Source organism: Pyrgilauda ruficollis, unplaced genomic scaffold (genome assembly GCF_017590135.1).
Source record: "Pyrgilauda ruficollis isolate IOZ18807 unplaced genomic scaffold, ASM1759013v1 scaffold28, whole genome shotgun sequence".
NCBI classification, from domain to species: Eukaryota; Metazoa; Chordata; class Aves; order Passeriformes; family Passeridae; genus Pyrgilauda; species Pyrgilauda ruficollis.
In genome coordinates this window covers 3,710,149-3,768,920 of record NW_024524155.1, presented here as the reverse complement: position 1 = coordinate 3,768,920, position 58,772 = coordinate 3,710,149, and the positions used below count along the sequence as shown (strand labels likewise).

At 41.8% G+C, this 58,772-nt stretch overlaps 3 protein-coding genes across 7 annotated transcripts; 2 read left to right on the top strand and 1 right to left on the bottom strand.

Annotated features, from left to right (window-relative positions):
- Window positions 1-4,217: 4,217 nt before the first annotated feature.
- On the top strand, window positions 4,218-22,712 carry SNW1 (SNW domain containing 1). Of its 3 annotated transcripts, none has more exons than XM_041471824.1 (14): window positions 4,218-4,256; window positions 5,273-5,426; window positions 7,817-7,978; window positions 13,792-13,887; window positions 13,978-14,084; window positions 14,917-15,021; window positions 15,121-15,190; window positions 16,030-16,095; window positions 17,376-17,492; window positions 17,840-17,981; window positions 19,677-19,773; window positions 20,603-20,720; window positions 21,712-21,875; window positions 21,952-22,712. In XM_041471824.1, exons 1-14 carry the CDS (start codon window positions 4,243-4,245, stop codon window positions 22,154-22,156), a joined length of 1,617 nt encoding a protein of 538 aa, XP_041327758.1. In that variant the 5' UTR covers window positions 4,218-4,242; the 3' UTR covers window positions 22,157-22,712. The 3 variants fall into 3 exon arrangements, with proteins under 3 accessions (XP_041327758.1, XP_041327757.1, XP_041327756.1); XM_041471823.1 differs by having other exon boundaries at window positions 13,792-14,084; window positions 21,952-22,176; window positions 22,310-22,712; XM_041471822.1 differs by having other exon boundaries at window positions 13,792-14,084.
- Window positions 22,204-26,571, bottom strand: LOC121355936 (SRA stem-loop interacting RNA binding protein). Of its 2 annotated transcripts, none has more exons than XM_041471827.1 (4): window positions 26,441-26,571; window positions 26,227-26,285; window positions 24,417-24,524; window positions 22,204-22,318 (listed from the first exon to the last, which is right to left on the bottom strand). In XM_041471827.1, the coding sequence occupies exons 1-4, from the start codon at window positions 26,532-26,534 to the stop codon at window positions 22,205-22,207; spliced, it is 375 nt and encodes a 124-aa protein (XP_041327761.1). In that variant the 5' UTR covers window positions 26,535-26,571; the 3' UTR covers window position 22,204. The 2 variants fall into 2 exon arrangements, with proteins under 2 accessions (XP_041327761.1, XP_041327763.1); XM_041471829.1 differs by lacking the exon at window positions 22,204-22,318 and adding an exon at window positions 22,645-22,767.
- Window positions 26,572-26,586: 15 nt separating this feature from the next.
- On the top strand, window positions 26,587-40,872 carry ALKBH1 (alkB homolog 1, histone H2A dioxygenase). Of its 2 annotated transcripts, none has more exons than XM_041471826.1 (6): window positions 26,587-26,723; window positions 29,427-29,535; window positions 33,821-33,942; window positions 37,419-37,509; window positions 38,620-38,813; window positions 39,333-40,872. In XM_041471826.1, exons 1-6 carry the CDS (start codon window positions 26,635-26,637, stop codon window positions 39,751-39,753), a joined length of 1,026 nt encoding a protein of 341 aa, XP_041327760.1. In that variant the 5' UTR covers window positions 26,587-26,634; the 3' UTR covers window positions 39,754-40,872. The 2 variants fall into 2 exon arrangements, with proteins under 2 accessions (XP_041327760.1, XP_041327759.1); XM_041471825.1 differs by having other exon boundaries at window positions 26,593-26,723; window positions 33,780-33,942.
- The last annotated feature ends 17,900 nt before the right edge of the window (window positions 40,873-58,772 follow it).

Sequence of the window (58,772 nt, the reverse complement as noted above, 5' to 3'; positions counted from 1 at the left end):
TGATCCTATGATTTTTTTTTTTTTCCCCATTCTTGGTCCAACTTAAATGGATATTGGCAGGTTTTGCCTTTATATCAGCAATAAAAAGTTCAGAGCTGACTCTGGAAGCCATAGAATTTTAAAATAACATCTTCTTACCAATCATACTGTACAGAGCCAATATTTGGATAAAACATGTGTCAACAAAAAACATACCCATTGCCCAGGGTCATTCAGTCCCTGTGACTCAGTAGTCACCAAAGTCTGAATGTGACAATGGAAGCTGATGTGCTCCTTGGAGAGCAGGGCTTTACACAAGCAGCAAAATTCACTTCTACCAGTATTTTGTTCCTTCAAGGCCTTTGCTCAACCTTGTTGTGTGGTATCAGTTTAGACAATTGCATACTTCCATACCTCTCTCTCATAATTTCTGTTGGCAAAAAATTTCCCCTTACTTTATTTGCTAAAGCTGTTGGTGCCTAAAGGGCACTCCACTTCTTCTTGCAGGTTGTTGGGAAGTGTCAAGGGGCCAACATGTCCTGTATGAAATGATCTTATCACCTGGAAGTGGAATGCTTCCAAGATCTTTGCAAAACTCTCCCAGAGTCTGTGTTTTTTACAGAACTACATGAGAACGTTTTTGCCTGAGAAAGTTTACTTTTCTACAATTTGCAATAAATAGCAGAAATTAAAACAGCCCTTCATTTCAGTTGTTCCAGAGAACATAGACATGACTTGAAGAATGTAAAGATTTTTTTACAAAAGCACTAATAAACCTTGTGATCTTCTTCCCCCAGCTATAATTATTCCTTCTGAGTGCTGCCTGTAACGCCTAAGGGAATGTGATGTACAGGGCTTGCTGATGTGGTTGAACCTTTCCATCGAGTTAAATCTCTTCTCTTTCACTGTTTAGCATCTTACCTGTCCATAATTTATCCCTTGAGTTAAGAAGAGTTGTTTATTTTGATTATTTTTATCCGACTATGTGCAGCAACCAGTAGGCATAGCGGTATCTGAAATTAACAATAGTTTATTCTATTACTTTGTATCATCACATTCATTTGTTACAAGATATTTCATTAACCATTTAATTCTGGATTTTCAAATGTGAAAAGTGCTGAAGTAGATAAAAAAGGTACAGAGGATTTAACAGTCTAAACCTACCCCAAAAGACTTCTCAGAATGCATCAGAAATATGTTCTTAAAACCAGCTGTGATATTCTCATCAAACTAAAAATGTCCCTGCTCCCAGCCATGCCAAACCTCCACAGAGACTGAACTCCTTACTCACCATAACAAGGGTCATTTTGGCACAATCATTTTGTGAATAGACATGCATGTGGAAACCTGATATCATTATTTCCAGAAAGATATTGTCAAAACAAATCCTGATAAAAACAGAAAGGAATTAATCCTTTTTGTCTTAGAGAGAGACTTATATTTGGGGAAAATACATTTCAGATTCTCAGAACCATTCCTTGCCTAATGTTTCTTTTGCAAGAAGCACAGAATGAGCTAAGTTGGAAGGGGCACACAAGGATCATTGAATCAAACACCTGGCCCTGCACAGGACACCCCAAGAATCACACCATGTACCTGAGAGCATTGTCCTGATGCTTCTTGAACTCAGTCAGGTTTGGTGCTGTGACCACTTCTGACTGTTCCTCTGAGGGCCCTGGTTGCTCAGGCTTGCCCAAAGCAGATCTGGTAGTAATGAAACTGTCTCTTCCCAGAGGATTTCAGCTTTGATTAGAAGATAATAAGGGATAGAAAAGTGAGAACCTCCCACAGTTTTTCAAAGGTTAAACACTCTCATTGTTAAATATTTCAACCTAATTTCTCATTTGAATTTCCCTAATTTCCACTTCCAGTCACTGGGTATGGCTTTGCCTTCCTCTATGAGATTGAGGAGTGGCTTAATATCTTGCATTTCTAATTTGTACAGGTACATATACAACATGATCAAATCTCTCAATTGTTTGTAATGAACAAAATAGACTAAATGTTTTCATCTGCTCACTCAGGTAATTTGTCCTTGTAATCTAATTGTCAAAGCAGATAAATGGAGTTAACCTCATTCTAATCTGGCAATAGTAACATTTACCTCTTAAACTTTACCACAAAACAAATTTACTTACTGTATTTCCCCTACACTTCCAATTAATGGTAGCCTTATAATACCTTTGTAGTCTTTTAACCCTCTTCTACCTTCCAGAATTGTTTTAGAAACTTGAAGACCAGGACCAGAGTCCCTCTAGAGTTCACCATATCCCTACATCTACATCCATGGCCTGCATGAGACTTTGTGTTACTTCATAGCACAAGAAATTTGTTCTAAGCTTCTTGTCTCTCATAACCTCATGGGTCCTCTTCAAAGTCACTGGTTCCCAGCACAGCCTGTACTTAACCCCACATTTTTTACTTACAGATATGTGTTTGCACAATGTGATGCTGGAACACAGCTCATTTAAATGGGTTCTACTTACCAAGTCATCTAGCTCACACCATATGACTCTCCTCCCAGTATCCCTGAACATTTTGCCACTCATTTTGAAATAGACAGACTTTATGAATAGCAATTTCATATTGATAGCAAGCTGATGAAAACGGTGACTAGGGTAAATCATAGCGTGTGCCTTCCTCTGTAACTTCCTCAGAATACCTCATGCAGCATTTATCCACTGCTGGTGATTCCTTTGTGCTTTGAAATGCCAGCCAATTCCCAGCCCCAATGGCACACCTATTCAAGTGTTGCACAGTGCTAATTCTTTAATCAAAACATCATCATAAGCAGACGATAGAAGTGATGGTGTGGTGATCATTCCCCCCGTACAGCATTAAATAATATGCCACAGCAAAGAAAGAAGGAGAAATGTCAAAGTAGGAGGGATAAAACAATTTTTTCACTGAGAGTAGTGTAACAGCTGGGCACAGAAGCCTTGGCAACTTCTAAGGGGGAAAGAAGGCTCCTGAATCAGGTGGCAATATTGCCAGATGTGACAACAGCAATACTGTTACTAAATGAGTGACAGAATTGGGTAGAAGGGATAACAAATGAGTTTTGCTTAGGAAAATAATTGATAAATGGTGGGTGACAAAGTCTTGTATCTTTACCTTTGTACGAATTGCTCATAAGACACCAGCTATCTCAGAGAGAAGGGGAAGTATCTGTCATTCATGGAGGTGGTGACAGAGCTGCTGTCACCACAATGTTAAGCCAAAAGCTGATTCCCACAGGAGATGACGAGTTTGGGTATAGAGAGACTGCACAGGATTGCCCTAACCTTCCTCCAAATCTCCTCAGTCCTAGAAATTGTAGCAGATTAATTCAGCCTGAAGGAGTAGTTCACCCTTCAGATTAGGAGATGATAAGGCAGACAAAATGACTAGTGGACTGCAAGACAGTTACTCTGTGGTATCGTATTCCTGCCTCTTATGGTATGATTTTTTAAATCTCTGATAGACCATGTTTGTTTCTTTAGTCATTCTACCCTTTTCTTCCCTGCCTGGCTTCTGTTTCTCTCTAGATGAACTGTGTCTGGCTCAGTGGGACTCTTCTGCCTTTGATTCACTAGATGTGACATAACAATAGCAACTATTAATTAATAACCATCTTTGATTATATATGGTGCTAAATATTGCCACTTTAACTCAAATAGTGATTTTCCTATGTAAAGCTCCACCTAGTTCCCATGTATTACAACTCCCTGAGAAGTATTTTTCCATATTCCAAATTTTAATTGTACTCTAAAGAGTGCATCTCTTGATTTGATTTTAAAAACTCCTATGTAACATATGAATGCCCATATAACATAGACAGCACAACTCCTTTTTAATGCAGATGTTTTTCTATTTTAAATCAATTTTTTGCACCACTTTAAGTCTCTTTTCTTCCCTTCACTTCCATGTCCCAGTTCAACAATTTCTAAGCAGCAGGTATCAGAATAAATTTTATTCCCATCCATTTGCTCTATATTTTCTGCTTTTTACTTGGACATATTCAGCGGGATGAACTGTGAAGTTACTGAACTTGTTGGAGACTGTGAATAGTGCAGGGAGCGGAATCGGATGGCTGAAGAAATAATCCAGGATATTGTAAAACTACACCTCCCAGGACGCCTTGCGGCCTGCCGAGTGCCCCGCCGCGCCGCGAGTGACTGCATGGGGACTACAACTCCCAGGGTACACTGCGGATATTGCGCATGTGCAGGCGTGGCCGCCTTCCCTCTCCTCGGCGGCCCGCGGACGGCGTACGCGGTCAAGATGGCGCTCACCAGGTGGGTCGGGCGGGCCCACCCGGGCCGTGAGGGCGATGCGGCGCTCCCGGCCGGCCCGGGATTCCCCGCCGCGCTGCGGGGCTCCGCCGACGGGAGCGGCCGCGGTTAGGGCGTGCGCTGAGGGGCCGGGGCCTCTCCTGGGCAGTGGGCCCGCCGGCCGGGCCGCGGCCGCAGAGAGTGCGGCGAGGGCCGCTGGGGCCTGGGGGAGCCCTGGCGGGAGCGGATGTTTGGCCCCTGCTCAGGGCTCTGCTTCTTTCGCGTGTTCACTGCGGGTGGAAGGAGCTCCTCCGCCTCGGTGGGGTCCGTGGGGTTTTGTCGAGGTTTCTACACCGTCAGAGAGGGTGAGCGGTCTTTGTTACGAGTTGCAGTGTCTCTCGCGGGGCATGGGAGTGCAGTTCCGGTGGCTGCCCCGGAATCCCGAGTTTTTCTGGATACTTTCTTAGTAATTGCACAAAAGGGCTGTGTAGACAAGAAGAGGTGCAAAAAGGGAAGTGAAGAAGTTGGGGTTCGACTTGCCCTTGGCAGGGAGGTGTCAGGCGTTGAAAGGGGAGGTCGTTGTCAGATCTATCTGTGGGTGTTTGTTTTGAGAGAAGGAGCGAATCATTGGGACTAGAGACACAGGAACATAATATTTCTTTCTTATTCATGGTAGTGTAAAGAATACCAGTGATATGTGACATTCCTGTTGGAAAACGGGCATTGCCATTCTTCTGTTCAAGAAAAATGTTAATGTGTGTGAATTTAGCATTTGTTTTTGTAAGAATCTTTCAGAATGATGATAAAGCACACATTGCCACTCTAATCTCAGAAGTTGCTAAATCACAGAAGCTTCTCTCACATTTATGAGTGCAATGCTCAAGTTTCCTAAATTGTTTCTTAATCTATAGAGAGTGATTGTTAAGAAAGTATTGACTTAGCAAGAAGTTGACTCAAGCATAGTTGAGTGTCCTTGGGTGAAGTTACCAAAATAAACTTTTTATGTCATTCTCTTTTGGTTGCTGTCTGTGGATGTCCAGTTTTCTGCCAGCTCCAACCCAGCTGTCCCAAGATCAGCTAGAGCTAGAAGAAAGAGCAAGAGCTCAGAGATCCAGGCAGGCTGCTCTGGTCTCATCCAGAAGGGAACCTCCCCCATATGGTTACCGGAAAGGATGGATACCACGGGTGCTAGAGGTAAATATTTAAATTGATACAGTAGTAATATGTCTGCTAAAGGGGAAAAAAAAAATTCTGGAGTAGAAATAAACTCTGATCACCTGGAATGTTGCTGAGAATTGTGCAAAGCCTTACAACATGCATCACCCAGACTGCTTGATATATTCTTGTGTTGGGAGAGGTTGTAATCTTCCAGATTCTTTAAAACATTTGATGGTAAACAGGATGGTCTATGTCTACTTCTGTTCAGAGATTGTTGTCTTGCAATGTGGAAATACATCTGTGGTCCTTGGGGTTTACAGTCTGGGAACACAAGGTTCCCCTGAGAAAGACATCCATATTGTTCCTCTGTTAGTGTTAAATACACATTCTGAATTACAGCTGAAATAAGAGAATGTGTGTGTATATCAGAGAAGAGAACATTCATGTGTTCTGTTCAAAATGATAGCTGTTATTGGGGGACAAAATTATTACAGTTGGAAGGAAATTTAAAATTAGTCAAATATTTGTTGTTTAAGTATGGTACTGGCTAAAGGCTTTTGGACAATGTTATGTGTTATTAGTTGTAAACCTAGCCAGTTCAATGTAATCTAAAGTGGAACTGCTAAAGGTAGAAAGAAAATACAGATGTGATCTGATTACAAAACTGTTTTAGTACAGTCTCTCACTGTGAGCCAGAAAAACCTCAGTCTGAAGTGATCCTTGACAGTAACTTCTGAGACCTGTTCTGATGAGTCACAAGCCAGTGCTCTTGGAACAAGCATGCTGTTGAAGTTTCATTACAGTAGTTCATGTATGATCCTATGTTGTTTCCAAATACCATAATCTCATCAGCTTATAACAACATTGCCCTCATCTATGTTTGAGTGCCATTTTTGTAAATCCAGCACTGTTCTGGGGTGATCCATGTACATCAAATAGTAGTTCCAGTGGTTCACTGAAAGAAAACATTCTTATGTGGGTTCAGCACTTAGTCATATGCTGCATATGTATGATGTCAAAAATTATATTTTCATTATACCCAGTGTAGGTTTCCGTTCCTACGCTGTTGAGTACTAAAGTTAGTGTTTTAGTGCTAATTCTTTCTTAATGTTAATAAAGACATTTTTTAGGATGCCAGGTCCTGAAGGTTTGCCAAGACTTTCCAGCACCAGTTGGCCACAAATTAATACACATCCCAAAGAGCCTTTAAGGGCTCCTTTCTACTTTAAAAAGAAGTGCAAATTGCAATAAATGCTTTCAAAGCATAACCTTTGTCCAGTGACCCTGGACTGCCATTGCTGTTCTTAATATGTTTAAGAGTTACCCAAAAAAAAAAATTTAAGAAAGACTGATTTTGATTCTGGCTAATACTTTAACAACTGATTGTTGAATGTGGGACATCCAGTAGAAAACTTAAGATATGGAAACTGTGTTTCAAGGAGCATTTGCAGATGGAATAAGCATGCTGTCCTTGTTTGGAAGTGTTCCGCTTGGTCATTTCCAGTCTCAGTCCACTCTGTCCCAGTGGTGGTAACTGCTTGGTCACATGGTGAGCGTGGAGGGAGATTGATCTGCTCAAGACACCCATTCTTATTTTCTGATCTGTTTTGTTACCAGATTCCACATAAGCCATGCCTTTGCAACAGAGAAAGGGAGAGGTGCTCATGCTGCTTTAAGCAAATGCTTCCTCCAAGGTGTTGCATTTGAAACTGTAGCCTGCAGTTGTTTTATGAATGGTACCACTGCATCCTCTGTGGTACTGAGCCAGGATGATCTGCTTTAAGAAGTCTTTCGTTTATTAAATGCTTTTTTTTTCGTTTATTAAATGCTTTTACACCGACACATTGTAGGAGAGAGGAATAAACTGTAAGAGTATTGGGCTGTTGGGTGCTGGCCCAATTTTCAGTGTATTTACACATCAAAGTAAGGCAATGTTTGACACATGTAACATTGTAAAGCTATGAGCTACAGGCTTTAAAAAGAATGGAATGGTTTTTTTATCTTCTCCATTGCGGTGTGAAAAGCAACAAATAACCAGTAGAAGTCTTCATAAAAATGCTGCTCTTGTAATTTTAGTATCCACAGTTGCTTTCTTTCAGAAGGTCAATTTTTGAAGTTCTAATTAATAACTGACATGATAATTAAATACTTAATTTTGTATTGTCTGTAGCATAGTATTGTCTGTACATTCTAGTCAGTAATATCGGTTCCTACTTTGTGCAGGGAATAATTACTGCAAGATATCTCTCCATTTCCATGTCTTTTAATAACTGTCAGTTCTCTCATTAATTGCTCTTTTACCAGTGAAATAATAAAGTCACTGGAACATTGTTGCCAAGTTAGTTTTTGTTGAAATCAATCTGCTCTTCCATTCCATTTCATTTTATTTTGTCTTTTGGACATTCACTACTTTTTCTTTTCTGTAGGATTTTGGAGATGGGGGTGCTTTCCCAGAAATTCATGTGGCCCAATACCCATTGGATATGGGCCGAAAGAAGAAGATGTCCAATGCTTTGGCTGTTCAGGTGGATGCAGAAGGAAAAATAAAATACGATGCAATTGCTCGACAAGGACAGTCGAAGGACAAGGTACTATTTCTTCCAATGTGTCAGCTGGCATGTATACTTGGAAAAGTTGTGTGTACACATTGCCTATCCTTGAACTCATTGGTCTGGCATTAACCACATGGATTGTGTCCTCTTATTTAAAAATTAAAAATAATGTCAGACAGAAATTGTGGTCTTCTCTGTAATGTAATTAAAAGATAAGGCAAAAAGGGGGAAAATCTCTACACAGAACTTACTTGATGGCTTAGCAGTTTTCATTGTCCAGTGAAGGCAAGGAACTGAAAACAGTTCTGTGGACTCATTTTAGTGTGTAGAGAGAGGGGGCAAAAAGCTGGACAGAAAACACAGGTCAGCCTTCAGAATACTGCACCTTATATCTTACTGATCCAACATTTGACACTTCTGGTTGTTTTCAGTGTTTTTGGTTCTCTGTTTCTGATGTTGTTGTTTAATTGCAGCAGAAAGTATTGCCAGTGGTTATACTGCAAACGTTTTGTACTGAGTTCAGAGATTAGCAAGATTCTCGTGGAGTTTTTTTAGGGGAAACTTCAATTTTCTGTATCCAGTGGCCTTTCTAAAACCAAGAGATGACACTTGAGGCCCTAAATAGTTTTGAGGAGATCAGGTACTTGGGTCTGTTAAGTCTACTTTAAGGAGTATTTACACCTGCCTTTTCAAGTGTAACCAGGTGGGTTACATGGACTTTAATTCTCTAAAGCTTATGTTGAGGGCTGGAAAGCTGCTGAGGCCTGATGAAGTGTGTGACCAGCAGCTTCTTCCAGCAAGAATCTTCTGTAAAGAAAGTCTAAACAGTGTTAACTACAAAGCTAATAACTAATAGATATGACTAGTTGTCAAAATAATTTGACTTCTTGGGCTTTAAATTAGCATGCCTTGAAAAGCTTATGATTATGCAATATGCCCCATGTCTTACTACATTTGAGGAAGGGAGGAAACCAAAATACAAACTTTACCTCTCAATCAAAAAAAAAATAGGATGGGCATTCTAAGAATATCAGGGAAAATACTTTTAACATATAAATTTATTGTTTTAAATAGATTCTACAGCCAGTAGAATTTGATATTTAATATATGCATGTCAAAGCATCACATCTTGCAGATCCTCATCCTGTGCCTCATGTCACTGCAGTGCCTTTAAAAAGATGAGTGCAAACTGGACTGCATGCCGTCATGTGGAAGAAAATAGACTAAACAGAAAAAAAACCAGCAGTGGCAATATTTTTATTGAGGGGACTTTTCCTGAAGTTCCATCAGGCTTTATCTAATGCCTGGAATTATTTTTCAAGAGGAAAGTGGTAAATATTAATTCTATTTAAATAAATTTTTTCCTAAATATTTGATACTTCATGCTAAATAGAAGTGTTACTTTGTCAAAAGTGTGCAAAATAATTTCAAGCAGATAATTAGACAAGAAGTAATCGTACTAATTTTGGGAAAGCTGCAGGCTGAATAATAAGAAAAAATTAGTGTAGTTAAACCCTCATTTTTATAACTTGTCAAATACATCTTTACTTGTAGGATTATCTTTAATTTGTATGTAATAGAACTGTTCAGATTGGAATCTTAGTATGTTTGAAAAATAATTAGATATGATAATAGGCTTGAGGCAAAAATGACCATAATCTTTCACTGGGTCTTATTAAAGTTAGGAAAATGCTTCTTAACAGGTGGAGTTAAATTTAAGCTGTTAATGTTGGCCATATTTGATTCATGAAGATCTGTACTTTCATTAACTTTCCATATGTTGTCTATAATGAAGGCAGTAATATTCTCATTCACCAAGATGGAAGAGATGTGGGACTTTTCTAAAACCAGGTAGAACTGTAGAGGTGCGTTTCCTAAATCCTGAGCTCTGCCTTCTGTGTCAGGTTGATCTTGATTGCATCCAGCTGGATGTAAAAGCTGAGAGTAAAGATGAAGTATTGTGATTCAAAGGGGAGTAAAACTGAGGGAAGATTAGATCACAGATTGATAGCATGGTTTGGGTTAGGACACTCTGTGCCAGACCAGGTTGGTCAGAGCCTCATTCGTTCTGGCCTTGAGCATTTCCAGGGATGGGTTATCCATAGCTTCTCTGGGCAGCCTGTTCCAGTGCTTCACCACCTTCATAGTAAAGAATTTCTTCCTAATCCTGATCTAAACCTGCCTTCCTTCAGATTAAAGTGCTTCCCCCTTGTCCTGTCACTACATGGCCTTATAAGAAGTCCTTCTCCAGCTTGTAGATTCTTTTAGGTACTGGCAGGCTGCTGTAAGGTCTCTCTGGAGCCTTCTCTTCTCCAGGCTGAAACACCACCAACTCTCTCAGCCCATCTTCTTAGAAGAGGTGCTACAATGCTGTGGTCAACTTAGTGGCCTCATCTGGACTCATTCCAGCAGGTCAAGGTTCTTTGTGTTTGGGCCATCAGAACTGGATGCAGCACACCAGCTCAGGTCTTACCAGACCAAAGTATCTGGAGAGGCAGAATCACCTCCTTCAATCTGCTGGCCACGCTGCTTTTGATGTAGCTCAGGATAAAATTGACTTTCTGTGCCACAACAGGTATTTGAAACAATTTCACTGGAAATAACAGAACTACTATTTCTTGATTTGATTTGCTTTGCAGGAGAAAATATTGCCAGAGATGTCATAGGGAGCAGTTCTTCGGTGATCTGTGCTGAGTTGAATAATATGGAATATTTTCTCTTAAGAGCTTCTGATAATACAGTGTCAGTAGGATTAGATGTAGAAGTTTCATTTTCCAGAGAGCTGCAGCCGTAATTCAATGTTTCTTTCATCTTAATACTTAGAGCTAAAAGAAACAGATACTTAGCAGCCTGCCAGAAATGAGATGGCGTTTATGAAACTATTCTAGGAGCTACTTGTTTGGTCTCAGTTAGGAAGCAAATTTTGCTCTTGCTACAGCTTATGGATTTTTTGAAGTTGAATTTAGTATTCTACCTTCTTGTAGAGGCAGCAGTTCCATCACCCAGCCCCTATCTCGAGATGACTTGTCAGCAGTTTCTACTATTGCAGTGGTTCATCTCCCTTGCATCTGTTCTCTTATGTATTTAGAAAATAGTGGCTTCAGAGTATTTTCCTTGAAAAATACTGACATCAGTGTGATAGTCTGACAAGCTTCCTGTTTGGGGTTGGCAGAAAGTCTGCTAGACATGAAATTTTGCATAATGTTGACAGGCCTGGATGCATGACCTTATGGATCTGCGGATGGAGTTGCATCTGGTTGTCAAGATGAAGGCTTTCTAGCCTAGCTGTGTGGCTAGTTCTTGTGCTGCCTTAAATTCTTTCAATACTTTCTCTACTTACATTACTAAAAGCCAGGCTAAAATAATGCATCAATAGTGATATATTTTGATGAGACTGGTGCTGTCCTTTATTAGGAAAATAAGAACATGTAATTGCATCCCGTGTTTTTATGAAGACAGAAGAAAGAGTGAAATCGAGGAATGGAACTGTTAGGTCCCTTACTGTTTTCCAGCAAGAATAACTTTATATGCTGGAGTTTGATACATGGCCTGAGGCTTCTTCATGGCCTGAGGCTGTGGCTTAATTGTTAAAGGAGAAAAAGAAACAATTATGAAGCTTATTTACAGGTTTTATTCCCAAGATTGTTGATTCAGTCAAAACGTTTATGAGAGAGTAGTTCCATTGTTGAAGGAAGTCCTGTCACGGGTATGGGACAGGTTGAGAGAACGTGAATCTAACTCAAATAATCAAAAGTGTTATTTACTCACAACTTATTTGTCTTTGTGGCAGAGTTTGGTTTGAGTGTTTGTTAACAGTTTGTTTTCTAGTGTGAGTGCAGTCTGAAAAACAAACTGCGCTCTTCTTCGCTCCCCTCTTCACTCTCTGGAAGAGTCTTAAAGGTGTAAAACTTATTATTCAGTATAAACAGAACAAGACGACTGGGGATAAAAGCATCATATAGTCAACCCAGGACATGTGTGTACCAGGCTTACAACCAGGTAATGACTTAAATTTTATATGCTTCATATGGAGAAACCATTCTTTGACAAGGAAAGCATTGATGCTGCATTGCTTGATAGTAAATTATTGATTTACATATAGGATTGATGACCACTGTATGGGTCTGGTGGAGACATACAGAACAAAATATGTTGAGGATTTCTGTAGCAAATTAAGAAATTTCTATCAAGACACTTGCATCTCTCTAGTGCCTTGTGAGACTCTGAATGTGATTGATGTCTAAATCCTGCCATGTGGCACAGTATCTTAGCCAGTTAGGTAGTATTATTCTCTTTCTGATTGTAGTGCCATGCAGATTTCTAATTGCTGCCTGTTAAGGCTGCTCCAGCCAGGGAATCATGTAATTGTAACAAAACTTGAGGTTTTTCTTTCTGCCTAGAAGGACATTCTGCTTTTCAGTAGCAATCAGAGTGATTGCTCAGGCTCATGCTTCCTTTCAAATTTTGTAGATTGAAAAATGGTAGTGGATGGGTAGTACAATATCAAACAATCCCAGTCTCTTCTTTAGCTTAGATGAATGAAATATCTCAACATTACTCATGAAACAAGATAAATGTCTAGAAAAACAACAAAAAGAAATGTAAATTCATTATCTGCCTCCTTTTATCACTTCAGAAAAGGACTACAATTAAAACATGCAAGTGTATCAAGTTTTTGATGGCAACAGAAATATTTGTATTTACAGGATAGTTTAATCTATATTATGTATTTCTTCCATAATGAAGCTTCTTGCCATTTCCATACAATACTTCAGAGTTTAAATAGTTCATATAGATCATTTGTACCTCAGTGTCAAGTAGTTTTTAAATCACTCTTGGACCACCACAAGGAGTATCTTTTTTTTTTTTTCTTGTCTTTTTGGATGCTCTATAGCTCCTTCAGCATACTTTGTTTTTCATATTCTTCTTCAGCAAGACACTTGGATTTACAAGTTAATTACCTTAGAGGAACATTTCTCTTCAGATGTCCTTCATTCAGGATCTGAGAAGCTACGATATTACTGATACTAATTCAAAGGATTAAATTTTAGGAGTGAAGGCTGAGAAGTAGAAAATGGTTTTCGTGTGGTTAATTAATGCTGAGGCTAAAGGTTAATTTTGTAGTTGGACATGTACTGTGTAATGAACTTGAAATAATAGTTCTTGACTTTTAACCCTTTGAACTAAAACTTCCTATTTTATTGGATACATGTGAAGCATTGCATGTATCCAATTACATGTAAAATGTAATCCAATGCCTTTTTCCCTGAAGCCATCTAATAGTGTTCTTTCCCTGTATTGAAAATTGGGACTTAGAGCTGCCAGGAGCTAGCTGCATGTTGTATGAAAACTCAAGTACCTATATTAGGGAAAGTGTCAAGACCAGATTTCTCAAGTATTTATTTTTTCAAGGAAACGGTAAACATAATGAAATGAAAAAATACAGATTGTGGAAAATATTTGTATCAAATTCTTGAGTAATCCTTGAAAACAGAAGTAAAAATGTGTGGGGTTTTGTCGGTTTGGGGTCCCTAAAAAAGGAAGATACTAGGAATGGGAAGCAGAAAACGGCTAATGCCAGCTCTGAAAGCAACTTATACAATTATATTTATCAGATTGTTTTGTTTCTTCGATTACTCCATCTATAAAATGGGGTCCAGAGTATATATATATGTAAACAGGTCTTCTAATAGAACAGTAATTCTATTCATAATGTAATCATAATGCCTTTATAGTTGTATATTAATTTTAATTGGTACCCAGAGTATAGTCTAAGCCTGAAACATTTCCTTTGATATATGTACATTTATTCCTGTTCACCAGCACTAATAGAATCTAATGTCTTCCAGGTTATTTACAGTAAGTACACAGATCTTGTGCCAAAAGAGGTCATGAATGTGGATGATCCTGAACTGCAAAGACCAGATGAGGAGGCAATTAGAGAGGTATTGTATGCACTGATGTGCCTAGTTAGCGGTGGTATGCTTTATGTCTTGCAATGGGATGAGATATACACTGTGGTTTTTTTTCTTCAGATAACAGAGAAAACAAGAGCAGCCTTGGAGAAATCAGTCTCCCAGAAAGTTGCAGCAGCCATGCCAGTTCGAGCTGCTGACAAACTAGCTCCTGCACAGTACATTCGGTATGTAGTGCTGGTGTTTCTGTAAAATGGTGTGATATACGAAATGGATTAAAATGGGCATATTTGTTGAATTTCTGAGAACAGAAATTACTCTTGAATTCTGTTCTTCTGTAAGGAGTATGAAACTGGCTTCTGTGTTTTGAATTAACCTACTAATGATTAACTAGTTTGAAGTGTGTAGAAATATGTCTTTAACATGTCACGAGTTACGGCACTTTGGAGGTGTTATTGTTTTAGCAAAAAACCACAGATTTGCCAGGAGTCACTATTAATGATGCTGCCCTAAAAGCAAAGTATTTACTGCAAGTTTCAAGCCACAAGAAGACATGTAACAAAGTTCTTCCTTCACAGAAAATTAGTAGTTGGAAACAATTGGAAATATGAGGAGGCTGATACTTACTTACGATGATTTTGTGTTTCAAACACGGAAAAATTTCATGTCAGGGTTACACTTGGCTTGAAGTTAATTCTGAAAAAAGGTATGTGAAGAGGTTCTTAATGAACAGTAAGAAAACACCAGGGCTTCACAGACATAGGTGGGGAGTATTGTGACAAGCTACGTGTACTGTACTTGTTTTTCTTCTATTTCAGACTCTAGGTTCAAACAGGAGAATATAGCCCTGAAGAGAAGTTACATTCTGTCTGGTGTAACTGAGTCTGCACTCAGTGCAGTATCATCTGTGCAGTTACCTGCTGCTGACATTCATAGTGGGGTAGTCTTAAACTGTTGTGGATAAAATGAAACCACAGCTAGAGCAGTGAACTGAGTGAGAATGAAGGTGGGAAAAGACTATAGCTGTGTGCAGAGAGCTGAGCACTCTATTTTGTTCAGGTACACACCATCTCAGCAAGGAGTTGCATTCAACTCTGGAGCAAAACAGAGAGTTATTCGGATGGTGGAAATGCAGAAGGACCCTATGGAGCCTCCAAGATTCAAGTATGTATTCATGGCTTGTTCAGGGCAAATAGAAGATTCTGAAGTGTATTTCTGTGCAACATGCTGATTGTGATTGTAATTGTTTTCTTAATTGCTCAGAATTAACAAGAAGATTCCACGAGGACCACCATCTCCTCCAGCACCTGTAATGCACTCTCCAAGTAGAAAGGTATGAAATGCCATAGCTGGTCTCAGTTTTGAATGCTTAGGTGGGTCCACAAATTCTTTTTCGATCTAGTTCATTTCTGTATACCTTCTCATTACTGATCTTCTGATGTGAAGTGGTAAACTTGGTGCCCAGTGCAGTCTTTTTTTTTTTTGGTTTGGTTTTTTTTTTTTTTATTTTTTTTTTTTTTTTGTTTTGTTTTTTTGGGTTTTTTTTTTTCATTTGGGCAGTTCTGAAAGTAGCTGTCTTTTCATTTATCTTCTCAAAGGTTGAGTAGATGTCTTGTATATTCTATGCAGGGATGCATTGCTGAATTTGTTCATGGCATGAATGAGCTGACCAAGGCTTTAGCCTGGGTACTCTTACGTTGCTTTTAGACAACACTATTAAGCTAATCCTTAATAACACTGACTTGTGTCATTAAGGATTAGCTCCTTCTAAGAGATGAATGTCGTGGTGGTTCATCAGTTTAGTACAACTTGAATAACTGCTAAGTGTGCAGATGTTAACAAGCTGGCTGTGAGTTACAGCCTGTGTGATGAAAGCTTAAGAGGATGCTGAAGAGCTGTCAGGACTTTATTTAGTGCTGGCAAAGATACAGTGCAAAAATAAATCCCATGGCAGAGGGTTTGGAACCAGCTGATCTCTAAGGTCCATTCCAATGAAACCATTCCTTGATTCTGTAATCTTACTGCTGCTAAGAAGAGCTGGGGTTTTGTTGTGGAGTCCTGAACTTTGTACTCTAACTTATTTCAATAGTTTCATAGCTACATTTGAGAAAGAAAACAGTATTTTCTTTTACTATAAATCTCAAGATGACTTTGCTTATTCTCTTAAATCAGATGACTGTGAAAGAGCAGCAAGAGTGGAAAATTCCTCCATGCATTTCAAACTGGAAAAATGCAAAGGTAATTAAGTTGTCATAAATTTATTTTTCTAATGCTGCCTCCTGATGGGAAACTTAAGTGAATGATTTAAGCTTGAATAATACTGATGTTAAACATCTAGAGTTAGGTACACTGGCTGCTTCCAGCATGGAGAGCACATGATACAGTTAATTTTTCTTCAGTTTGGCATATAAAGGTTGTCCAATTGAGAGTATAGAACTGAGGGTGAATATGTTACTTCATGCTAGAGATTATAAATTTTGAGAGGAAAAATTTATATTAGTTAAAATCCTCGTAATAGTGCAGTCCAAAGTCAAAATCTCTCAAGGGCACAGAGTAAAGCCATCTACTGAAAACTGAAAAACAGCAGACTGTCACAGACCCAAGCATGTTTCTTTTTAATACTGCAGTCCATATTTCTGGAAAGTTTTCCTTGTTGCATTCTTTCATTAATTAATTTTTATCACTGGTCAGCTAGCTATTTATGTTCCTTGTTTGAGTAGTAGGTATGTCCTGTCCCTTTGATTTTTATCAGTTATTAAGTTTATGTTCCTAGAGAGGGGAGAATTTATTTGCTGCAGTAACTGGTCTGATCATTCTGAAATGTACTAAACAGTTGTCCTGAGACAGCCTCTTCAGATGGAGGAAGGAAAAGCTGTATGTTTGGATGTCACTTTTTTTTCCCTACCCCAACACAGCTGCCTAACTGGGACTGACGCTAATTAGGAGATTGAATTTTAGGTTACAGATGCTAAAACCAAAGCAAAAATTTTGTAGAGCTCACTAAAAAAATCTTTAAATATAATCTATAAATAATTTTGAGTTTCAGCTTTGGAAAACAAAATTGGCATTTAGTTTGTCTTAATTTTGCTGGCTGCCTTGTCCCTTACTTTCTCATTTTGAATCAGCTAATCTCTTAACAGGTATGAAAACAGTTTAGGTAAAACAATTTTTAAGCAAAAAATTGTAAAATGGCTTAGAGACTGGAGAAGCTATTATCTGTAGTTCTTAACGCAAAGCAAAAAGTGGATCTTATCACTTGAAAACTGTCTAAACTGTCTTTTGTCCTAAGATGAACCTTGAAGGGAAGCTGTGATTTGGATTTAGTGGGCGGGTAGAATTGAAGTTTTGTATTACCTGGCAAAAATTTGAAGTGCATATGAAAAGGAGATCCATTGAGGCATAATAATGATGGGCTGTGAATTTTGTATGTATTTTTGTTTTGTTACACAACAAATATAATAATGCTTGTTATTAGAAATACTGTTTCTGTGATAACTGCCTCTCTGTTCCCACTGTAGGGTTACACCATTCCATTAGATAAGCGTCTGGCTGCAGATGGCAGAGGATTGCAGACTGTTCACATTAATGAAAACTTTGCCAAACTTGCTGAGGCGCTCTATATTGCTGACAGAAAGGTCAGGTAGTTCTTCACGCTGTTTTGTTCCATATAGTTTTACTATCTTTGTATGTTAATTTCCTTCAGAAAATCAGCTGTGAATAGGCTATAGCTTTTTGATTTGTCGTGCTTCTTTGCTAACATAAGACTTAAGGCCTTATCCCCACTATCTCTGAATCATGGGCTCAGCATAAGTTACTGGAAGTCATGGGTCTCGTCTCTCAGCTCTAACTGCTGTGGCCGATGGGCTTTAAGCTTCCTAATTTTGGCTTAATTTCTGTCCTGTTTACTGGCTAACTCCCTAACAGATCTGCGTGTATCCCAGGTGCTACGCTCTGTATTTTTAACCGTGTCTTATTTGTGCAGGCTCGTGAGGCAGTAGAGATGCGTGCCCAGGTGGAGAGGAAGATGGCTCAGAAAGAGAAGGAGAAACACGAGGAAAAGCTCCGAGAAATGGCTCAGAAAGCCAGGGAGAGAAGAGCAGGGATCAAAACCCATGTTGAAAAAGGTACATTTCTTTGTCATTAAGACGCTATGGCTTTTTTAATACTCATAAGTGTGGGTTTGGAGTAATAATCTGAGAACTTAAAGTATCTAAATACCAGCTGAAATGTCTAAGTATGACATCAGTTTGTGTCTTTATTGGTTGATACACTGGCTGGTTTGATGGGATGCAGGTTTGAACCTCACATCAATATGTTGGTGTATACAGGTTTAGGACACTGAGTATTTTGAAGTTAATAATGCATCAGTGCAAGTGATGGCTTTCATGGACAGTTCTAAAATACTTTTTTTAAGCTTATTGCAGATGAAGGGCAGATTTGTGTAGAAGAACTAAACCATCTTTAAGTTATCAAAGGTGATAAATACAACATTCTCGCTCTTGCACTGTTGTAACTGATCTTGCAGAGCTGCAATTCTGTTGGCCAGTAGGCCCCAAAAAACCCTGCTGCCAACCTAACTAAATTGTCTCCATTGTGCTAAGTCTTCTGCTCTGATGGAAATTACACTTCAAAGATCAAGATTAGGAACTTAGAAAGCAGTTACAATCTCTTCAGAAGATGGAGGGATTTGGTCATATAATGCGAATTCCTGCTGCTAGGATGTACTAACATCTTACCAAAAGGCTGGGGGCTGGCCAGCTGGAGAGCCACTCTGTTGGAAAGGACCCAGGAGTTGTAGTGGACAATATGCTGAATATAAGCCGGCAGTGTGCACTGGCAACAGTAATGCTAAGGGCATGCAAAGCTGCATCTGCAAGAGTGTAACCAATAAGTCAAGGGAAGTAATAATTTCCTTTTACTGGTGACCTGTTAGACATCATCTGGAGTACTTTGTGCAGTTATGGGCCTCCAGGTACAAGAAAGACATTGATAAATGGGAGTCAGTTCAGGGAAAGGGCATCAGAATGATTATGGAGCTTGAGTAACTGCCTGTTCAGGACATGCTGAGAGAATAAGGCTTGTTCTGCTAGGAGATGATGTGCCATTGGGGCCAGATAATGGGAAGGTTACCCAGAAGATCATGTCACAGTGATCCCTAAATGATTATGAGAGAGCTTCACCAAGTTGCACGGTGGAAGAATGAGACAGTGGTCAATAGTTGAAGCAGGAAGTTTCAACTATGTGTCAGGAGAAAAATTTTCACCATAAGGACAAACAGCAGTGGAACAGGTTGCCTAGGAAATCTGTCAGTCTCTATCCTTGCAGGTTTTCCTCACCTGAGTGGGAAAAAGCCCTGACCAACCTGTTTTGAATTCAGCATTGATAGCAGGTTTTTTAGAATTAGATTTCCTTCCAACCTGGGTGATTTTCTGATATTGCATCACATAATGCTCTTCCAAACACTTAAATCCCTGCGTGTTTCAATGATACTTTTATGCTCAGAATTATGATATAATGATCTGTAAATGTTTTAGGATATTAATTCCTAGACAGACAATTATTCTAAGGTCTTGAAAGATGGAATAATGTAGTTGTTAGGATGTCTGCTTTGACTTACCAAGAACAGTCCCTTGCTTGGGGCATAAGAAAGCTGTGGTGTTCATGTGTTCAGTTTATTTAAAGTGTAACATTTTAAATAGTGCTAAGGGTCACTACTCTTCTGTAAAATAATACTGAATTGAATTACTATGCCAGTGTCTGTGGCATAATTAATTCAAACTTCAAATATTTGTCTATATGAGCAATCTTTACTTTTTCAGAGGATGGAGAAGCTAGAGAAAGAGATGAAATCAGACATGACAGGCGCAAAGAGAGACAGCATGACAGAAATCTTTCCCGGGCAGCCCCTGATAAAAGGTGAGTCACAAAAAAAAGCTGGTTTATTCCTGTACTGGCACTGGCTTCCCCACTAGGGAACCTACTACTGGGCTTTCCTTTTTTTGATAGAAGTGCCTGAGTTGTATCTTGTGGAGATAGTCATGGTATGAAGCACAGTTTGTTCATTGTATGAAAAGGCATTACTGTGTTAAAATACTGTAGTACTTTCTTCAAAATGTAGAATTTTCCACATGAATGGGAAAGAGGGATGTGCTGTGTTGGTTTTAGGTGGGTTTTTCTTCAGTGGGACTTAAAGTTTAGTGTTTTATGTTCATCTTTAATTAACATGTTGACAGCAAAGATTGAAACCTGAATCTGCTAATTTTGGTGAGACCAGAGTTATCAATAGTGGCTTTGTTTCTTGAAGCTGTTCATTTTAAGTAAGCTTAGATATATGAAGGTAGGCTGAAGTATCTTATTAGCTGAAGCCACTGAGATTTCTGAGCACAAATGGTTTCTGGATGCTTAAAATCTCTAGTATGTTGAAATTGGATTGCTCGGCCTTTCCAGAATATAACTACACTAATTCTTGCAAAAAACAAATATGACATTTTAGACCAAGTCAGCTTGATGTGAATTGTAGATAGTGGAAAGCAACTTTAAATGTCATGCCCAGCTGAACATAACTTTTCCAAATGTTTCCTTTGCCAGGAGACAAATTTTAAATGTTACCTAGTAAGGAAGAACAACAGTCAAAATCTGGCTCCTGAGGCAAATCGTTAGTGAGGAATACTGGATCGGTTTGCAATTGAGCGTGTCAACAAGTATGGTTTACTGATCTCATAAAACTTTCAAATTTTTAATTCAGGTCAAAGCTGCAAAGAAATGAGAACAGAGATATCAGTGAAGTTATTGCCCTGGGGGTACCAAACCCCAGGCCATCCAATGAAATCCAATATGACCAGAGGCTGTTCAACCAGAGCAAGGTAAAATACCTTTTCACAGCTTTCTATGAGAACATGCTCATCATTCCTTTGTGGGTACAAACAGAATACTAAAGAGAGGCTGTTCTCATGGTTGGTGTGGATACATTCAGAAAAAATTTCTTTACATAAGTGTTTCGAAAACAATTGATTTCCTTTATCCAGAGCCTATGCAAAAAAAAAAAAAAAAAAAAGAATACTTTAAGTATATAGCTTGATTAAAGTTTTTTTGTTGTGATTTTTCTCACTGGGGTGTGGGGAGAAAAACTATTTTGCCTTCAAGCTGCAGTGACCAAATTTTCTTCTCTTGTACAAATGTACTTACTGAATAGGAAATCTGCTTTCAGAGAGAAGCAAGTAAATACTTTCTATTTCCATTACTGCTTGTGTTAATACTTCTGAAGATACAAAGAGTTAAAAGCAATATTTATTTTCCCTGAATTTTATACTATTCAGAGATGACAAAATAGATTGGGTTTCAGCAAATCCCTCAATAGACCTGCAGTTTGTCAATCAATCTTCTTCATGTCTCCAATGAAAGACTTGCAGGCAAGGAGGGAAAGCTGATGAACCAAAATGAACAAGAAGATAGTTATACTTTCAGAGTTTATATAAGCCTCTGTGTGATTTGGATCAGTCAGCTTAAATCACATTTTCTAGAAATTCTGAATAATACACATTTCTGTATGGCTGTACTTAGCTGTTACAGACAGCTGTACTTGCAGGGCAGACTGAAATGATCCATTATTCTGAAATGCGGATGGCCTGTTGCTATCTGGAAAAGTAGGACTGAGGCCTGTAATGTGATGTTCTCTGGACTTAATCCCAAACCCACTCATATCCTCATTAAGTGCTTGGATTCATTTGAAATCAATCGTAAATCACACCATGTCATTTTTGTGCAACTGTGTAACATCATCGGTGTATTTTGTTGATAAAGTAAGTTAGCTGATGTTTTGTCAATTAATTTGTACTGTTCTGCTGTTCTTCACAGGGTATGGATAGTGGCTTTGCTGGAGGAGAGGATGAAATTTACAATGTTTATGACCAGCCTTGGAGAAGTGGCAAGGATATGGCCCAAAACATCTACAGGCCAAGTAAAAATCTGGATAAGGACATGTATGGTGATGATCTAGAGGCTCGAATAAAGACCAACAGGTAAGGAAATAAATTTAAGAAATATTGTTAATTAGTATTTTGAAGATACTCAGCTGACTATCACCTTCTCCTGCAGGTTTGTTCCTGACAAAGAATTTTCTAACTCGGATCGTAACACCAGAGGCAGGGGCAGAGATGGACCAGTTCAATTTGAGGAGGATCCATTTGGTTTGGACAAATTTCTGGAGGAAGCTAAGCAGCATGGTGGTTCTAAACGGCCATCAGACAGCAGCCGCCCTAAGGAACATGAGCATGAGAGCAAGAAGAGGAGGAAGGACTGAGTGCCTCTGCTCCTTGAGAGGTAGGGAAATGGACTGCAAGCTTGGACTTCATGCAAAAGGATTTTTAATATTGGGTGTACAGGAGGATGGCGTTGTAACACAGCAGTTCACAACTCTGGCCGTGTGGATACATAAACTAACTCTTCTACACAGGACAGCTACCTGAAGAGAGAGAAGACATGGAGACCACTTTGAAACATTTCAGAAGGGAATTAATTATTCTTTAGCAAGTTCTGACTTTGCTGATTCCCCATTGCCCAGCATCTCAGGGTAAGAATGTAGCCCCTTTCCTACAGCTTTAGTTTTTGTAGGTAGCTGAAGCTTTGACTTTATCTGTTAAGAGCTTTTCTGCTGTACATAATGATCATCTTATGCTGTAACAGATGCTGGGGTGTTAATAATTTTCAGTGTTTTAGTGTGGCTATACAGTTTATTTGAACAAGGGAGGGGAAACAGCTGGATTCTGTTTTGAAACAAGTGCTCATTCATAGTTTCTCAGTAATCTTTATTTTAGTTTCTTTACATTTAGTGAAATAAAGCCTCCTTCCACCACTCATTCACTTTGACTCTCTTTGACTGCGTCTTCTACGGATCTGCTGTTTGAGAGTGAGCTGAAAACAATGGAAATTATTGAAATTAGCTAGGCAAGAAAGTTTGTTATTTTTCATTTCTGATCACAGAAAGCAGAAGATATATTTATCACCAATTCAGTTTCATAAGCCCCAGGCCAGGGCTTTCCTGATAAGAAAGTTGAGTATATATCCGCAGCAATTGCTAGCTGTACAAGCAAAATGCATCTTAAAAGCTTGTGCTTTCAACGGGAAGTAATAAAAAGTAACTGTCTAAACCTAGCCTAGAAAAAATGGGAAAGCGCTTCATAGAGAAGCCTGCATTTTTTAAGAAATGAAAATAACTGTTTGCCTTCTGCTTTTTATTTCAATATAAAGAAGCCTCTTAGCATGCACCACTTGTGAGAGTATAGGCAGCTAAGTGCATGCGGCTATCCTTACAGCTTCAAGAACAAAAAGCAGCAAAAATTTCCAGGAAATATGTTATTTTTAGTACCTAATTTGTTAATTGCATACAGATAACATCCTAGTTCAATGCAATTTATGAAGGACCAACCTACTGCCAATCTAATCTCAGTTTAAGGAGTCTTAATTTCTGCTCCCATTTTTGTACCACAGTTGAAATTCACAGGTTAGTTCTTCTTGGGAATAGGTACTGAAGTAACCACAATCAATGATGACTTAGGCAGAAACATGAACCATGGCAAGTGAAATACTTTACCACAATCAAAATACTGCATCACTGAAGTCTCTCATCAATTCATTTTACTATCTCCTAGCATTTAAAGTCTCAAAATAAGAAATCAGTTGTCAAAAGGATATTGAAGAATTCTTATTAATTAATCAAAGGCTTGAACTGATTGTGTCTGATACACCAGCCTGCCTGTTGCTCATTGTTTCCCTCTGTATTACACCGTCTGAGTAGTTTTATCAGCTGAAGCACATGTAAGTCTGTAAGAAAATCGCCTATTTAGGGAACATACCAGATGCGAGTTTCTAATTATTTTGATACGAAAGCTGTTAATAAAATGGCTTTGGGCAGCCATTGACTCACTGTTCTTTATTCCTTATCTGTCAACACCACTGCACACTAAATGTTGGGAAAGTGGTGAGATGGCTTTGCTGTGTTTCTATGCTGCAGTGAAGCTGGATGACACAGTTGTCTGGCTCTAGCTGACCAGTCAAGGACAGACACTTTTGTATGTGTAGTAGACCATTACACTGTCTCAATGCCATACATTAATGCACTGAGATTGCCAAAGTGTTTTACTTTACTAAAATTTAAAATGTTCAAGATGGAGAGAACAAGACCCTTCACTAACGCGATTTTAGAGTTGTCTTGAACACATGAAAGCAAGCAGCTGATTTCTCCTGTAAGAAATGACAGCTGGAGAAAACATAAATTTCACTGAAGTTCGAAGCTTAGCATCACTTTCTTTGTCATGTTCCCCCTGCCACTAAACATCCAGATCAGATGTTGGAACTCACCTGCAGAAGCCTACATTATAAACTGCAAACTACTTGGAGTGCGACCTCTGCTATCTCTATGATCTTGACCCCTAACAACTCAAGTTGAGAGGAGGGAAAAAACAGAAGTTGTAATGATTTAAAAAACATTAAAAGCACACTGAGTGACAAAATTCTTAACCACACTTTGAAAGAATATGGTAATAAAGGAATTAGCACGTTACCTTGGAACCTTCAAGAATGTGGGAGTCCTTCTGTAACACATTCTGAACTTCTTCTGGAGTTGAGAATTTAATCCAGCAATAACGTCTGTGAAAGCCTGTATCTCTGTTCTAATTACCAGTTAGAAAAAAACCAAACAAAATGCAGTTACTATAGGAAATATTCACATAGGCTGTTAAAAACTTTCTACAGATATTGAATTTAAAGGTTCAGAAATTATCAGAAGAATTGGTGCACTTGATGTTTCAGGAGCCTTTTTCATATGAAGACATTTGGTGTCAGTGACGGTGTGAGTGGTCTAGCAAAGGCTGTTCTACATCCCTTTCAATCAGAATCTAGTAATAATAACAAAAAATCACAATCTTAAGAGATAGTTGAAGCCTGGAATAATGGATAGACAGTAATTTCAAACTGCAGTATTTATCTACTAATAAGCCAGTCACAACAGAACTGACATTTAAATGGCCACAGTACTTGAACAACATTCAGCAAGATAAAGCAGCTGCTTAAGGCACTAGGAAAGCAGAGTGCCATTTAGAATGACAAGCACTAACTGCACTGAAAAGAAAAACGTTATTTTTAGAAATAATTTGCCAGGCAGAAAAGACAGCTGTCAATAAACAGGTGATAATGAGGAAAAGCCAGGTATTCAAGTGCCTTCTGTCTCTATTCTGATCCCACTCAGAGCTCACAACAGCTCAGCCACTCTCATCATCAGGCATAACTGGCAACACTTCCAAACCACCTACAGGGTACTGCCCGGTTTCAGTAACACAGTGATGTCTAAATTAGGCTGTCCTACACTGATGATTTTTGTACCTCTGCGTTTTAAGCAGTAATGAAACTCCTCAAGCAATCACTGAATCTGAACGTACACAATGCATCACTTGAATCAATGATGGAGGTGGGTTTGTGGTAAGCTACCAGACTTTGTAACAAAACAATGCAGTCTGACCTGGGCTTGAGGAAAAACGTGACAGGCAGGCACATACCTAAGCTTCAAGTGTTCAAAACAACCAGCATGTTTCAAACTTTCTCCATTGCCAAACTAATCCTCAACAGAGAGTGAACCCATCAGCTCACTAACTAAAGTTTACTACACCCTGAGCTTAATTTAACAGGATTACTTCAAGTGGAGAAACAAGCAGACAGAACCTTTACACCTCAAGCAATGGCCTGCAATTTACCTGCAAAGGAATATTTTTTTTTTGACTGTTCATCTTTTAAAAAGTGCACTAGATACTACAATCCCTGCGATCTATACACTCAGAAGATAAACAGCCTAAATGACAGAGGCACTGGCAGCATCCTGCAGAAGTCACGGGTTTTGTGTTAGCCCAGCACTCTGGATAGGGTCTTAATCCGCAGCAAGAAAAGACCGTAGGTTCATACCCACATCTTTAGTTTTTGGCCAGTGCGACCAGGCACACAAAAACTTTATTCTCTGTCAGAAGAATGTCAACACAATGAAAGAGAAGCTCAAAGCACTTAAATTAATTATTCAGAAATGGCAGCATCAACAGGATGCTGAAGGATGTAGTTTGTAAAGCTGTTTGAAAGCCAACAGAAACCACTAAGCTTCAATAAGGCCTAGCGCTGGCAGATAAGTAGTGGCGCTCCTGGAAGAAGGAGCTAAGGGTAGAGAGCGCTGAAAACCTCACTAGAGTTCAAGATGAGGGGTGCAGACTGCAGCTCCAAGGAAGCGGGGAAGCTGCTTCGGGGCAAGGCCCCAGCCGCAGGAGCAGCCGGCGGCTCTTCCCCGCTTCGCCGAGAAGACACGAAGTGCAGCCCGGAGGACGCGCGGGTACTCACGAAAGGCAGCTGGCACCTCTGCACCGACCCGAACTGGGAGAAGTACTCCTTCAGCTCCTCTGCGGGAAAACGCACCACGTTACCCGGGCCCGGCGCCTCCGCGCAGCCGCGCCGCCCTGGCCCGACCCTGGCCTGTGCCGGCACACGCGGCGAGGCCGCCCAACCCCGCCAGCCCCAGCAGCGGCGAGGAATGGGAGGGGGGGCGCAGACTCACTGCTCGACACCGTCCAGGGAATCTCAGCCACGAAGATGTCGAAGAGTCGCCGGGAGCGACGCCCGGCCGCCCGCACCGCACTGGCCGCCGCCATGTCGGGACTGCGGTGAGAGGGAGGGGCGGAGAGAGGGAGGGGCGGTCCCGCCCCGGCCGGCCCGAAATGGCGGCGGCCCTGACCCGTGAGGGTGGGGAGGATGCGTTCCGCCGGCTCTTTCGCTTCTATCGGCAGCGCGACGCGTCCGACCTGCGGGGCGTGGTGGACTTCTCTGCGCCGGGGGGCCAGGTAATACTGGGCTGCTTCTGCCTGTGCCCCGCGGCGAGCGGCTCGGAGCGCGTTCCGCCCTGGGCGCGGTGTCTCAGTGCGGGGCTGTGGCGGTGTCACTGCAGCCTGCTCTTTCCACCTGCCGTTTCCTTTCGTGCCCGACGCCGAATCCCTTGTGCCGCCTCGTTTCTGTCTAGAGGACGCTGCACTCGAGCGCCGAGCCTCTTACAGGTCCCTGTGCTGGTTTAAAAGTGAGAGCGTGACCCGAGCGGGACAGCTGGGAAGGGCCCGGGTCCGCCCGGGCTGTCCCTGGGCCGTGGGACGCTGCTCGACGGCACAGGGTGCCGGGCAGCCGCCCCTGGCCAGCGCCATGCCTAGTCACAGATTTACTACTTTTCCTTGTGTTTACTTTCATAATATTTCATTAGCTCCCTACACTGCAGTAGGGGATCCTCAAAGCCTCTAATAGAACCACGTGATACTTCAGCAGCAGAATGTATGGGCATTAAAAACGCCGAGTTTCGCTCCAGGAACTGACACTGTTTCCTGGGCCTGCTAGCCCTTGTCTTGGTCCTGAAATACCTGGGTGAGCTGGAATCAGCTTCCACTTGCTGTACTGCCTTCCCCCCGCTTCTCCTTTCTCGGGCCTGTATAATAAATGCTTGGCTTAGTCATCAGGATGAGTTAAGCTGTAAGAGTGGATTGGGGAATAGAGTCATCAGCACAGCTGAAAGTAGCAGCCATCCATCATAGTAGTTTGCCGTGTCTACAGTGGTGAAGAAATGATCCTTAAAACTTGTCTTCGGTTTTGTCACCTCACAAAAGAATGACACAAATCTGCTAAAGTGCTGTTATCCAGGGATTTCCTACTTATGAGCTTATGTCAAAAAAAGGAGTGAAGAATATAGTTAAAATGAAACTTTGCCTAATTTTTCATTGTTTCAATGCTTAGTCTTTTCTTTTTAGTGTTCTATTAAGCTATTTATTTTTCTATCTTTTTGGACTATAATTTTGCTGTTGCTAATGAAACATAAAACCTGACTCATATGAAATTGTTAGAAGCAAAAGAATTAACTAAGGAAGTTGTTAACATCTCAGCCTTACTTGAGCTTGCAGGAATCCTGTATTTGGTAAAGGATTACAGCATTATGGCTCTTCTGGGAAATTCAAAGTATTTGAGAACATCACAAGGATCTGTCCATTCTTTCAATATGACTCTTTTTTGTGCCTGTTACCTTCTAAGATCAGGTAGCAGCTTACTAGTGAAAACATCTTTTATTCCTCTTTCCACCAAGTTAAAAACATCTGGCATTTCTCTTTAAGACCTACAGGCCAGGCAGATTGGCCTAGATAATATTGCTTCTTTTTTCTCAGAAAACTGCTTCATGCAGTTGAGCTCTTCAGTGAAGTGTGACATAGCCCATCTGCCCTGTTACCAGGCTTATTTAACTGATTCAGCACATGTAATTCTTCAGCTCAGAAACACCTCCTGTTCTCCAGAAGCTCGGGCAGTAGCTGGTTTGGAAGCACTTTGAGCAGGCAGTGAGGTGGCAGAGTTTTGGTCAGAGGATGAGACTTCCTGGGGACGCTCTGTGGACAGGACTGTGAAGTAAGCTCAAGGCTGGCATTCACAAAGCTGCTTTTGACAAAGAGCTGAAAAATTGGTAAAATTGAGTATATTGCTAAAAGATGCTGTTCAGCAATAGTTCAGAATTTTTCAGAAATTCTATGTATGTAATTTAGTTCTGTTGCTCAGAAAATGTTAACCAGAGCTGTCAGCTGCAGAGAGACTGATTTACGCATGCACCACTATGGAGGCTGTGTGCAAAGGCCTTCATTTGATACACATTTTAAGTGTCATAGACAAAGTCTTGCAGTCTCTGCCTATGTATTCCTTCTGTGCCTGGCCATCTCGCCTTATATGAGCCTCTGCTTTTCCACTGCTACATGGAGAGCTGGACTGGGGAGTTAAGCCAGAACAAAACCAATTTGCTTTTGCCTTGCCCTCCTCAAGACAGTTCCCAATCCTAAGGGAAGAAGGGAGTGAGAACACAGTAGAATGAGTTTGGTGGGTTTTTTCCAGCAAATGTTAGCTTAAATACATGTGGTGTTGTAACATAAGGGAGTATGTCGAGTAAATACATCTTGCCAAGCCTTGAGCTGTTGATCCTGCTGTTTGGAACAGAATTGGCAGAGTGCCATTCAGAGTTGACAGAGTTTCTGTAGTCCTTCATATCCGACAGCTTTAGCTACTTCATTGCTGTTCTGCTTATCCTTCTGTAAATTAGAGATGAGAATAGTCATCTACCCTCTAGGATCATGGGCAACCTGGTTTTGAAATGAAAGTGTAAAGCGTTATGAGTATGTTGCTCTCTAATGGAGGTTGATAGTTACCAGAATGTTTTATAATTATGAGGCTGTACTGTGGAAATGGACAAATCATGATGAATTTTTTCTCATTGGTATATATTGTTTGGGTTTTTTTATGAGTGGGGGACATCTCATCCCTAGATAAAACCTGTAAGTACCTTTTGATTCTTACGTTCAGTGTGTGCTGGCTCTGTTCACCCTGTCCTGGTCACAGCTGTTTAGACAGTAGTTTTGTGTACATTTGGCATTTTCACGAGTTACCTTCAAACATGGTAGCTTCCTTTTAGATGCTATTTTTAGATGAGTTTTGTGTTTCTCACTCTTTTTTTAACCAGATCTCTTTTATTTTTCCAGGTGTTCAGATCACAGCTCAGTATTTCTTCAGTCAGTGATCAAGATGCCTACAGAGCAGGATTACAGCCAGTTAGCCAGTGGAAAGCCTATGGCCTCAGTGGGTATCCAGGTAGGTCCCTCTGATTTCAAGGAAAATTAAACAAAACCTCATTGCTTTGAATTCATGCAGTTTCAATCTTATTTTTCTTGCCCTGCCTGAAAAAGCTATTTTGGTTTGCCTAAGTGTAATTTAATGTTGTCGTAAGTGCATGAGGACAAACAAATCAGCTAAAGGGTGGGATACAGCAATAATTATGAAGGTGAGAAGAGCCACTTGTTTCACAGTGAGATCAGCCAGACCGTAGCTCATGAGAATGGACTCCTGTTGTGTTTGGCAGAGACTGTATTTCTGTAGAATCTGTTTTTTCTCAATATACATCATGCTCATTGGGGTACATGGCTGAAATGCAGTAGTTTCACAGTGGAAGTGTCGCATCTACTTGTCAGTGCAGGACACAGAGTTCAGTAAGTGAATAAGAACCTTTTGGCCTATTCAATATGCAGAGTAATTTCATTAAGCAGGTTATTTTAGAAGTGGAAATGTGTGTTAGGTTTGCAGTTTACCTGGTATAATCATAGAGCAGTATTAGGTTGGAAGGCACCTCTGGAGGTCTAGGCCAACACCCTGCTTAAAACAGGAAGAAGATGCAAGTTAGATCAGGATGCTGAGAGCTTTGTATGGGTAAATTCTGGAAATTTAGAGAGATTACATGCCCTCTCTGGGCACCCGTATCAATGTTTGGCCATGTCTTTTTCCTGAACCTCATATCAGTTAAAAATTTGTCTTGCTATTACTTGTGACCATTGTCTCTCACAATCTTGCTGTGCACATCTGAGAAGAATCAGGCTCCCCTCCTCTCTCACGCTTGTGGGTGGTGCTCACCAATACCAGGATGTCACTAGCCCTCACAGTTTGTCCTCAAGGCAGCCTGGCTTTGGTTTGGAGCTGCTCTTGACCCTTGGGCCATACTGTTGCATGGTGTTGTTCTGCCCCAGATGCAGAATTACCACTGTTGAACTTCTGAGGGTCTCTTTAGCCCATTCTTCGTTTGTCAAAGTCCTTTTCAGGGGCAATACTAGCCTCCGGTAGATCCACTGCTGCCCCAATTTAGTGTCATCTGTAAGTGAAATGAGGATGAGCATCCCATCACCCACGTTGTTGATGTAATGTAATTATCTTTGCCCCAGGATCAAAGAATTCAGCTCATAACAGCTGCTGGTTAGACTTCGAATTGTCAAATCACTATTCTTTAAGCCTGGTGATCCATCCACCTTTTGCTTATTCTTTCAATTTGCCCAAAAAATTTATGGCTCCCAGTTTGGCTCCAATCCAGTGCTGTAGAAGACCGAATGGAAAACTTAAGCTAAGGTAAACATAATCCCCTGTTTTCCCCTTGCCTGAACATCTCACTCTAGCACACAGTAAGGCTGATTAGACAAAATTTGCTTTCCATGCTCTGTGTTCCCAACCACCACGTGTCTAGAAGTTGCTGCCGTGAAAGTTTGCTTCATAATTTTATCAGGGGTTTTGGTAAGGCTGATGAGTTTGTAGTTCCCTAGATCCTCCTTACTTCAGGAATTTCTGTTTGATTAATTATGGTTTTTTTCTCATGTTTCTTTCCATTCACTGGGACCTCAGTTTCTGTGTGAGTTGCTTTGAAGCCAGCCTACCATTTCTGAAACTGAGGCAGCCATGCTACCCATCTGGAATGTTTAATACACAGGGAATTGAATAACTTCAGGAGAAAGTTCTTGCCTCTGTAAATGTTTTGTTCCACTTATCTGTCATATTATAGTTGCCCTTGCTTGGTCTGCTTGTCATTTACTGCTGTCTAAATGTCTTTCCTAGTAATTACATAGGGGGTGTGGGGAATCACAGGTGTTCCACTTAACTGCATTTCTCTTCTGCTTTGGCAGAGGAAACCTTTTACTAAAATGAAATGCAAATACATTGACAAATTATCTGTCCTGTTTAGAATCAAGTCATGTGTGCACTTGAGGAGAATAATACTTCATCATTTTTCAGCTACCTTTATCTGGGCATCCTAAGACAGTAGGAGATGTGTAACCAGCTGTCCTAATAGCCTTCTAAGGGAAGTAAGAATTTCTTTAGATTTTCTATGAGCAAATGGAAAGGAAGTACTTTGGTTTTGTCCCCACAGCAAGCAATGAAATAGAAGACTAAGGAATCTGGGTGAATTTCTATTGTGGTGTCCCAAGTTCTGTGAGAAGCATGTGATGCTGTCTTTGGGTCTTTGTAACTGACAGAGTTTTGGTTTTTTTTGAGAGGTTTTTCTTGTTGTTAGACGTCTGCATGTCTTATCCTTCCTTTGACTGAGGTTGGAGACCACTTTCATTAGGTGCAAATTAATTTGTAGTACATAGCAAGATAGTGCTGCAGTAAGAGAATTGCACCTGCTTCCTCAGGGCGGTTTCCTTTGGTGTACAGATTCACAAAGAATAATTCTTTTTACCCTTTCCCCCCACATCTTTCAAGAGCAAGAGGTTCAATTATGTGGTCTTCAAAGTTTGTCTGTGGTGTTCTTCAGTCAGTTCAGAAATACTGCTACAGAAATATTTCTTATTTCTTACTCTTCTCCCTCCTATATGTGTGCAAGTCACTAGCACTATTAGTCTTTGTTCTGTATTTGCACAGAATTTTATAGTAAAACTCTGTAACTGTTAGAAATTCAATTTCTGCCTTTCTTGACACAATAAGCATAGTAGTAATCCACTTTTTAGTTGTTACTGCTTTTGTAAATCTAGACCAATCAGGTTTCTAAAGAGAAACCTAGGTCAAGGAAAGGTTTGGAGAGAGATGAGCATGTTCTAAGTTTGTGAGATAAAAGCCATAAAATCTGGATTCTTGTTCTCATCTCTGCTTGTAACTAACTCTCCAGGCTTCAATGCCTTCATTAATACCTGGGGATAATACATACATAGTAGAGTGTATTTAAGTACACTCTACTATGTATGTAGATTGTAGTAAGGTGCTTCAAGAACCCCACATCAGAAGCTGTAGACAGGAAGGGCAGTATTATTATTCTGTTCTATGCAGATGCCAACAGAAAGTAAATATAATGCTTCTGGCAAAGAAACTTCTTGTAGCCAAACCTGTCAGAAGGCTGCCATAGTCTGAAAGTGCAGGGAACAGAGTGAAGTGAATGACCATATGTAATTAATACACTGAAGGCTTTTTTTCTAACCAGTTACTTTAATCTTGAGTCTGTGAGGTATGCTGGTAGCTCTTTTCATGTTTTTATTACCACTTTCATAAGGCCACAAGGCAAGTTTGTATCCTACTGAGACTCCTAGCTTTGCTGCTTCTTTTTTCACCTATTTTTGTTTCTTTCAACTTGATATGACTGAGAAGTTCAAAAAGACACAGCAGGCCAAAACCTTAAAAACTCCTTTTTCTTTGTTCCTCTTATACCCTTATCTCTCTTTACATGTATATTTTGTGTTGGTGACTCTTATTGAATTGACAGTCTTTTGAGAGAATGCCTTGATTCTCAGAGTAGGTACAGTACAGATAAATAGCATCTCTCGTATGGGCTGATGCTTGAACCCTGCCTGAGGTGCCTGGCTGAATGGATGTGCAGAATAGCTGCATGTTTATTTTGTTTTGTTAAATAACAATATCTGCAAAGTATTCACAGTCAATAACAACTGGTTTGGGATGCTATTTGACTTTCTTGCCCATTTATGAGTGTTACCATATCAAAATGCAAATATGGATACAACCAGACTTAACCTGGAAATAAGCATGAAGAAAAGAGGAGGACACTTTACATTACTAGACACTTGCTCAGCCCAGGGACTTCTTTCTGAAGTAGCAATAGGAAGACAGTATGAGTTCAGAGCCAGGGATAAAGTTAGTTTGAAGCATAGAAAAACTTGGCCAGAATTGCTTGAATTTTGCTGGACTTAAGAGAAAAGTCATGGTGAATAATTTAAAAACAAAATTTACTCCAAAACAATTGGATTTCCATGTTCTTACTGCTTTATCTTCTGTAATCAATATGCCTTACATAGATATGTCCTTTATTGTAATTTTTGTTTGGACTAGTGTTTTGGCTGCCCTCTGCCTTCTACTTTGTGCCACCATTTGTTTTTTTCTGAAAAAAAAACCCTATAAGTTTTAACTTAACTAGAATAGATTTCATCAACTTATATGCACAGTAAATGGTTGTATGTCTAAGGGTTTTTTTCACTACCTCTGGCTCCTATCCTTTGCTTTAGATTCAGAAGAAAAACCAGGGAAACATCTAATCCTACTTTGTCTTCATCTTCTCCTTTTTCCATTGTGGTCAGGGTTTATTTTCATACCAAACCCTTTCCTTCCTGGCTGCCAGCGTCACTGGGTGAAGCAGTGTCTCAAGCTATACCCTGAGAAGCCCAATGTCTGCAACCTGGACCTGCACATGGCTCCTGAGAAGACCACTGACCTGTGGGGACAGAGCAAGGAGCAGCTGAGGTGAGTCCACTGTCACCTCTCATGGTCAAAACTGATGAAGCCAGATCTCACCTTTGAGAAGGTCTAAGAAAATTGAGCAGGGAAGGGAAGATGGATAAGATTGTGTACATGCTGGCAGAATACAGATGGTGTCAGACATGCCAAGTTAAAGATGGATATTTCATGGCTTCATGTGCATCCTTGTTAATTCTCTGCTTTCATTCTCAATGGGATTTTCTAGTAGCTTCTGGTTCTAAAGCCATTGGTGAACTGTTACATAGTGGCCCTGGCTGGTGTGGTGCTTGAAGCTTGCTAAGCTCAGCTGTGAGTGGAACCGTGAAGTCCCTCTAGGCCTCAGTTTTCCTGAGGCAAAACAGATCCTTTCCAAAACTCCCCACTAATGGTAGCACTTCTTCCCAGTCAGCTGTTAGACCCAGTACACTGTAATTGAAATGCTATTAGCTGTACTTTCTTGAACTTCTCAAATCTAGCAGTTTGTGTTATTTTCTAAAGTATTTATTTTGGTTTGGTTTTGTTTGTGGTTCTTAATTCAGCATGACATTGAATTAAATGTATTAAATGTACCATTTTAATGGCAATCACGTTTAATCTGAAAGATTCCATCGGGTTCAGAATTCTGTGGCTGATGTAGCTGTCTTTCCTCTACCTGGTCTGGAATTTAATGGAGAATTTGTCCCAGTTTTGAAGTCAAGTAGAAAGTTTAAAAAAAGGAACAGTCTTTTAAAGCTTGAACTTTATTCAAGTCACCTGTAGAAGTACATGTAAGACAGACTGTTTACAGTACACAGTCTTTTAGCTATTTGAATATTTATCGTTACCTTATTGATTTTTACCTCATTTTTCATAATGGTTGTTTTGTGTGATGGTGCAACCAGAGTTCTCTACAATGCTCATCTTCCACCTCATTCTCTTAGGTTGACATGCTGAGCTTTTTCTGAAAAAAAAAAGACTCTTGACATCTACAAGATGTAGAATGGCAAAAGCAAGATTGGGACTTCTAACTGTTTGCATCTAGGAGAGAAGTTATACTCTCACCTCTGTTTTCCAGGCTCAGTCAGAATTAGTTACAGAAATGTAGACACCGTTTTTGTGTTCCATCGAGAATGAAAAATTGTTCTGTGAAAGAATTGTGCATTGTGCCCAATGGCTGAAAAAAGTGGGGTACTGTTCCAGTTTGACAGGCCTCTCCCAGTAGGACCTCCTGTGTACAGAGAATGATCAGAGCAGAGGTTAATTTGCAGCTGAATCTAGTTCAGTTGAAAACAGTGTTTAGAAAAGTGATGGCTGGCAGCAACCCTGGCAAGTTTTGGAAGTACTTACCTGAGTCTTCAAGTGAGCAAACTGCTGTATTTGTGCTTATACCTGGGGGCAGCAGATGGAACTAGCCAGCCTCTCTATTATCTGGAGTGAAAGCGTTTCTGAGAGGCAAGAAACAGTGCTTAACTGAAAAGAGGTCTACTTCCAAGATGGGTCACACCTTCAATGCTTTTAAAGCCATTAGGATAATGCATGCACGTGCTTGGGTCATGGCTTATCTGCTCTTTTCAGGATGCAGGAATCACAAGGTAGGGTGAATCTATACAATTCCAAGACATATATGCTATGCTTTCCTCACAAAGTGGAGCCTGAGTATTTTCTCTGGTACTTGGGACAATTAAAAGCATAAAAGGGAATAGAGCATTACCACAAGGGAGATACCTGTATATCTATATCTCCATCCTTGTGTATAAGGACAAGGCTGGAGGGGTTTTACAGATGCAATCATTACCAGTAAATAAACAAAGGATCTTCAGACCAAAGCTCCCATGCTGTTCAGTCTTTTTCTGACATAGTAATACCAGACCTTTTCTGTGCTTTCTTGTGGGACCTCATTGTTTCCAGATACATAACACTCATACTTTCCCCTTCTTAGCAGTCACATATGAAATCACATGTAAAATACCAAGTTCTGGGAATAAGGACTTCCTACATACATTTGGGCTCTTGCTGTTGTGCAAACACTCTAGCACTGTAGCAAAAAAAGGGCACTTTTGAAAGGCACATGCTAAAGTTGTTTCATTATGAACATTGTTTGTCAGTTGAAAGATGTACAAGAACAAACTGTGGGCTCTCCCTTTTCTAAATGCTGTGTTACCTGCTTGTGAGCTACACAAATTGTTCCAAGCCGCATGTATTTGACAGTTACTGTGTTGGTGTTTATGGTAATTGCAGTTGCTGTTACCCTATGACAGATGGAAATTGGAAAGACTATTTTCAGTAATCAGTGAACTAAGAAAAATTACTAAAGGTAAAGAAACTTGTCTTTTACTCCTGTTCCCGGTTTATCTTATGAGCTATGAGGACAGCATAGTTGAAGGGCAAGAACAAGATGTGTGTCCAGGTAGAAATGCACATTAAATGCAGATGTTTGGCTGAGACTTGACCATTACAGCACAAATATAAATCTTTTTTTGTAAAAGAGAGCATATGATGCTGAACTAATGAGGCTATAAATGAGAGCCAGCCATCTGGTACTGCTGTTTGTCTTCTTAGTATATTTCCCTTTTCTATATTTTTCTTTTTTTACCATAACACGTGACTTGGCTTGAGAAAAGTATGCTGAAATTGCTGGAATGAGTAGACTAGAAGATGGATGTGTACCTTCATTTTTGTATTTGTCATTAACATATTTCTATGTGATTTAGTTATTTGTACTCTGTAACTTTTCAAAGGCTTTTCCATAGTCTGTCCTAGAAGCCTCTTCTCGCTTTCATTGCCTGCAAGTAAGAATGGTAAATTGGTGTGTGGCTTCAGACCACTCAGTCTTCAGGGCTGTCACATGAGAAGAACAGTTCTTTGTTCTGCATAGTAGTCTGGATAAGGGGACACCTGCAGTCTAAATTTCTTGAAACTGAGGTCATAGCTAGAGAAGTCTTGCTTCTTACTGCAAGTCAGCCCATCCTAAGGACATTTTATCAAAGTACCAAGTAGCAGAACTAACCATCCTTTGCAAATTAGGCAGCATGCTATGCTTCACTGTCAGGCTACTCATTTTCCTTTCTTTTAATTTTCCATTAAGTGCCTAGAATATTTTTTCCTTGAATTTGCAGCTTTCAGATCTTGAGATTCTGGTCTTTCATTTTTGGGTGCTCAAATAGGACATGTTTAATTCTGATTTCTTAATCTGTGCTACTCATTGTGTTTCCATCCGATAATCTCTTAGGTACCATGTTGAAAATACAAGCTTTCAAACTGACAACAGTTGGTAGTAGGCCACACAGCTTCCACACATTCCATGAACTAAATTTTCAAGGTCTTTGGAGGAAGAGAGCATTGGCACTGAAAATAAAAGTTTAGCATTGATCAGTTTTAATAGCATTCACTGGTTTTAATAGGCTGTGAAATGGATGAGTGAATCTCATTACTGTATGCTGCACTACCAGAAGACCCCTCAGAAATTAACACATATCCTATTTCTTTATATTTTGTCTTTGTAGAAGGAAGGGTTCCAGTAAATGGGAGCCCAGGAGCCTATTGGAGAAGCTGCGCTGGGTGACCCTTGGTTACCATTATAACTGGGATACTAAGGTATTGAGGTTAAATTCTTCTCCATTTTTCTTAGCAATAAACACTCAGAATGGCACACAGAGAAGGATATAATGGAATAAAATGTTTATGATCCTACAAGACAGTCTTGAGGAAAGGCACTAACAAACTGCTTTCAAGAACATTTTAATTTGTATTGCTTTACTGTGAAGGGTTTAACAGCAAAAGTCCATTGCTGCATTCTTTTCCTTTGAAAGTTAACATGATAGTATACACTCAGCTCTAAACCTGCAACTATTTCAGGGCAAGTGGCATTTTTACCTACCAAAAAGGATGATTACAAAAGCATTGCTAACTACTTAAGCTGAGTGGGACTTCTGGGAAACTGCTCTTTGGTGGGGTGAGCTGGAACAAGAAGAAGCTTCTGCTCGTGTGATTTTGAACTTTAATGAGTCTGAACCACTACAGTGCATTCCTACCAACTGAGAGCTGTTTTGAGGATCCTGATCAAAATAAACTTTTTTTCATGAGACTGAGATAGATGGAGGCTGATAAACACTGGCAGAGTGAATATGCATCTTATCTATATGTTGCAGATAACCAAATCTGCTTGCAGCCTTTTATTTACCAGATCACTGTTATTTACCAGATTACTGTTATTGGATGGCCATAATAAAAGTTTGGTTATTATCTTCCAGTCCTCTCAGAATGACTTTTGGGAAAGAGAAAAAGTAGCTTTGCAATTGATTTCTGCTTGTTATTAATGAAGGAATAAAGATGCATGTTTTGGAGCTCTGTTGATGAGCTGCAGAACTGTCTTCCCATTGGCAGCTTCAGGTTGTGACTGAGAAGATCCTCAGGGTGTTGGTACTAATCTTACTGATTTCAAGTTTAGCATCTAGATATAATGATTAACTCCATAATTAATTGAATCTCTGGCAGTCTCAGCCTAGACCATGAATGTAATGGTAGGAGGTAAATTTGCTGTGATTCTGCCTGTGTTGTAGTCATTTTCTAGGTAAATGTGATGTCCTTTTCCATGACTACCAGCCAGGATTTTGAGTTCTTTTTCAATGTTTGTTTCCAAGTCTATTTGCTGCTCTGATGTGTTGGGTGTGCCTTTTTTTTTCCTCCCCCCCCTCCTCCTTCCAGAAGTACTCAGCAAATCACCACACTCCTTTCCCCTCAGACCTTGCATTCCTATCAGAACAAGTGGCTGCAGCCTGTGGGTTTCGGGGTTTCCAAGCCCAAGCAGGGATCTTGAACTACTATCATTTTGACTCTTCACTGGGAATTCATGTGGATGAGTCTGAACTAGACCATTCTCGGCCCCTGTTGTCATTCAGGTGAGTCAAGGAAAGCACATTTGAGTGTTATGGAAAGATCAGTGGCTTTTTTCTAGGGTTGCTTATGGTTATAGGAAGGCAGTATGATGTAGTTTGCTAATTGGGTATATAATCTTCACTTTCAGAAGATTTGAATAGCAGAAGGCTGTAGGTCGGGGGCATAGGTTTTCTTTAAGGACTGCTTAAATAGCCTGGATGTAGTGCCTGGAGTGAAGAGCTCTTTTGCAGAGAGCACAGTTCTGTTCTAAAGCAGCAGAGTGCCAGCTGGGTACTAAAGAAGTATCTCTGCAGAGCTTCAGACCTGGCAGGGCAATTGCTTGCACTGTGCCTATCTTGAACCAGATCTCTTGGTCTGTTTGCCATGTTCCCACCTAAAAGTTGTTCTTAGGAGTCTCTGGTTTTTGTGATTGCTTGGGGTGTTTTTTGTGAAGGAATTTAACTACTGGTATTTTCTTACTGTAGAGAAAATTGTTCTGTACCTGAATTTGTTTTCTCTCTCCATCTTTATACCATGTGTAGTTTTGGGCAATCCTCGATATTTTTGCTTGGGGGCCTGAAGCGGGAGGAGGCGCCGACAGCGATGTTCATGCACAGCGGCGATATCATGGTGATGTCTGGCTTCAGCCGCCTGCTGTACCACGCTGTCCCCAGGGTCCTCCCCAACCCTGAGGGGACAGCTCTGCCTTCCTGCCTCGACCAAGCTCTTTCTTCAGACCTTCCTGTTGGCTCCGTCATTGAGCACAGCTCTGATGAAGACTGGCAGGTGTGTGCCAAGTACCTGCAGTCCTCCCGCATCAACATGACTGTTCGGCAGGTGTTGGCTGAGGGTCAGAAATTTCCAGAGGAATCTGGGACAAATGGAAAGGGCCAAGCACCCTCTGAAGACAGTTATCATGAGAACAGCAAAGCCAAAAGACATAAATCAAACAGAGCCAGCTGAGACCAGGCCATCATACTGACATGGACCAGACAGGCAATCTCCGTATGGAATTAGGGACTGGTGTAATACTGGAAGTCACTTGTCTGTATTGCAGTTAATAAACTTGTGCAGAATAAATGTAGTCCTACTTGCTGTAATAAATACGTAGAAGGAGAAAAAGAATTTAAAAGGAAAATAAGGATAAGTTCAGGACTGGGACTCAGGAGATTAACTCTGTTGGCATTTTGTTGCAAATGTTTACTGTACTCTGTTTCCTTTAAAATACCTGTATGTCAGAGAACTTTAAGCTTGGTTAAGCTTAAATGGTTTAAGCTTTTGGCAAAGCTTGGTTTAAGCTTTAGGAGTGATGCTTATAAAGTATTTTGAAATCTGGGCAGAGAGTGTTAGCAGAAGATACATAATTGCTATGTGATAGAGATCCTGTTGGGCTTGTAAAGCTCAGCTGAAGCAAAGTAACAAGTATGTATGACAATAGGCTGCTATGGGTGAAAGACGTACCTGCAGCGTTTATAAGATAATTACATCTACAGCACAAATGGGTTCAGTGGTCAGAAACTGGCAGCTCCCTCAAGCAACACCTGCTGTAAGTTTTCTGTAGTCCTGTGCTCTCCTTTTGCCTGTTTGCATCCCCTCAGCTGCAGCAGAATCTGCTTTTATGAATTGTACTGAACATCTTATCTCAGATTTTAGAGAGAAATGGTTGGGAGCAATATCTACTTAGAATATCTAGCAGCTCCCAACTGGGTCTCCTCCCAGCAGTAAGTATGTGACTAAGCCCAACATTGCCATTCTTTCAAAACTGCCCTCTCCTAAGTGCCTGTGTGTTACAGTTCTCCAGTCCCAAGCTAGCATCTGTAAGTAACAGGATGACTTGCAAATAAAAGCAATGAAGCTGTAAAATCAGTACCTAAAAAATTAATCAGTAACTATCTCTGTCACCCAAAGATAAATATATTGAAACAAAGAAAAGCACTAGCTTTTGTGCTAGTTCTTTTTAAGATTCAGACCATCCTATCTACTTTTTAATGCAATTTTAATTGTTGGAGTGGAATGCACTATCCCTGGGGTATTTTGTTGCACTTTCACAATGAATAAACTTACTTGGTTTTAAATTAAAGATCTCTATCGGTTTTGGGCTGGCTATTTTCTTCTTTTCTTTTTCTCCCTGTTAGTTTGTTAGTGCTGCTGTATCTCTTGTGCAGTTCCCTCCAGGCTTCTTTTGCATCTACTCCCTCTGCAATCTGCCAGCTGCTGTGGAGGAGCCCTGCATATGTCTGCAGGGCTGCTTTGCTTATGGGCAGTTCAGGGTTTGTTGGGCAGTTGCAGAGGGGTGTTGCCTGCAGTATCAAAATCCAATTTAATACATATGTGGCAGCTTTTACTCATGGGTAAAGTGTCTGGTCTGCTTATTTCGTAGGAGGTAGGTGTGTATTTGCATGCAATTAATTCCTTATACAATACTGCAAGGAGTTCTGGTAACTTAAGGTCTAAAATAATCAGATAAGAGTTTTAATATCTTGTTCTATGCTAGATGTGTGTCCTTTCTGTAGCCTGGACCTGGTATATTTACAGCTGAGCCCTAGAAGACTGAATATATTATGCAGAGAGGTTATAACGTGACCAGAAAAGAAAGTTGACAGAGTCAAGCTCAGAAAACAGTCCTTAGTGGCACCTGAAGATGGAGAAGGATGGAGAGGAATATCTGTTTTCTTAACTGAGAAGGCTGACTGTTCTCCACTCTGGAGAAGGAAGCAAAGACTGTCCAACTCACCCATCTCATCTCTGATGATGAGACAAGACAGTCATGAAACTCAGAAGGTGGTGAACAGGAGCTAGTTTCTTCATGTCACAGGCTGAATTGTAAGTCCATGGTTTTCGTGTCTTTTGTTCCCTATAAATATATAATATATGCCAGGCAATAATTTATTCCAGAATTCATTTGTTCCTGTGATTCAAGGAGAAGAAAGCATACTGTTTACCCTCTGCAGATCAAAATTGTAGTAAATGCTGCAAACTACTGATAGCAATTGGCCATGAGAAGTATCCAGTCCACTGAAGCCTTATGTTTAGATGTGACTGAGTTGAGAATTTGCTGAGTTACTTGCAGTCAAGCTTTTTACTTAATGCCATTGTAAGACATAACTCTGTATCAGATACCTAGAAATGGACATATGGGAAATTACCCAGAAAAAACATGAGAAACAACAAGAAGAGAGAAATTTCTGAACTGCTAGCCTAGCAGGATCATGATCATTGGTTCTGTGACCAGAGCAGAGGGGAGTACAAGTGAGCAAACCACAGGACTTCTACAGGCTCTGCAAACTGTGCTTCCAGAATATAATTTCAGAGTCAGTAAATCCTGGGAAGAAGGCAGGGAGTAGAGCTGCATCCAGTAATATACTCAGGCACCATTGACCTATTCCACACAGCTTTCAGAGTCTGACATTGGCACCACATTTGCTCGGATTTGTGATGACATAAAAGGATTTTTCCATAGCACTGATCAAATTTTTGTATCTATAGGTACCACAAATAATTGCTTGTGTTCATATAGGTGTGTTCTGAGATAATCTCTGTAGTTTGTAATTCCTCTGAGGGAGAGGAGGGAAAGAACAGGACATCTGGACCAATTAGGCAAGAAAATTTATGTAATGAGTTGATTACAGGAAGATAAGCATGTGTTTCTTCCAAAGCCACCTGTAAATGAAGTACATCGTTTACCACATGTACACTGTTCATTATGTGATCTATAGATAAAGCTAGCTGTCCAACAATTGCTGCTTTTTTTTTTTAATCAAGAAAAAGGGAAAATAAATCTCCAGTTAAATGCGAAAGTGCAGTGGGATGAATACTGGAAGCAGAAGAGGAAGCTGCCTGCACAAACTAAAAATGTTCAGTTCTCTTGAGAGAACTGTGCTAGAACAGTTCAGTGTTACAACTGGACTGCTGGCTAGTGCCCAAGACAGATTTACTGTGTGCTCTGTGCTGCCAGGCAGTAACTTATGGGCAAGGTAGTCCCTAAAGCTGTGCCTGCTGCTGGAATGATTCTGATCTCAGGTATTTTTCCTTTCTTTGAGAGCTTGTTGACTTTTTTTTTTTTCACTGTTTCACAGCAGATATTTCTACAGATTGTAGTAAGGTGCACCTAAGCTCCTCTATTGTGCTGTGTGCTCTGCTGAGCTAGTAGGTAGAGACAAGCAAGTGGCTGGGGAAGGAAGCTGGGTAGGGACTGCCAAGACAGCAGCAATATCACACTGCCACGGCTGGGGTGAAGCTGCCCAGAATCTTTTGTTGTGCAGACAGCAGCTCAGATCTGTCTGGTTCTATTCATATAAGTTATTCTCTGCATCACACCTGAAACAGGATAGATTTAGCACAGAAAAGAGACTTGTCAGGGATAAGATTGTCTTCCACTTAATTAGGGTGCAAAATTAATTGAGCAATAATTCAGTGTGCTCTAAGCGTACTTTAGTTCTGATTAAATTGTAAAACTTGCCTGAGTCTGAACACGTTACCTCAAAAAGTTAACAGAAGTACATGGCCTGCAGACATTAATGATCCAGAAAAATAAGTTGATAGAGGCCTCAAAAGACCTATATATAAAGGCCCTTTTTTTTTTTTTTTAAGTTAATAATCTTTATGCAAGAAGAGACTTAGAGAAAACCAGTGACAGTCATCCACTGTCTGCTGATGCCTCCATAAATCCTAATGACCAAAGCTGGTTGGAAACAGTCTATAGCATAATGCTATAGATATGGTACAAGGAGGCACAAGATCTGTCTGACACAAGTTTAGCACAGTACAAAATAATTTTAATTATTTATACTCAGCAAATAATAATCACAAATACCTTAATAAACCATTTTTCTATACAAGGAATTGAACAATGACTAAGAATATGTTCATATGTCTTCTGGTAAAGTTGAGGTGAGATAAAAGTTGCCACTCTAAGTAACAGCTTTGCTCATACAAGCTGTTTGCTTGTATTCTCATCTGGACAGAAGGTAAAGGACCACAGAAATGGTGGTTGAAGGGATCTCTGAAGATGTCTAATCCAACCTCCCACTAGGAATTAGTGCTGTTTTCTACATGACACTTAGAAACTTTCTGTGATGAAGACTCTACCATTTCTTTCAGTAACTTGTGCCCAGTGCTGTCATACTCACCTTTTGAAGAAATTTCAACCTTTATCCATTCTCTCTGCCTTCTTCTTACCATCTGTTACTACAGGAGTTTGCTTCCACTCTCTTTGAAGCTCTCCTTCAAATAATTGAAGTCTACACTAGACCAACTCCCCTGAGTCTATGGAAGGACCCCAGGAACAACAACATTTCCCCATAGATATGTGCCTCGGACCGCCACCATTATTCACTTTAGCCCTGTTCAGAATTGTCTGATTTCAGATGCTGCACCACTCTCTCTGCTAGGGCTGGTTTTTGTTACAGTCAGGAAGCCAACAACAAATTGACTCCTGAATCCTAGTTCCTAAATCTGATAGATGCACTAGATACACTTTTTTACAGCGTTTCCTAAATTAAAAATGTTTTCCTCCCATCTACATCATAACAAAATAAAAGTAGTAGTTTTGTGCGGTGCAGAATGAATGAATCATAATCCCCTGTGGATTTTTGTTCCTGAAAATTTGAGTTCTCAATGAAGCTTTTCAACCAGATGAGTAATTATATGTGATATTTTCCTATGTGATGCCCCCAGAGTTTAATACATGCACAGTGCACCATTTTCCTGAATCAGGACATTTATAAGGTCCCTCTCCTCTAACTGGCTACCTATACTTGCAGGAACTTTGTTTGCTGTGAAATTTATCAAATCTAATTAAAATAGATCAACAGTTTCAAAGTTACTGGAAAGGAATGTGAGGACACAGAAAGTTTAACACATTCACAACCCATAAGAACATATGTTTTCTTCCTTTCGGAAACCAGTCTCAAGGATACTTTCATTCTCTTAATGCAAGCTGCTCTGGACTTCTGTAGCAGGTCCTGCTCTGAAGGATTCTGCTCTTGATGTCCCAGAGAGGAGAGAAATAATCTGGAATATCAGAGTAATTTTAGTCCAGCAAGCACAATCCCCATCTGGTTTCTACAATCAAATCATCCCCTGGCCCCCTTAGAAGAAGCTGACTATGCACAGAAACTGAAGTTAATCAGCTGCTTATCTCTCCAAGGTGGTAAATAAGTCTTTGGAGTACAGCAGGGAGTCAGACCTGATTTTTATCTGAAGCTAGGGCTTGTATTCAGATAGGCATCCTGGAAAGTACCACTTCCACTGGATCAGGGGTGAAGGAGAGAGGGGATAAAGCCCGGAAAAGCCTGTAGCAGCTTTCCCTCTTTTCAGAATACAGGTGTTTATTCCTCTGGACGAGGAAGTGAAAGCTTCAACCTTGTTGAGACACTTCCCATCTTGTTTTATTATCAAGTCAGTAGAGATTATTCAGTCTCTGACCTTTTCCTGTGGCGCTGTTGAATGTCCTTTTCCACAAAATCCTCATGTGCAGTGGACTCTCCCGAGTTTCTCTGTGAAGCCTGACCCTTTTTGGCCATGTAATCATGCATCTCAGCACTGGGGTTGTGCCCCCCTTCACCATCACTCAGTGCTTATTTCCTTCATTCAAGAGCTCAGTGCTGCTGCCACTTGCCCACAATACAGCTTTTCTCATCTGCTCCATGATCTCTAAGCTCTTCCAAAGCATAGGTCAGGAGCATTAGACCCTGGAAGTTCAGAAGCAAGGCCAATTTATTACAAAATGTGGGGAAACTGAAATAGAGGTAACGTGAGGTGGCATTCACACTTATGTGTAGAAATGGTGCTTAGGGACATGGTTTAGTGGTGGACTTAGCTGTCCACTACAGCCAAGGTTTAGGTTTAGGTGTTAGGTTTATGCTTGGACTTGATGACCTTAGAGGTATTTTCCAACCTAAATGATTTTATGAATCTATGAGGCACAATGAAACACTCTCCAAATATTCTTGTTGAACTATGTATAGAGAATAAAAAGTGAGTCAGCCTAGAAGACATACAGTCTCTTTCTCTTCTGATGTTGAGAAGTCAGTATTTTACATTAACTTTTAGCTTCCTTGTAGGTGAATTTAAAAAACTCACTCTGTATTTACTGAGGAAGGCCAGAAGAATCAATAAAGGCCTTGGCTTTCCAGAGGTGATCATCTCACCAATCATTCCTCCTCTGTTCTGTGCTAAGGGCTTAGATAGGAAGATTTTGTTTTTGTTTTCTTTCTCTTTAATTGATAGGTTTCTTAATTAGGGTGGGGGAAAAATTACTGCAATTTTGCTGTGGCAAATTAAAACCAAAATGAGGTAGCAAAGAGCAGGATCTAGAGGAGAGGGGGGGGCAATCAGAGGCAGCTATTGATTTGGAAATGATTGAGCAGCCAAAAAAGAGAACAGAGCCTGGAAAGGAGACTAATCTTTCAAAGCACTGTTCTTGCTGAAAACAATCAGTCCAGGCAGAGGTGTTGGCTGATGCTAAAGCTTTGGAGTTAGATTTGTTTCCAGACAGAATTTAAATTTTGGAAAGACTCACTGGTTCATAATGGGATAACTTCTTAGACAAATTCTGAGATTATGAGAGCGAGGAATCATGAAATGGAGCTGAAAAATGTAAACCTGAGTGAATCAAGACATTTTTAGCAGTAATGGTAACAAAAAAAGTTTGGAAATAGTTTCTTCCAAGGACAAATTGTCACTGCTCACCACAGTTTAGACAGGCAGAGAAATGGAAAAAAAACCAGACAGTGAATATGAGACAAGTACCAAAATCTAACACACCTCACTGCCAGGTGTTGAGTAGCATGTCCCATCTTTTCTAGAACAGAGAGAATTGATTTGGCATCATCTTATCTGGTCCCAGTGGCTGAGACCAAGCTGAGATACATCTTTCTGCCACTCCAGTCAGTACATTTTCATTTTCACTGGCCTTTTTCCCCTTTTCAGACAATGTTCCTCTAAGAGTCAGATGTTAGCCTGACCTTTTGTCAGATATAACCAGCACCTGGAAAGGCTGTCAGAGAATTGCACCAGTCTTGTGATGACTGGTTTGAGTTTGTCAGCTTGTTCTCATTGCTATGATGAAACCTGACTTGGGAGAATTGCTGATTGTCAGGTGCCTATGACAGGTCAGGAAGATTTTAGCCACACTACTGCAAATAATTTGCAGCCATTCTAAACCCTGCTGAATGCTGCACACAAATAGGCCTGTTTTCAGTCCACATAACTGAAAACACACCTCAGGCCCTTTTAAAGCAAGGCTTTTGTTCCACCTTGTAGGAGAACTTCTGTTCTTCACAATGACATTGCTCCATCAAACCCTCATCACAAGGCTGATGAAAAATTGGCATCCCTTTTGCTTTTGACACACCGTGTACCTTAGCATATCTTCTAGGAGGATCTGCTCCATGATCTTCCCAGGCATAAAGGTGAGGCTCACCAGGTCTCTAGTCCCCAGACTGTCAAATATGAGTGTAGGGATATGATTGCCTCCAAGCCCTTCCTGGCCCAACAGTGTAATTATGCTCCAGGAGAGATCTGCGTTTGGCATGCTGTTTTGATGGTTCAGCATTTATCTGAGCTGAAAGTGGAACAAGTCTGCAGACAGGTCCTGGCTTGCATAGGAGTCTTAAGCACCCAAGCAAGTCTTGCATAGTCTTATTACTACCACTCTGAAATTCACTAGCACTTCTTCCCTTCTCCTAGATCAAAGTTATAACAAAGAAATTAAAGGAAATAAGGATGCCAGGTGAGCAAGCATAAAGAAGTGAAGATATAGAATGGCTCTTTCTGTCCCTGTGGCCTCCTCAACCCCGCCTGCAGCTGCAAGCATCACTGCACACCATTCTGGAAAAGCAGAGAGCCTCAGTGCTGAAGGCTGCAATCTTTGGCTCCACAGATGTTTAATACTTCCTTTCCCTGAATTTCACACTAGAAATGCTTTTTTTTTTCACGTGCATGAAACCTACTGAGAAACCATGGGTCCCATCTGGAGAGTGACTGTGCAAGTACTTTGTGCTTTGATTCCATGAATATTATTTTCTGCAGCAGAAAAGTGTAAGAGAAAGAAGCATTTGTCACATACATGCGTAATTGAGATCTAATAGCCAAGGTCAGTGCTCAGCCCAGAATAGATAGCAGAAGCCTCCTGTGATATATTTTTGTGATGAGAGGTTCATAGCCCACAGACTGATCTATTATTGGGTTTCACTATGAAAAAATTAGCTATCTTCTGGAATATGCTCAAATCTATTTTGCATCATTTCCTTGCTTTTTCATTTAAAAATATCTTTCCAATGAGACCTCATGACCATGCAAATTAGCAAGTCTGTGCTGTGTGGAAAGATTGCTGAACCTCCACTGAAGTGCAGCTATTTGTTCTTTTTCCAACCGTCTGCAAGATGACAATACCTGTTTGTCAGTGTCTAGAATGCTTTTCTGTGATTTAAACAAAAAGCTTTACAGGGAAAAGATGAGTACTCAAGGAAGATGCTGCAATGGGCACATCAGTGAGGAGAAGCTCTGGACCTTTGCCTTGAGCTGTGTTTTGCATCTCTGCAAAATACCAGTGCAGCAGAAGTGACACGACTTGCTGGTCTACAGCACTTCCCTGGTTTCCTGTGGTACTTCAGCCTACAGGACCAGCATGACCTTGGTTTCTCCTTTCCAGCTTTTTCACATGAGGCTGTGCAGGATGCATCAGTGTTGCTCCCCAAACCAAGCATCTCCAAACATTTTAGGTCCACAAAGCATTTCCTCCTTCAAGTTTTCCTCACAGTAACCAAAAGTACTACAAAGTAACCATCTCCCCAAACCTCTAACTGAGAACATAGAAGAAATATGATTTATAATAGCCTCACAGACCACTTAGAACTAAAGAACTGAGAAAGAAATGAGGCTTCTGAAGATGAAAGGAGTAAGCTCTCTGAAGATAAAATATAGAAGTCTTTGAGGAACACACCTTAGCACCTGTGGTACCTGAATGTTGCAGCTGTACTTTCTTTGCCAGGAAGACAGCATAGGACATGATTTGATCCAAATATGTAAGAACAGAGAACATGTTTCATCTGGGCACTAAAAACAAGTGTGAATACACTCGGTGCAAAAAGGCCTTATGTTCTGGTGCACATTTGTTTTTTGTCTGTCCTTGGAGTCTTGTACTACCTGTTGCTGGTGAGCTCCAAGCTCCTGGCGGCACCAGGATTGGAGCTGTTCACCATGATTCTCCCTGGAGCACCTCTTGCAGCACAGGTGTGATGTCCCCAACACACAGCTCTCTGCACACATGCAGTTTGTGCCTAAGGGCTGGCAGCTGGCTCAGACCTCGCTGCTCCTGAGGACACTAAGTGGGCACACAGTGCAAGAACCACACTGTGTCACAGTAATTCGAACCACAGCCCTTCTGTCTATGCACTGCAGTAGTGACCAGTGCAGGAGGAACCCAGACAGTGGCCTCTTCTACTGAAATGTGCAGAAACCACTCCATATCCTGGTGTTTACCATTCTCCCAGTCTGGAGACAGGGTAGCGTGGTCCTCACCCTCTCTGAAAAGAGGGAGAGAGAGTTTGGGGGCTTTAGAGCAGCGCACAAATATTATTGCCTGGAAGCCTGGCATCTGTAAGGGCGGGGAGTGCAGTCACCATGGCAACTCTTCACCTCATTTAACTGCCAAGTGACCCCGTGTGGTTACTTGTAGCCATTCCCAGCACAGCAACCCCCTGCCCGCAGCCCACAGCTACACAACACATCCCTGCTGGGCACCACTGCCCATAGATAATACACAACATGCATGTGCTCAGCAATTCACATTGCTTCAGCTCTCACCCCCTCATATCACCTATGCCTCTAGATAACCACCCTGTCCCTGCTCCTACAACTATAGGTCCCTCTACTGCACAGACATAAGATGCTCTGGGAGCACAAGGTCAGCACATGCTCAGCCAGGCACCAAAAGATGCACACACCCTGTCTCCCCCAACCTTGCCACCACACGGCTCTTGTACAGTTAATTCTTGGATGCATTTTGTTTTCATGCTGTGGTATGAACAAGGGAAGCTGGTGATCCGGTCATTTGGTGCTCCTGACTGGACCTAGCTGCTCACATTTCTTGGCAAGTAACTACAGGAAATCAGTCTTAGTACTGTTTCTCCTCAAAGCACACTGTGGATCTCTGCAGGATCTCCAGGAGGCAAGCAGAAACTTCTCAGCCATACACACATGGCAGCTCCAGCTAACAGGGTCTGTGGGAGTCAGCAGGCACAGACTTGGTGAAGCCTCCAGTTCCCATATTACATGGTGTAAGGGTCCTTTTCTGCCTTGTGCAGTGGTGAGTTTTCACAAGCATGTAGCAAAGGGAGGCAGTCAGCAATGCCCATGACTGAGGGTAGCAGTCACCTGAGTCTGACAGGGCTGCTAACAACCAAGACCCATTTGTTACTGCTACATGGCTTGTGTGCTCTATTCATGTGGCCAACAAAATGTTATGAGAAGTGCTTCAGGCAAAATGTCTCCCTCAGAGAGCAGGGTTGCCTGCCTGTATCCTTTTGGACCTTTATTCCTCTTTGTAAATCTTTCAAGCTTTCTGACTTCAGCTCTCTTTCTCCTGAGGTCCCCTACCCTTCCTAAAAGCACCTCAATGTCGCCATCCTCAAGCCTGAATGCCCTAATCTGAGTATGATCCAGCTAACACAACCAGACATCTGTATATGTGTGAGAAGAAAACTGAAATGAGATTTCCCCACCTGACTGCCCATCATCTCTGGACAAGACATCTCCAGTTCTCTCAGGACTGCTCAGGGTTGCACATCTCATCCTCCCCTATCTCCAGGAAGTGACAATTCACCTTCCCACCCTTGCTCCCCTCTCACCCCATCCCCATCATCGCCACCTGCACACTTGGCTGTGGCTGAGCTCCCATGCCTCTGAAGGCACTGGCCCTGTTTTTAGCCCTGCAGAGGAGGTGTGACCCAGGCAGATCCATGGTGCTCGCAGAGCTCACAGCCAACAGAGCTGGGGTTGCTGCAGCCCACAGGAAGCACCTAATGCCTGAGCACACACTTCCCTCTTATGGCCATGCCCGATACAGCAACCGCGCAGGCCAGGATCTTCACTGGAGATGCGATTTTCCTATGAATATTTATGAATTCCCTATGAATTTATACCTATTAAATATTTCCCATCTTTGTTTCTTCTCACACTTGTTGGACACAGACATGTCTCCCCTGCAGTCGAGGCTCAAGCACAGAGCGAGCTTTGTAGCCCTGGCTGGCTGCTGCTGAGCAACACACTGTGAGCAGTGTGAGTGCTCAGTCCTGCCTGCAGCATCACACTGTCTCTCTGATCGAAGGCCAAGTATCAATCCCTGCTCCTGGGGTAGATTTTCCCTCTTGGTAGTAGTGCACAGCCTCTAACATTTTTTCAGCTCCTCAGGTTAAGTATGGCTTTTACTTCCTTTGATTTTGAAGGGAACTACCCATACCTAGTTATGGTAGTTAAATTTCTCCCTTGCTCCATTTCACTGTATGGCAAAGTCTCTCTCCTATCTATAATAATATGCTTGCCAAAAGGAAGGACAGCAGCCTTCTGTTTTCCCGTATTGACCTTTTTCTCTGAACTGAACTTCAGGTTCTTTTTGTGCTCCCATCACCCCTAACATTAGATTTTGGAATTCAAAAGTAGTTTGCTGCACAGATGGGGTAGTTTCCCCTTGTGTCTAATCTATGGCCACCTTCCTCCAGCTACCAAGTCAGTTCAGTTCACAATCCTGAAGAAAATTTTCCATGGGATAATTTTCTGTTGGACGAGTTGAACTGACTCTCTCTGCAAGTAGAATTTTGAGCACTAAAAAAAAAAAAGCTCCTTTAGCCATGTCTTTTGATATCTTCTTGTCCATCTTCTTCCTTCACTTATTTTTTTCTAAAGAGAGGTAGGAAATAAAACCCTGAAAAGCTGTGCTTGGTACTGGAAAGGTGGCAAATTGCTCCTTCCTTCTTCTCCAAGCTAAGATTTGGTCACAGCTCAGGTACTAGAACCTTGTCCTCACTGTCTCTCTTCTCTGCAGTATGCTGTCTTCTCATGTGCCACCTTTGTAATAGCATCAGTACGGGATGAAATGAAAACTATCAACAAAGACATTTTGAAGGGAACACCACTTTTAGTTCTGTTCTTCTCCCAGGAAGAGGTGAATAAAGAAGAACCTGTCAAGTCTCCTGCAGTACTAACAACAGCACTGTCAGAAGCAGCAGCAGCAATGTTGCCCTTGAAGTCAGTCAGAGCAGTTTGATCATGCTCTGCTGGGCTCTGGGCTCTTTACCAGAGTTTCTCAGAGCACTCTGCAGCCACTGATAAAGTGAGACTACATCTGCTCTGAACCTGTTTGCCAAGGTTCTGATGGAAAGAGGGTAACTTCCATAGACCCAAGAGGTAGATCCTCAAAAGTATTTAAGCACCTAGAAAGTAGTTAAAAATTAAAATACTATGGGCCTTGAGGTCCTAATGAGGATGTTATATTGGTATTCAGTGTTTTTGCTGATATAGCTGATGGTGCTCAGTAAAGTTCTGCTCAAAAAAGAGCCTCATTCTGCTGACATAAGCTGCCTGCACATAAGGAGGGCTTCACTGCTACAACTCTGCTGCTACAGCGATACCACACGCATTTACATGTAAATTAGGGCTTTGTTTATACCGCACAGATGCAGCCTTTCACTTCATCCTGGATGGGGAGAGGGGGTGGGGACAGAAATGGTCTCACTACTCTCATTTTATGGACTGAGAAAGCAAGGCACAAACAAAATGAACTCACTAGTTCAATATCACCCAACATGGATGTCAAAAAAGGCAGAGATCCTCACCATAGTTTACAACCATGGGACTGTTGTACTGCAGAGAGGGGAAGACAAGTGAGTCATCACTTGGCTCATAGAAGCCTCACCATTACGTGAGGTCAAATTCCCGATGTGTTTGTGTTTGAGTTTGAGATGGAGGCGTTAGGAATGAATGCACCAGGGAGCCCTGAACACCAGGCATGGAGGCCTGTTTAGATGCACCATCAGAAACGAACCTGAATACCTAAAATTTCTAGTACACTGCTCCTCCACTCACCAACCTGAGAGGAAACAGGCATGAGTATCAAAGAATGTCCATGGAGGAGGGACATGAAAGCTGAAGCAGCACAGGTGATTAACTACACACCACAGGAACAAAATATGAGATCAGAAGCTACAGAGATTACCTTGCTTCCAACTGGTGCCCCAAGTAAACATGCACTGACTGCACCTCCATTCTGCCAGTACTCCTCTGTCTTGACAGCAGACCCTGTCAGGCCAGATTTCCTTTTACAAAAGGCAATTTAAGCCAAGAACAATGAAATAACTGATCACATTTCAGTCATTCATTCCCAAACATACCTCTCCATTCCCAAATGCTGCTGTACTAAACTATGTATCTGACATCGATACAAGGTGAATTGCATGATAGGACCAAACTAATGATTTTTTTTTCTGGCAAGGTTAACTTATATCAGCTTCTCTCTGTGGCAAGTACAACGTTCCTGGAACTACAGCCTTTGTTGGCCCAATAGTGCCAGTAAGCAACCTAAAAAGACACAAATCCAGAGTTACGGGGTGATGGCATAAACAAAGATCAAAAATTCATACTCCAGAAAAAGCAGGTGGTGTAATAATGAATTAGTGTCATGCCAAAAGGGGAGATTTCCTCAACCCTTAGTGTAGAGAGATTTACTCGACCCTCAGTGTTTGTCTGCCAACACCCCAGGGAAGCCAAGATCCTTGTGCCTGACCAATCTGTCAGAGTCCTGTTATGAGCACCCTTCACTGAGCAGTCCTGCTGGATCATAGGGTGGTTCCACTGACTTAGGGACACACACCAGCAGCACAAGGGAGACCACTCAGTGGGCCTTTCTCGTTATTTGAGTCCAATATCTGCTGCTGGTGACTTCCAGTGCCCACAAAGGACTCTCACAGCCTATGGAATAAGGCTTTATTCATATAAAACTGTGACAGGCTAAAGTTTGATGAGTGCTGGTGATAGTATCTGACTGCAAAAACATATTCAAAGCAATGCACAGACAAGCTCTAATCCCCAATAAAATATTCAGCATGCAGAGTTAGATTCTTACCCAGTAGGTGTCTTCACAGGGGAGAAGACAGGTTCAGCCTATCAACTGGTAGTTATGATGGAGTCTTCCCTAACTTCCCTCATTCTACTTCTCTACATGTAGGTGGAGCTTGGGTGACTGCAGTCACACAATACCTTTGTTACTGATTGGTGTAAAATTGTCACTTTGTTTTTAAACATACAGCCAAAAATACAGAGCATATGCCCAATGAGAGGTGGTTGTACTTTGGGGTGGAGGTGTGTTTTGTTACAATTAGGCTATAATGAACCAAGATCATCCAAGGAGCATGATTTCACCACAGCTGTTCGCTCAGCAGCAGGACATCTCCTTTCTCCCTTGGCTGACAGGTTTTCTGCAGTTTCTCAGCTGCAAAGTGCTGTCGAGTTCCCCTCCCTGCAAGGATTTCAACAGAGCCCAAATGAGGTGTCTCCACTCCACCCTCTGCTTCATCCCCCTTAGCAGGTGCTGTGGTTGCAGACTGGCTGTGGGGAATCATCGTGGAATAGGTTTTTAGCACACCAACCACATTCCATCCAGGGAGCAGCAACTGTGTTTTACTCTATAATTTCCTTACTGTTATAACCTCTATTAGGCTGTGAATATAACCTCTCCGTTTCCTCTGATATTCTCTCTAGTCATCGTTCCACAGCTTGGTGAAATGCAGTGAAAATAGATGGATGTTACTGCTGGTCTTAAGTTGGCTATAAGATACAGTCTGATTCGCAGCAGCCATCTCTATTCCAAAACACTGCACAAGTCACTGCCCAAAGGAGAGCCAAATATCCAGAAAATTGAACCAACCAGGATGGGATGGGAACAGATATGACAGTTGCTAAGTAAGTACTGTTTTGTACAGAAGTCTTGGGGACAGGGAACATGAGTAAAAGCAGGTAAAGCATAGGAGGCTCTAAACAAAGCTAGGACAATCTTGGTAGTCAGCCCTGACTAAAGCCTAGAGAAAAACACCTCTTTGGAATGGCCTGAAAAAAGGTCTGGTGGTGCACAATCCCTTCCTCCCAGCCTCTGGATGCACGACAGTGTAAGAAATGCTTGTCAGGCCTCAGCCATGATGAACAGCACCTGGACTCAGCTTCTCTTGAGCTTATCAGAAACACTGTCTGCTTCCAGGAACGCATGCTGTCTAAGCAGCCCCTGCTTTTCAACAAACAGCCTTGGAAACTTTTCTTACCTGAATAACAGCCCAAGTGTATCTTTTCTTTGAAAGCTTGATAGCAAAAACAACTGGAATTGCAGGCAGGATAGAAAATTACTATGGCTAAAGTCAACTCTTTTGTCACCCTACAAAGTGCAGTCCTAAGTGAGACCCTTTGAGCTCTCCAGGACTGCAGTGGGCTGTGACCAGCAATCCCGCTCTGAGTGGGCTCTCTCTCAGAGCTCACAAACTTCAGTTCAAGTCTGCTGCCCAGTTGCTCCTTCCGGAACTTGCCCTTCTGCTGTCTCCAAAGTTCACAGATCACCTCTCTCATCCATGCCTGGTGTTCAGGGCTCCCTGCTGCATTCATTCCTAACACCTCCATCTCAAACTCAAACATGAACATGTCAGAAATTTGACCTCAAATAACGAGGAGGCTTCTATGAGCCAAGTGATGACTCATTTGTCCCGTCCCCCCCCAGCAAAAAACAGTCCTATGGTCAGGATCTCTGCCTTTTTTTGACACCCATGTTGGGTGATAGTGGTATTGTTCAGTTGGCAGAGTAAGGCAGTTTGCTCTGCCAGTTCACTGGAATAGTATCCTTGAGACTTAAAAAGTAACTTAAGACTGGAATTTGCTCTTCAGATTACTTTTGGTTTCCCTGTTTTGCAACTGCCTAGTCCAGAGGCACAAGCTGCAGCCACCTGTGTACACAGGTGTCCTGTGCACTCCACAGAGCCATATCAGTTATCTGCAGGTGTGATTCCAGGAGCTCTGTGGGTTTTCTTTGGTGCTGCCTGTGGCAGTAGCTGTGCCCTGGGATGGCATCCCTATGCTGTGACTTGTCTCCATGGATATCCTGGACTCTTCTGTCACGCAGCACTAGTGTGAGCATGGCCTCCTGTGTCCCCTGCACTGTGCTGAAGGGAAGCAGATGCCCCTAAAACACCAGGCTACGCTGGCCCCATGCTCAGGGCAGGGTGAGGTTCCCCTGGGCAGGGGAGCACTGCAGCTGCTGTGTAAGACTGTACAGTTCTGCATGAGCTAAACAGTAGGTCCTTTAATGCTATTTACATTTCCAAACCAAAACTGAAACAATCACATTCTGAGGGTTCATGTTAGTTGGGTTCAAGGACAGATGAAGTGACCAGTCTCTAGGTACCTACATGTGAAAAGGGTTCGTGCTTTAATAGAGAACACAGCAGTGAGATTCTGTGCCTGGCAGGTGAAGCAGCTTATCCTCTCTAGAAGTAAAGCATTAGCAGGTGAAACTCATCCCTGTGCAGGTGGGCAGGCAGGGAGTGGAGGGTGCTGCCCTACATATTCCTTGTGAGTGTAGACTGATGGACCATCTGCACCCGCTGGCAAAAACTAGTCAGTACAATTCAATCTGTTCTGTTCAAAGGGAGAGGAGACAGGAGGAAAATGCTTATAGCCAACTATGGCAACAGGGGAAAAAATACTTCAGGAAGTCTACAGTATGTGGTCTCCTAACACACTTATCTTTTTTGCTCATTTTTAAAATGGTATTTATTAGTTTCCTCCTAGATTACTTCAACTCTGCAAAAGCCCTCCCCTGCTCATCTAGAAATAAATCACCTGTGCCTCTTCCCCGCCAGTGCTCCTCACTGCACCTACACCAAAGCCAGTCCACTTGCACAAGTACCCAAGTGCTAAGCAGGGGTGTTTGCTGCTGTGATCCCAAGGTCCTTCCTAGTAACACCAGTCTCCCCCGTGGTCCCAGCCTGCAGGACAAGAGATGGGACATGGCCCAGCCCATCTTAGCTGGTGGCTCTCTTTCACTGCACATCAAAACCAGGTGAAGAAAGCTTATTGCTGAGACAAGTGCATACCTGCTTCAGTGGCAGTCCAGATATGGGAGTGGCCACAGACAGCAACAAGAGGAACAAGGTCAAACACCCACCCTGCACTTGTTACTGCTGAGGCTGAGTTTGTACCCTCATTACAAAAACCCTCTTGTCCAAAGGGGACATGGAGACATGAAGCAGACTGGACACACACTGCTGCCTACACATAGGCTGAAACCAGGCTATGAAGCTTTCCTGTCTTCCTGAGGGAAGAAAAATTACTGTCTTTCACAGAAGTTAATTCACTTGTTAGGTACTGCACATTCATACCAAATTTGCAATAAGATCCATGACAAAGGCTTCAAGATGTGACTATAATACATTAAAATAACTATCAATAGTAGCAAATCCGAGAGAAAAGGATGAGACCATTCTCTTGAATTCATATGCTCGAACCTGATAACTCTTCATTTTGTTTTTCCCCTGTTGCTAAGTGCAAAGAAAAACTACAGCCCTTCCCTCTAAATTACACTGGAGAAATCAAAGGTCACTCTTCCATCTTTTCAGTGTGATGAAATGTGTCAGGCTGTTGACTTTCTGCCAATTAACACTCTACAGCTCGGCAACCGCTCCCTCCTCCCTCACCAGGATGCATACAGGTGTTCAATAGTGCACAAATACAGACAATTTTGTGGTTTCCTTGTGGCCTTGTCTGCCTGATGCTTGGTCACTCAAACTGCCCTGAGGTTGGTAACACGCACTCCCGAACTAAATATATTTATTTAGTTTAGCATTTAGTTTACCTGGTCTTTGAACGAAGTACATCTTTGCAAACCTTGATGGAAACCACGTTTGTACACAAACCTAGTACGGTTTTTAAACAGAGCCGTGGGCAGAGCGAACAGCCGGGCAGCTCCAGCTGCCGGGGCGATACAGCTCGGCAGGGCGGCCAGGCTCACGCCAGTCTTCAGCCCAAGTATAAATCCTGTCGGAATTAAGCTCTGCCCAAGGCTGGTCTGCAGCGTGCCCTGCAAGGGCCTTCGGCGTCCTGGTGGACTCCGGCCAAGATACATCTCTCCCGAGCCGCGGCAAAGGCATTACAGTAACTACGTCTGATCCCCTAAACGCTTTCTGGAGCTCTCACCCGGGGCTCTCCGTCGGATGACTTCATTAGGACACAGCCCAAGGCGTCCTAGGACAGCCCTCCAGGGCTCGGAGGAACCGCTTCGTTCATCAGCTCCCTCAACGCGAACCAGCGAGAGGCTGCCCGCTGCCTTACCCCACCCCGGCCCTCTCCCCGCTCCAGCCACCGGCGTGCCCGAGGCAGACTGCCGGTTTCCCGGCGGGGATGGTGACCGCGGCAGCAGCACCAACCCGCGCCGCGCTGGCTGCGGCCCCCTCCCCGCCGCGGGCGGGAACGCGCCCACAGGAGCTCGGTCCCTCCCGGAGCGGAACGAGGCGGGCGCGGCAGCTCCCCACAGCCCCAGCGGCCCCGCTACCACCCGCGCCCCTTCCCGGGCCGCGCCCGCCCATTGGCTGCCGCCTCAGCCCCGCCCCACTCCTCCCTCCGCCATTGGACGGACGCTTCTTCTCCTTCGCGCCCCTCCCTCGGCCCCGCGCTGTGATTGGCTAGCTATTCCCCTTCCCTTCGCGCCCCGTCCCATCCCTGCCAAGTGATTGGGCAATGCTCACCCCCTGTCTCCGCCTCCCCACAGGCGTTCCGCTTCGCGATTGGGGGAGCCCCTCCCTTCTCCTTGCTCCCCGCCCACCCGGGTGCCGCGCGGGCTCTCATTGGGCCCCGCCCGCCCGCCTCGCACGCGCGTCGGCGCATCCCGGCGGGGCCCGTCCCCTCGCGTGACGCCCGCGCCGGCGATTGGGGGAGCGCGGGCCGCGCTTCCG

What these genes read in the sequence shown, in the direction of transcription:
- SNW1 (XM_041471823.1), top strand. An exon ending in AAGGACAGTCGAAGGACAAG is followed by an intron (nt 7,979 to 13,791) that starts GTACTATTTCTT and finishes AATGTCTTCCAG; the next exon opens with GTTATTTACAGTAAGTACAC. An exon ending in CAAAACCCATGTTGAAAAAG is followed by an intron (nt 17,982 to 19,676) that starts GTACATTTCTTT and finishes TTACTTTTTCAG; the next exon opens with AGGATGGAGAAGCTAGAGAA.
- LOC121355936 (XM_041471827.1), bottom strand. Translation starts at nt 26,534, where the DNA reads ATGGCGGCGGCCAGTGCGGTGCGGGCGGCCGGGCGTCGCTCCCGGCGA. An exon ending in TCCCTGGACGGTGTCGAGCA is followed by an intron (nt 26,286 to 26,440) that starts GTGAGTCTGCGC and finishes GTTTTCCCGCAG; the next exon opens with AGGAGCTGAAGGAGTACTTC. An exon ending in AGAGGTGCCAGCTGCCTTTC is followed by an intron (nt 24,525 to 26,226) that starts GTGAGTACCCGC and finishes ACTGGTAATTAG; the next exon opens with AACAGAGATACAGGCTTTCA.
- ALKBH1 (XM_041471825.1), top strand. Translation starts at nt 26,601, where the DNA reads ATGGCGGCGGCCCTGACCCGTGAGGGTGGGGAGGATGCGTTCCGCCGG. An exon ending in TGGCCTCAGTGGGTATCCAG is followed by an intron (nt 29,536 to 33,779) that starts GTAGGTCCCTCT and finishes CATTGTGGTCAG; the next exon opens with GGTTTATTTTCATACCAAAC. An exon ending in ATTATAACTGGGATACTAAG is followed by an intron (nt 37,510 to 38,619) that starts GTATTGAGGTTA and finishes TCCTCCTTCCAG; the next exon opens with AAGTACTCAGCAAATCACCA.